The 71,877-nt window shown below is 41.3% G+C and overlaps 5 protein-coding genes and 2 long non-coding RNA genes across 12 annotated transcripts; 4 read left to right on the plus strand and 3 right to left on the minus strand.

Annotated features, from left to right (window-relative positions):
• Positions 1-2,945: 2,945 nt before the first annotated feature.
• Positions 2,946-12,799, minus strand: Sgf11 (SAGA associated factor 11kDa). Of its 4 annotated transcripts, none has more exons than XM_077416596.1 (3): positions 12,778-12,799; positions 4,269-4,513; positions 2,946-4,130 (listed from the first exon to the last, which is right to left on the minus strand). In XM_077416596.1, the coding sequence occupies exons 2-3, from the start codon at positions 4,483-4,485 to the stop codon at positions 3,292-3,294; spliced, it is 1,056 nt and encodes a 351-aa protein (XP_077272722.1). In that variant the 5' UTR covers positions 4,486-4,513; positions 12,778-12,799; the 3' UTR covers positions 2,946-3,291. The 4 variants fall into 4 exon arrangements, with proteins under 4 accessions (XP_077272722.1, XP_077272723.1, XP_077272721.1 ...); XM_077416597.1 differs by lacking the exon at positions 12,778-12,799 and adding an exon at positions 4,973-5,451 and having other exon boundaries at positions 4,269-4,486; XM_077416595.1 differs by lacking the exon at positions 12,778-12,799 and adding an exon at positions 4,920-5,449.
• On the plus strand, positions 6,861-20,819 carry LOC143903150 (uncharacterized). Of its 3 annotated transcripts, none has more exons than XM_077416591.1 (12): positions 6,861-7,939; positions 7,995-8,152; positions 8,409-8,477; positions 8,561-8,620; positions 10,591-10,661; positions 10,780-10,918; positions 10,998-11,292; positions 12,756-12,858; positions 12,936-13,199; positions 16,194-16,515; positions 16,639-16,982; positions 17,056-20,819. In XM_077416591.1, exons 2-12 carry the CDS (start codon positions 8,128-8,130, stop codon positions 17,296-17,298), a joined length of 1,935 nt encoding a protein of 644 aa, XP_077272717.1. In that variant the 5' UTR covers positions 6,861-7,939; positions 7,995-8,127; the 3' UTR covers positions 17,299-20,819. The 3 variants fall into 3 exon arrangements, with proteins under 3 accessions (XP_077272717.1, XP_077272718.1, XP_077272719.1); XM_077416592.1 differs by having other exon boundaries at positions 6,861-7,882; XM_077416593.1 differs by lacking the exons at positions 6,861-7,939; positions 10,591-10,661 and having other exon boundaries at positions 8,133-8,152.
• LOC143903152 (uncharacterized) lies at positions 16,986-21,800 on the minus strand. The gene is made up of 2 exons (XR_013258623.1): positions 21,585-21,800; positions 16,986-17,284 (listed from the first exon to the last, which is right to left on the minus strand). It is a non-coding gene; the product is annotated as an uncharacterized LOC143903152 (long non-coding RNA).
• Positions 21,801-30,778: 8,978 nt separating this feature from the next.
• LOC143903216 (uncharacterized) lies at positions 30,779-32,011 on the plus strand. The gene has a single exon (XM_077416668.1). The coding sequence runs from the start codon at positions 31,219-31,221 to the stop codon at positions 31,918-31,920; it is 702 nt and encodes a 233-aa protein (XP_077272794.1). The 5' UTR covers positions 30,779-31,218; the 3' UTR covers positions 31,921-32,011.
• Positions 32,012-35,023: 3,012 nt separating this feature from the next.
• On the minus strand, positions 35,024-36,256 carry LOC143903217 (uncharacterized). The gene has a single exon (XM_077416669.1). The coding sequence runs from the start codon at positions 35,814-35,816 to the stop codon at positions 35,115-35,117; it is 702 nt and encodes a 233-aa protein (XP_077272795.1). The 5' UTR covers positions 35,817-36,256; the 3' UTR covers positions 35,024-35,114.
• Positions 36,257-41,211: 4,955 nt separating this feature from the next.
• On the plus strand, positions 41,212-41,656 carry LOC143903243 (uncharacterized). The gene is made up of 2 exons (XR_013258657.1): positions 41,212-41,333; positions 41,422-41,656. It is a non-coding gene; the product is annotated as an uncharacterized LOC143903243 (long non-coding RNA).
• An 11,693-nt stretch (positions 41,657-53,349) lies between these two features.
• LOC143903196 (uncharacterized) lies at positions 53,350-58,530 on the plus strand. Its single transcript, XM_077416654.1, has one exon. The coding sequence runs from the start codon at positions 53,350-53,352 to the stop codon at positions 58,528-58,530; it is 5,181 nt and encodes a 1,726-aa protein (XP_077272780.1).
• The last annotated feature ends 13,347 nt before the right edge of the window (positions 58,531-71,877 follow it).

Raw genomic sequence — 71,877 nt, forward strand, 5'->3', positions numbered from 1 at the left:
AATTCCCAGATGTACTTGGAAAATTGTTAAATCAATTGATATAAATAAAAAGTGCCCTTGGAATTATTTACATATTTTAAAAAATTAAAAAAAAAAATTTTTTTTAAATTTTTAAAAATATGTAAATAATTTCAATAGCACTTTTTATTTATATTAATTAATTTAACAATTTGCCAAGTACATTTAGGAATTTTTTAAAGCTGATCGCACTCGTCAATTTAAAATGGTGGACGATCAAAGTGTGTGTAGTGTAGAGTCAGATTAACAGTGTTCTTTTAAAAAAAAGTTTTTTACAAAAAAAAATTTATTTTTTTATGTTTAATATTTTTGGCTAAAAATTTTTGTGGCAAAAAAAAAGAAAAAAGGGTCAAATTAACTCTGTGTGTTCTCAAAGGGTTAAATAAAAACATTTTACAGTTTTGCAAATATAGAATTCATGACTTTACCAAAAGGAAATCCTGTAGTAAGAACTCTATTACGTAAAAATTATGTGTCATATACAATTAAAGCGGATTTAATCCAATTCACATAGCTACTTTCACTACCCAATTTAAATGAATTAAGCGCAGATACGATTGAAACCGATTGAGTATTAGAATTTAGATGAATCCGGAAATATCGCATTAAATCCGATTTCGGTGTTGTATTAAAATTTCACGATTGATGCGGATTCAATACGATTCATGTGGTCATTTTATTTACCCGATTAAAATAGATTAAGATTAATACGATTGAAACCGATTCAGTCGGATTCAGATGAATCCGGAAATATCGCATTAAATCCGATTTTGGTGTTGTATTAAAATTTTACGATTGATGCGGATTCAACACGATTCATGTGCTTACTTTATTCACCCAATTAAAATGGATGTGCATTAATACGATTGAAACTGATAACGACGGATTCAGATTAATCCGGAAATACCGAATTAAAAACGATTCCGATTAATTTGTTATTAGAACCGATTCACTTCCAATCGGGCATCCGATTAACCGGATTGAAAACGCATTCATTTCGATTCAATTTCACCAAATTTAATACGGAACCAATCGGATTTAATCGGTCATTTTCAGCAGGGGAGCAACAAGTCTCTCTATATTCGAAAATGTCACGTTCGATGCATTTCATTATTTCATTTCTTAAATAAAAATTGATGTAATGTCGATACAGGTATTGAACTGCAACGAAGAATAAATACTTACTTTAGTAAACAGCACTGATTGCGCTGGCTAAAAGTAGATGGGCTAGATAGTGACGGCAGCAAGGTGGGGGTACGATCACAAGATGGCGACGGCAGCAAAGTGGGGGTAAAGTTTGCGTCTCTCTACTAATATAGGACTCTAGCCGGCGCGTGCCAAAGCGGCTACGTCAGAGCTCAAGAGAGAAGGAGACAGCCGTGGCAGCAGATCGTATGTCTGTCCTTCTCTCCTCGCTCGAAGCTTTCCGAGCGCCGGGCCGGCCGAGCGCGGCCGCCGCGGCCAGCATTTCCCCTCCAGCTGGCTAGTTCGGACACGAACCATTAGCACGGACGCAAACCATATGCAGTTACCGAGCGAAACGACGTAGTTGAGGCGCACTCTCTCAGGCGGCGCGTCGGCGTCGAAAAATGCAACACACGGTAAAGGCCGGGATGGCCTCTCTCAGGTTTCTCTCTGCTGTCACATACTGTTTACGCGAGCTTTACTTCTGTAGTAACTTACGATAATTCCTTCGCGTAAACGGGATTTTGTAGTAACTTGCGATAATTTACTCCGCGTAAACGAGTGATATATCGTAAGTTACTACAGAAGTAACGCTCGCGTAAACATAGTAATTATCGATAATTATAATATGCCAAAATACACTAAAAGCCCATTTTTGCAACTTTAACTGCAAATATCTCAAAATTGTGATGTGATAGAGTAATTTGGCAAACGGGATTATTTTCTGTTACTATTACTACGTTTACGCGAGCGTTACTTCTGTAGTAACTTACGATATATCACTCGTTTACGCGGAGTAAATTATCGCAAGTTACTACAAAATCCCGTTTACGTGAAGGAAAATCCCGTGTACGCGAAGGAATTATCGTAAGTTACTACTACTACGTTTACGCGAGCGTTACTTCTGTAGTAACTTACGATAATTTACCCGTTTACGCGGCGTAAATTATCGTAAGTTACTACAAAATCCCATTTACGCGAAGGAAAATCCCGTTTACGCGAACGAATTATCGTAAGTTACTACAGAAGTAACGCTCGCGTAAACGTAGTATACAGAAGTAACGCTCGCGTAAACGTATGTATATAATACGTTTACGCGAGCGTTACTTCTGTAGTAACTTACGATATATCACTCGTTTACGCGGAGTAAATTATCGCAAGTTACTACAAAATCCTGTTTACACGAAGAAAAATTCCGTTTACGCGAAGGAATTATCGTAAGTTACTACAAAATCCCGTTTACGCGAAGGAAAATCCCGTTTACGCGAAGGAATTATCGTAAGATACTACAGAAGTAACGCTCGCGTAAACACGTAGTAAGTACTAGATCTTCAGCATTCTTATTCAATTGTATTAACGCGCCTCTTCCTCGAGATCACATTGAATTAATCTTTATATAGTTTTATACCATGAACGCGTACTTTTACACATGAGCGCGCGAAGCGCTCTTACATATATGGCCAGCCGCCAGCTGCGATCAGACATAACACGGATGAAACGATGCTAAAAAAATTAAAAGGACGTTTGGCTGGGGAGGGAAAGCTTGTAATTTTTGGTTTTACAATTTCACTCTACTTTTCGCCTGTCTACGGAGAGATCGCGAGATATACAGTGTCTCTTTTATTTTCGCGATTTTTCCGCCCCTACCCTCCCCTTCCAAACATGTTCCATGGAAATTATTTCTATAATTATTGGAATTGCAAAAATTAAAAAAAAAAACGTGAGCAAGAAAATATTTGTGCGTCAAACAACATAATTTTATGAAAACTAGAAATATAGCAAGTTTTACGATATCTGAAAGATCAAGTAAGATATTCAGGTCGAAGACAGTATTTCACTCACATTTTTTTCTGCAATTCGTTGCTATTTATTTTCTGAAAAATAATAATTACAAAAGGACGCCGTGGGCAATATTTAGAATTAAGTATTACGCAAGCTTTGCAATCATCCGAAAGAAATGATCTCCCTTCAATCTATATACAATTCGTAGGAACATTATCGTACAACATTTCTCTGCCGCCGAAGAGTGAGCCTGGACCGAAGAACACTCCCAGAGCGAGAAACAGTCCTAGATCGACCCTCCCTCTCTCAGTCTCCTTGCGAGATCGGGGAACCGCGATCGCGTTTCGACGAGGCCTTCCCCTTGCCCTTGGATTTGGTCTCCCGTTTCCGGCTGATCGACGAGGTTGACGTGGTCGAGGCAGAGTCGGCTGGACTGGAGTGGCTCGAACCTTCCCGATCCCACCTCGTTAGCGTGTCCCGCAGATTCTGACCGTCGTTTTCCTCATACGTGTCTACGTCGACATGCAGATTGTCCTGGCCGTTGGACTCTAGATTGGCGCGTATCTCCCTACGCTGTTCGTCGGTGTGTTGAGGACAGCGTACCGATCTAGTGCACAACTTTTTCGTGTGTTCGGACACGACGCCGCAGATCTGCGTAAGCAACGCCCGTTTGTCCACAAGCGACATGTTCTCGTAGTTCGACGGCGAGCTCTCGTTGCTGCTGTGCACGTTATGTTCACCGCCGCCGCCGCCGCCGATAACGGCGTTCTCGCCGTTCCTCTGTGAGCCGCTACTGCCGGCGCTGGCGCCGGCACTGCCCTGTTGCTTCTGCTGCTTGCTCGAACGCTTGTTTACACCGTTGCGGTCCTTGCGAGGACGTTTGCGCTTATTGCCGCCGTCGTTGGTCAGGCTCCAGTCAACGTCGTCATCGTCGTCGCTCAACACACCACCGTAGTTGTTCATGTCCTTGGAGTTGTTTGCGATGCGAAGCGATGCGATACGTGAGCTGTTTCTACCCATGCCCATACATTTTGCCAGATGAGTAGCAAATCTGCAGGCCGCCACACCACGTTCGCAATTCGGACAATTGCATTCCTGAGATTTCTTCATTGGGTGCTGTCCGAACACGTCTAAGCCAGGCGAATCTAAAACAGAGAACAAAAGAAATTTTCAAAAAATTCCTTCCCTGTCTGTAGAATTATAAACAACCCATCTTCTCTCAATTGCTGCAATCGAATAAAACTCTCCTTAAATTGCCGAAAGTTTGTTACGTTTCCACGTACCGACAATAGCATAAGACCTGTCATCGGGAATGCCTTCTTCGATATCGAAACTGCCAGTCTTAGTTGTGCGGTGCACATCGAAAACGAAACCCATCAGAACCTCGTCTAACAAATCCTCGTAAATCTCCTTTGTAGCTGCTTCGACGTTCTCCGGCTTGCTCATAAAATCCATGAAACGCATGTTCAGCTCCTGGATCCTCTCTTCAGTTACGGACATCCTGGTTTGAGGATTAATTTATTTCTATCTAGATTCAAAATATAGACAAATGTAGACAATTAGCAATTGATTAATCAAGGTATCAATTTAACCAAAACAGTCCGATTATTCATCAAAGTAAATTAGGAGTATTGATATTTATTAGGAGTATTGGTATTTATGAAGATTAATAGCAAATTCATGGGTTTTTAAACAATCGTACATTCAAAGTCTATTTTTTTAATTTGAATATATAAAATTCAAACATGATAGATAAATTTACAGATAAATTTTACTCTAAACTTAGTAGTTAATAATAATTAAGGAATTAAATTAATTCTTCCCGCAGAAAGATTGCTGTGGAAACTCGTCGAAGCGTCGGTCGCACAAAATATCATTAAAATACTTGATGACACTTGCGGGACACCCGGTGTAGCATAGACAGGGGCTCTAACCTAAAAAGGCAAGCAACAACGAATCGACGAGTTAGAGTAATCCAGGTGAGTACCTTCAGAGCGAAACGAGAGCAAGCGAGGACATTCTTCGTTTTTTCGGTTTTCCGCGAAGAAAAATTGCGGATTGCGGTCACCGCGGATACCCGACACCAATATTCAGATTTCAGATATCCGCTCGGTCTTGATCACAGACGACACCTGCGCGACGCGCGACGACATGCGCGTCCGGTCATCACGTGTTTTTGGCGGAGGAGTGTATATATATATTTTTTCTCATTTACTACGTTTACGCGAGCGTTACTTCTGTAGTAACTTACGATAATTCACCCGTTTACGCGGAGTAAATTATCGTAAGTTACTACAAAATCCCGTTTACGCGAAAGAAAATCCCGTTTACGCGAAGGAATTATCGTAAGTTACTACAGAAGTGACGCTCGCGTAAACGTAGTAAGAGTGAATTTTGGAACGCAACCCAGAAGTAACGCTCGCGTAACGTAGTATGTGAGCCGTGAACTACAAATAACTATTCCCAAATTTTAGCCAAATTAATTAACGAATCTCATTAAACTTATGCTCGTTTTCATCAGTAAGATCAGCCGCAACCCGGTACATACAAAGCCAGATTTTCCACTTCGCGGCTCTTAAAATTTATATAATAAATAAAAAACGGAGTTAAAATGCAGTTTAAAGTACACCTCGAAGTACACTTAAGGCCTTGGCACATAGAAAAACTTAAGCAGTTAAACTTAAGCAGTAAGAAATCAACGGTATGGATTCGCTACCGCTTAAGGCCGTGGCACATAGAAAAACTTAAGCAGTAAAACTCAAGCAGTAAGCAAATCAGCCAATCACAATTAAGAACTTAAGGCACGGCCCTAAGCGGTAGCGAATCCATACCGTTAATTTCTTACTGCTTAAGTTTAACTGCATAAGTTTTTCTATGTGCCAAGGCCCTTAGGGGCCTTTATGTGTGGGAAGCACACACACACACACACACACACACACACACACACACACGGGGGGGGTGCGAGGGAGGGGGCCTTCGGCCCCCCCTCTTCCGCACCCACCTCGCCGGTAGGCAGCGTGGACCTCGCTTTACAACATAAAGTACATGTTAAGTTGTAAAGCGAAATTATAAAGTACATGCATGGGGGGGGGGGTGCAGGGGAGAAAAGCCTTCCTGTTCACGTGCGCTCACGCATTTAAGCCCCCTTGCACCCCTCCATGCATGTGCTTTATAATTTCGCTTTACAACTTAGAATGTACTTTAAGTTGTAAAGAGAAGTCAACGCTGCCTACCTAGTCCAGTCAAATTAGACAAAAAAAAGGTTTTTGCTCGGAAGTGAAGCGGTATCAATGAAACCTTTTTAGGGTTGTTGGGGGGATGTAGAAGAGCTTATTTCTGAGTTGTCGGGCTAATCGGACCGATGGGTTTTTAAGGGGGGGAGGGGAAATGAAAAATTTTGTTTTTTTGCAATAACTCGGCGAATTTTGACCGTACATGATTTACTAACGCCTCATTTTGTAGCTCTTTTAAAGCCCTACAATTCATTTTCTGAAGACCCTAACTTAAAATCAATATTTGTCGATTTTGGCATATACGTGCGCGTATAGAAGGTAGCACCATGAGTGCACGCCGTGCAAATTATTTGCACGACGTGCACGCGTCGTGAGCTCACTTTGCGGGCATTTTGTTATCTGGGAGGTTTCATTGATACCGCTTCACTTCCGAGCAAAAGCCTTTTTTTTGTCTAATTTGACTGGACTAACCGGCAGGGTGGGTGCGGGGGAGGGAAGAGCCGAAGGCCCCCCCTCGCACTCCCCGTGTGTGTGTGTGTGTGTGTGTGTGTGTGTGTGTGTGTGTGCTTCCCACGCATAATTAAACTAATGAAACTCCCAGCGTGAGACCTAATTGCTTGAATCAAGATGCTTGGTTATTCTGCACGAATAATTCATTTAAAATTGGCGCAGTTTTACATGCGCGTGCGACCCCAATGGCCGCAGGGCAACATACAGTGTTGCTGTATCTTGTCGGTATGACAGGAATCATACTCTAATTCCTGTCAACTTTAACCGTTAATATCTCGCTTCGCGGGGCAGAGCGACACTTTTTTTGCCATTCGGTCGTTTCGTGCAAAAACGCGTTGATTAAGCCCAAGTTGATCGAAATCGGTGAGGAGGCCATTATTCTTCAGATTTACCTTCTTTATTGCACTATTGGTAAAATATGTACTGGGTATTTTATCAGTCGAAATATTTGCATTTTACTTTAAATATTAGCGATTAAATCAGTAACGGCTTTAATGTGCACTGAGTGCGCACCAGTTCTGTCAATGAAAAACGCTATTATTGCCGACTGCCAGTTATGTCGCCAAAAAAGTTAAAAGTTTGACAACTCTCTTTTGACAACCGCAATTGACAAGAGCAACGTGGAATAACACTTTTCAATTAGCAGTTGCCATCGTTTGCGACGTATTGTAGAACCGGGTGAAACTAGAAAACGAATGCACCCCGTTTCTCTCGGAAGTACTAGTGGACTAGAGTCGAAGGACAGATTTGAGCTTGAGCACCACTGAAGGCACTGAAGTCGAAGTCGCGTGCGCGACCTGCGACCCAATAGCGGAATAGCGAACGAACAGACCAAAAGCAACTGAAAGCAACAAATTGTTGCTTTGCTTGTTGCGCGTCGTCAGTTCTTTGCTTCAACCGCGATTGAGCTTTATTAACGTTTGATTTTCATCAACAAAGATTGTCCCGCGTCATCTTTAGCAGTGGTGTGACGCGGACGAGATCGCTTGAAAAAGAACAAAAGGAGAGAGAAAGAGAAAGTACGGAGTATGGCAGACGCGTGAAAGACGACGACGACGCGCCCCTTGACGTAGGCCATTTTGTGTGGCATCGGGACTGATGAAAGGGCTTGTTCCTTCAGGGGCAAACGTACTTGCTCACTTTTTCTTCCCCAGGTACATGGTACATGTCTGCGTGGATCTTTCGGAGATTGTCCTTTTTGCACTCTTCTGGTAGGTTCATCGCCTACTAGGTGCGAGCGACTGAAATTCAGGACATTGCGTATAGTTTGCAGATGTCCTAATGCGGAACGGAAGCAGCAAGTAAGGAAAATCGTGGTCTGTCCAGAGAGAAGACCAACCTCTCTTTTGTATAGATAATTAAGGAAACGTCCTGGAAATAGAAAACAGTACGTGACGCAATGGCAGAGGCGGCAGAGAAGATAGGTGAGTAAAGTTGGTTTAGGCTCCTCTTTACAAGAGTAGGGCAGTTGTGTGTCTGAAATATAGAAGTTAAGAACACGTAAAATATTGTAGAGTCAATTTTATTCGATTTAATACACGTCAGTAGAGATAATTTATTAATACAGTAATAGTTTTATATGTATAATTTATATTTAGAAATATTCTTCTCTTATAAGTGATTTGAGATTTTTTTTCTACAACTGTAACACCCTGTATTTGAAAACGAATCTTCTTGCAGAGATCCTAAAAATTGAGGAGTATACTGATAATGTACTAATTGAGGATGGAACCACAGAGATCTTATTTGGTAATTTGATCATTCAGGAGTAAAATATTTAATACTATGATGATTCTAATTTAAAACGATATGAATATTCTATTTTTTTGCAGATGGGGACATCTCACAACCTATAGTAGTGGCCAGTAGAACATCTACTGATAATGAGAAAGGTAATTTATATTTTGTACTTATGTATATTAAAGATTTCTCAAAACTTATATACCATTGTATGATATACAAGGTGTTTCCTAAATAAGTAAAAAAAATTGAACGGTATATTCCATGACTTATTTTAGGAAGAAAAGGTCCTATAAACATATGTCTTAAATTGCTTTGTTTTTAAAAGGGTGTTAAAATTGTGAAAAAAATGAGAATATTTTGAAATTCTGGGAAATGTTTAAAGATATTATTTAAAGAACCTCGCTCAAAATGAGTTATTGGCGCACAACATTAAATCATATTCCATTTTGTAGGTATTATTGTGTACATTATTAAAAAAATAAGTTTCAAGTTCTGGGACGGTGGGTGGAAAAAATTATGGCCGGTTTAATTACTAGTCTTAATACCTATTCATTATCACCTTCACTGACAGAAAATGATATAAAAATATCTTCAATATGCTTTGACGGTAGTTTGATTCTTACGTTTAAGAGTAAATGTTTTTTTTTCTTTCTGCCAAAAAGTGAAATCCAGCCGCAGGCCTGAGTCTTAGCCGAACAAACCAATAGTTTGTTCGTCGCCATTTATCAACGTCAAAGTGTCCTGGGCGCAAAGAAGTCTGGACGATATCATAAAATATATATTATTTGATATAAAATTAGTGATATAATATTTAAGTTAAATAATGTAAAGTTTTAGTGCCAATTAGCTAATATTACATATAGTAATATGCTAAATTCACATCCTAGAAAGTATCTTTCCCTATAAGACTTGAGACTGTTATTATTTCTGTCAACCTCCTTTACAAATGCATATAGAAGTCAAGTATGTGCGTTCATGACCCAAAACACCTTAATAAAATGACCGAGGTTCTTTGGTATGCGCACATGTATTAAAAACCATTTTCCAGCATCAATATTGACCAGTATTGATACACATGATTGTATTTACAGCTTTTAATATCAATTTTTTACCTTATCTCGAAAGCGGTGCATTATTTAAAAAAAAATTAGAGGCAATTTTTGTAGTTTCGGTTCGGGAATTTCAAAAAATTGTTAAATTTAAAAAAAAACATTGACGTACCATTTTCTCATTAAAAAGACTTAATATGATTACCCATACGTATGCCCCTGGTGGATCTGAAAATGTTTTATCAGTACTGAAAAATGGTTCTTAATACCACATGTAAGTATACTAATTTTGAATAAAATATCTTTAAAGGTTTTCCAGATTTTCGAAATTTTCATATTATTTTTCACAACTGACACCCTGTATTTTGAAAACGAAGTAGTTTAGGGCATATATTTATGGGACCTCTTCTTTTCAAAATAAGCTGTGGAATATTCTCTTCAATTTTTGTATTTACTTAGCAAATATTTTGTATATCTTGATAAGATATCTTTGTTATTAAATTTTTACAATTGCGTAATTTTTAAAATTAGATTTTAACATCTTAGCTGCGTTTGCTTTGGACGCTTACGTGATGTATCTTTATTGCTCATTATATGTTGAAGAAAGATAGAATAATACTTTCAGTACAAAAGTATCCAAAGCGAACACAGTCCTTGTGTGTATGTTTTTAAATATATTCGCAACGCTTGCAAGTTTATATATAATAGTATAATTTTGATGCTTTACTTTATTATTTTGTTTTGTTCGTCACATAGATATGTATAGATAAAGCATTGTCCCAGCTTGTAGAGGTCCTCCGCTTGTTAAGATAACAATAACTCAAGATAATTTTGATAGAGAGGATATATATTTTTATATCTCGTGCATTCTCCTGGCGACCATAGCAAGGACTGCGCAGAACGAACGGCCGCTAGGACAAATGTACAACTGTGCATCCGCGAAGAATGAAAATATACTTCCTTGTCCTACTTATTTTACAATTAGCATAGGCAAAAGCAAGATAATGCTTTATCTATATATAATATATCTATGGTTTGCTGTATTATCGTTTATTTTATTTTGTTAACAGATGATTTGGTTATTTCAATTATAACTGATTATCAATGTGTGACATGTCACCGTGTTTTTCAGTCAAAGGATGTAAGTTGTAATTTTATTTTTCTTGTTCTTTTTTGAGTTTAAGTTTTATACATATCCATCTCGCTCTCATGGTTTTCGTTTCTATTAATGATTTCTATTTCTTATAATTCTGAGATAGATGTTGCAGAAACATGTAGACATGTGCAGAGAGGAAGATGACTCGACTAATATCATGGGACTTGATAATATAACCAGTTATGATTCAGAAGAAGAGGATGAAGATGAGGATGATCCTCTAGTAAATTTAAGTGCTGAAGGTATGTGGCTATGTATTGAACAAGAGTGTCTGTTCATGCTCATGTTACAGAGAATTTCACAGTCTGACTGTATTCCTAGATTCGGATTCTAAGGGTCAAAAAAACAATAATGAAAAACCTGTCATCAAGCCCGTGCCCGAAACGCAGTGTCATTGCTGCGCGGAAGACTTAAAGACGGCACATAGCGGCGGAGAATATAAGTGTTCAAATTGCGATTTCAGTTTCAAGAAAAGGGCGTCTCTGGAAAGACATGTTATAGTCATACATTGGAAGTGCGATTCATGCACATGTAACGAATGCGGTTCTTCCTTTCGTGACAAGAAAGCTTTGAATAAGCATCGCTATACGACACATGGAGATCGCAAAATTTTTAAGTATGTAAATATGTACACATGCAATACTTATAAAATAGTTTCCCCAATTATTGCCGTAATTAATTACACTGATGGTCTACAACAAAAATGCTTTGAAAACGAAATTAGCTATCTTTACTAATTTGTGATCACATAATCCGAATATGTTAGTGAAAATTATTAATTAGCTCTAGTTTCGATGATAGGAGGTTAAAACCCGAAAAAACGCTTTTTTGACACTTTTTTGATCGACTGTACTTTCTCAACAAAACATGATAAACAACTCGGAAACGTTTCAAAAGAAAGCTCATATCTTCTAGTTTATCATGAAAAAATTGAATTTTTTGCAAATATAATATTTGCATTCCTGGGGTAATTTTTAATTGTATTTAGGGGTTTGTGTACACGTGTCTGCCTGTCTATATCCATTGCAATTTCCTAATGGACATTGCAATTTTAGTATCAGATTTGTATTCGGAGACCTCAAAAATCGCTTATTTTACTTGTATACATCTCATTTAGACACTTGATAGGTTACTACTTCTAACCATAACGAGGTTCATTTTTAGGGGTAGTTTGAAAAAGTTTTAAGTTGTAGCATGGGCAATTTTTTTTTTTTTTTTTTTAGTTTTGTCAAAATGCCTCGTGAACGACATGAATGGCTAACACTATTAGTTAAGGTTAGGAAATTGCAGTTGATATAGACAGGTAGACAAGTGTACATAAACCTGCAAATAAAATTAACCCTTTCGCGACGGTGGAGCTGGCCGCCACTACATTACCGCTATATGGAAAAACGGGTTGCAAGTGTCCATTATACGGACGGATAGAGTCCGCGATGAGTTGGCGCAGAATTTGCTTTTATTTATCAAACAATATTATCTTTGTAAAGTTTACTTAATAAGAGATAAATAATTGTTGTTACACACACAATGAGTCGGGCACTTATTTGTGGCAAGCAGAGATTACTACACAGAGAGAATCAGTCTCGCGGGCGGTCACTATAGTGGCCATTCTTTGCGAAAGGATTAAAAATCACCCCAGGAATGCAAGTTTTACATTTGCAAAAATTTCAATTTTTTCTCATAAAATAGAAGATATAAGCTTTCTTTTGAGATAATTCCGAATTATTTATTATATTTTGTTGAAAAGTTACAGTCGATCAAAAATAGCCAAAAAAGGTTTTTGGGGATTTCAACTCTTTATATCATCGAAACTAGAGCTAATTAAAAATTTTCACTAAATTCGGATTCAGCGTCCTCAAATTAGTAAAGATTAGCTGATTTCTTTTCCGAAGCAGAAAATGAGTTCGTAGACCAGTGTTATATGATATATAACACTAAATTGATTTAAGTTATTTTTATCTTGATGTAAAAATATCGCTATAAAATTTTGACTTTATAATAGTTTGTCACATTTTCTATTTATTTTGCTTTTTTTATTAATTACTTTACGATTTTTATTTTTACATATTTCTACTTTAGATGTGAGCCTTGCGATACTTACTTCTCCCGGAGCTATCACTTAAATCGGCACATAATGCAATCTGGCTGTCACGGTAACATACTTAATACGTTCAGTTGTCAAGTAAGTATAATATTTATCCATTGATTCTTTAAAATATTAAGGATTCACTTATAATGATCGAATGAATAATGTTGTAGGTTTGCAAGAAAGATTTTACGCGTAAAGATAACCTACGGGAACACTTGCGTACTCATGCAGGAACGCCTCAGAGACAAAAAAAGAAGTGTAAATATTGCCCGAAGGGATTCTTTACGAACCAACAATTGTTAGTACATGAACGCATGCACACGGGAGAGCGACCAGTCCAATGCGATTTATGTCCGAAGACATTCCTGTCGCCACTTGCGCTGAAAAAGCATCGTCGTGTACACACCGGAGAAAAGCCGTTTGAGTGTAAATACGTAAGTATTTTTTACCGAGACGGCACATTTACGTGTATTTATGCAACTTGTTAATATTACGTGTTTCTCTCGAACGATAATTAAGTAAATAACACTAATTTTTATCGCGTCGTTTATATTACAAGCTAGCGTTATGGATGGAAAAAATATTGCCGTAAGTTTTTAATGGCACATAAACTATATTCAATTAAGGTGATGCTGGAGTCGTCTGTATAACCGACAAAATTACCATTTTCTATGTTATTGACTTATATCTGTCCTTGTGTAGACAAGGATATAAACAAGGATAGCACCTATATATTGCACGCCTACACACGCACAAATCGTCATACTGCACACTGTACTCTTATATTAGACTTCTAATTCTCGATTTGGAGGGTTTATTGATGTTTTTCTTGTTGTGCAATTCAGGGAAACTCGTTTTCACGTTCGTATTAATGGTATATCTTTTATATGAAGCACATCTTGTGATGAGTTGACAGCGATCGCTGTAAACTCGAGACGCTATATTAGGATAAAAGTAGGTAAGGAAATCTGTAATTCCGTAATTTTTTCTCATTTTGTAAATAAAATCGGAGTTTCCCTGAATCATTGATGTATGTACTGCAATTATGTAGAAGCATTTTTAATTCTATCATTTCTATGTTATCGACCTATATCTGTTCTTGTATATATAGACAAGGATATATAGCCCAGTCGATAGAGCCCGAAAAAGCCGCTGAAATGGTATTAATTCCGGGAAGCAATTTTTTTTTTTTACTGTTGCGGAGGGTCATGGGTAGTCTAAAACCGGATTTTCGGGATTCTAACTCTGGAGCGTTAGCCGCCATTTTGATTAGAAGAGTGATTTTGTAAATATCTCGCTTATTTTCAACTTTAGAATGAAAGTGGTAATAACCAAACTTGTAGAAAATTTAATACTCTACAATTTTGGTTCTTATCATTTTTTACCTAGGATCGATATTTTGGGTCTTAGGCCGGTATTCATAGTTATTTAAGACCGTCTTAAGTTCGATTTTAAGATGTCATGAACCAATCACAGAGCCGTATTAGCTTTTTAAGACATTACTTAAGACGATCTTGAAGACTATGAATATCGGTCTTAGACTCGAAAATGGGGGGTGAAATTTTTTTTTATTTTTTGAGTAAACGCACATAAACTTTACCCTCGTGGTGGTGCGGAAAAGATGTTTTTCATTATACCAAGTAAATTCCAAAAAATAAAGAATTTTACCCCTACTTTCGAGTCTAAGACCCAAAATATCGATCCTAGGTGAAAAATAATAAGGATCAAAATTGTAGAGTATTAAATTTTCTACAAGTTTGTGATTACTACTTTCACTCTAAAGTTGAAAATAAGCGAGATATTTACAAAATCACCCTTCTAATCAAATTGGCGACTAACGTTCCAGGGTTAGAATCCCGAAAATATCCGGGATTAGACTACTCATGACCCTTCGAAACAGTAAAAAAAAAAAAAAAATCGCTTCCCGGAATTAATTCCATTTAAATGTCTCTATCGACTGGGTTAATAGACAAGGATAGCACCTAATATTGCACGCATACATACGCACGATACACACCGACATCATACTTTTATATTACGCTTTCAAATCTTGATTTGGGAGGTTTATCGATGTTTTTATTGTTGTGCAATTCAGGGGAACTTGTTTTCGCGTTCGTACCAATGGTATATCTCTTATATGAAATACATTTTGTGACGAGCTGACAGCTCGCCGCAACTCGAGACATCATATTGGGATAAAAGTAGATAAGGAAATCTGTACTTCCGTAAAATTTTTTCTTGTTTTCTATATAAAATTGGAGTTCCCCTGAATCATTAATGTATGTACTGCAATAGGGAATTTGCATGAAAAAAATATTACTTTTTTTTGTTTGTAATTTAAATATACATTATTATAAATTTATTTACAACAAAATTTTTAATTTTAATCAATAAATAGGTATTCACAAATGAAATTAAATTTTAATAATATTTGAAATTTTTTGTGCTATGAGAAAACGATTTTGATTGGCTGACATCAAGTGCATGACGTCACATTGCAATAGTCTCAACTCTCCGTCTGCTAGGTTGCGTTCGGAAACGTCACCCGAGTGCACACGAGTATACTCCCTTCTCTTTCTATCTCAGCGAGTTAAGCCCCTTGCACAATGCCAGGCAACAGGCAATAGGAACAGGAAATAACCAAAAAATCGTTAATTACAACCTAAAAAATTCGAATGCTATGATTGGTTGGCAATAGGCAATAGGCACATAATTTCCAACGTGACGGAAACTCTGTGTCTATTGCATGTGTCACTGTTTATTCTGCATTTATACATGATTTCTGATTTCTATTCCCTGTTCCTATTCCCTGTTGCCTGGCATTGTGCAAGGGGCTTTATAGGTTATGTCAGCGTCAAACGGGAAGATTCTATTTGTATTCTCATGTTTTTATCTTGAGGTACATAATAACTATTTTATGTTATACAGTTTACAGTTTACCTGATGTTTTAATAACAGTACTTTTACATAAAGGTACAAAACACGTTTTATGTGTCTTTGCTTTACTCATTTTTCAAAATAAATGATTGTTTCAATGGTTAGAAGTATTACTTTAATGCGGTGTGACGTCATACGGCGTTCGGGAAGACTCAGTCGTTTCCGGACCGTTTTCGGCATTTCAAATAATGCAATATTTTATTATTTATTTTCTCGCTTATTTTGGGTTAAAAAATTACAAAAAAATGACAATTAAAAGAACATACAAATTATTTAATGCAATTTTTAAAAAAAATTATGCAAATTCCCTATTCTGGAAAAGGATTTTTAATTCTGTCAAATTAATACGACGCTACGTCACGGCAAAAAATACGGCTTCAGCATCACCTTAAAGATATTTCAAAATGCACAAATTACACATTTTTGCTTTACAAGAGCCATTTATAAAATACACTTCTTATGCGAGTACTAGTACTAAGAATTGTTTTCAGTGTCAAAGGAAATTTGCCGCTCGCGAAACGCTAAACCGTCATCAACGGACGCACACGGGCGAGAAACCACACGTGTGTCAGTATTGTGGAAAATCGTTTATACAGGCAGCGCAATTAAGGGCACATGTGTTCCATCACACCGGAGAGAATGGTTTCTATTGCGATATATGTGGCAAGGCGTTTAATCGGAAGGCGCGTTTGAATATTCACAAGAAATTTGTACACGAGGGAGCGATTCCATTCACATGTGAAGCCTGCGATAAGGGTTTTACACGAAGGGAGGACTTGGTGAAACACAGGCTGTTACACACTGGCATCAAACGTATGCGCATTTATGTTAAAGAAAATTATTGCAATGAATATAATATTTTTAAAATAAATTACATTATTTTTTTTTTATTTGTTATATGTGTTATGTATGGATCCCTTTTTGCATTGTTTTCAGCGTTCAAATGCGATAAGTGTCCAAAAGCTTTTTCGGCGAAGTCATCGCTGCAGGCTCATCTCAACACTCACAGACGCGAACCTCCTCAGTCGTGCGTTGAATGCAATCGAGTGTTCATCCGGCAAGATTGTCTGATGCGGCACATTCGCGCGAAACATCGAGAATTGTTGGAGGATGTAATGAATGAGGTCGAGAAGAAGCATTTGCAAACGCAGTTATACAACATTGCGTCGGCCGCTGCTGCCAAAACAAAAACTGGCGAATCTAGAAGACTCTCCACCGATGAGTTGTTGAAGGCCATTATAGATCTCTTGAGGATACTTATTGACGAGGAAACATTACAGGTATTTAATTTAATTTAACTTTATTTTATATCGCCTTTTACATTAGTTACTGATTTAATTTTAATATTGATAGTTGTTTGGTTGGCCGGAAGCTCCGATACAAGACATCCTCGAAGCCGTGATCAGAAGATGCGGACACGAGCCGATAACATCGGAGGCCAATGTAATGTTCACCGAGAGGCTACGACAAAACGTCAAGCTTCTGTTCACCGTTGTCATCGACACAGTGAACGATGAAACAGTGAAATCTCTCTTGACGACGAAAACCGTGGACGATGTCATTCTCCATGTTTTGGAAATATCTAACCGAGATTAGGAACGAAAAGACATTACATAAAAGACGATCATACTTTTCCTTTAAGCTTTGTGTTCACAATGCTAGAAATCGGTCCAAATCCTCGATCCGAGAAAAAGTTGCTAAAATTCGAATCGTGGACATAAGCAACACGGATGAATATCTCGAATAGAAATCTTATACAGAAAAAATGCATCGTGTTCCATTTTTCTGTATTAATTACTAGGTTCATATCGATTCAATTTCTTTTTTCTTCCTCATAGAGGCTTTGTTTTCGTAAAATTCGTATATGAACCTTTGATTGCGTATAAAGTTGGGTCTAATCAATCAAATTTAAGGCTCCTGGTCCCTGAGCCGAGAGCTCTGCGTTGACGGTGGCGCCGTACCGTCGCGGCAGAAATAAGAACTCTTTCCTCTCACTCTCTCCAATGGAGAATTCTGTCTTGTGACATGTTGACAACCTCATTTTAAGTTGCGGTATATTTCTTTATTATTTGCTCTGTACTTGTGCTCTAACGTTTAACGTATTCGTGAAACTCGTCAAATTGACCGGATGATAAGATTTGCAAGAAATATATATGCGGAAGGAACATTTACCACTCCTTTCGATAGTCGAAAAACGGCTTATTTTCCGTATGTTTAGACTTCGTTTTATGGCTGTTTATTGTCGAGGGAAAAGGATAGTATCCGGTCAATTTTTGAAGTGTGCTGAAACGATCTGTCGTGATTTTTTATTGAAATGTCTTTTTATTTCGGAAAATACCGCAACTTAAAATTAGGTGTTTTCCTCGCCTCGATAGTAAGAATCCAATATGGTCGCGGTGACTACCCAGGAGCCTTAAAATAATTATATATGAAATAGGGGTAGAAAAAACCAAAGAAAATATTGTTTTTTGAGTTTTTGATGCCAATATGTTCAGTGTTCTAAAACGTCGAAAAATTGCGTTAAAAAAATGCGCGCGCGCGCGCGGATTTGATGTCCGTTCTAACTTCCGCAAATTTTGAGATATCGGGCTTAATTTTTTTCTTAAATGTAGAGTATCATTGAAGGAAAGTTGGTATTGAATTTTGACGATGATCGGTAAAGGGGTTTATTTTTTATAAAATTTTGAATTTTTTGAAAAATGTGTGACAGCTCTAACTTCCGCAAATTTTGAGATATCAGGTTGTTTCTAATTCTATTATATTTTTCAGTCTTTTCTACCTCTATTTCATATATAATATTTTAAGATTTGATTGATCCATCTTTATACGCGATCAAAGGTCCATATGTGAAGTCCATATTTGGACCATGTAGCCTGAACTTCCAAAGTCAACATCGATTTGACATTGCGTCAATTGTAAAACCCTAATTGTGCTGACCTTACTAAGCTGACCCTTTTTCAAAAAGGTTAAATTTAACCCTTAAATGCCACCCGGGGTCCAGAGGACGCCAGACCCTTTACAATTATATATTTTCAAATGTTTCCGCCAAAAATGGAGCTTATGCTCCCTCTGATGATAGTTGAGTGATTGAACTACTAGTGTGTACACTTAGGCTGCGGTCCATTTAACGCTACAAATGCTTTGAAGCATTCTTCTTCTCCTTCTTTTTTCATTAAAAGAAAGGAGAAGAGGAATACTTCGAAGCATTTGTAGCATCAAGTGGACCGCAGCCTTAGCAGTACACAGTTTACTTAATTTTTTATACTATTTTGAAATTGAAATTTTAACAATATAAGCATTTTATTCTTTTTTCTAGACCTTAAACAACATTGAAAAAAATTTTCATAACTAAAGATTAAAAAATCAATGAATAAGGAGACATTTTTTATGCTGGGGTCTTTTAGACCCTTCATGTCATTTACGAGATTCTTGAGAGGTGTGGCATTTAAGGGTTAAAATGGAAAAAGTGTGCAAATTAGAAACTTGCACATTATTTCCTCATCATTACAGATCGCTACCATTGCTCCTATTTTATTTTGCTCATAAAGCTTCCTTTATGTGAGGAAGCCAAACTAGTAAATACTAATAATTATGCATTAAATAAAATTCAAGCTTCCTCATAAGAGGAGCTTTATGAGCGAAATAAAATAAGAGCAATGGTAGCGATCTGTAATGATGAGGAAGCAATGTGCAAGCTTCTAATTTGCCCACTTTTTGCCAACATTACCTTATAAATACCTAGTCAATGATGGTCAATGTGACGTTAGACAACGGAAATGTATTTAATTTTCATAAATTTTTAATAAATAGAGAAAAAAGAGAATTATATATATATATATATATATATATATATATATATATATTTCACGGGCCTGGGTTCATACTCAGCTCTCGACCCCATATTTTTCGACTATAACGCTATCTAGAGTAATCGAAGTACAACTACTTCTATTCGAGAACTTGAATTGAGATCTCGGACTGATTTATAGCATCGTGGACACAAGGCTTTAATCATGAATATTTCAAGATTTATGCGAATTGTATACAAAACAAAAAAGAGATACTTGTAGTTAACAAAGTTATAATCGAAAGATATAATCGGGATATAGGTTTTGAAATTTTAATGTTTAAGGGGATGCTAAAGCTAAGGTCGAACTTCCTCGACGTCTGTAATGTCAACTCTGTCAACTAAAAGCAAAGGCCGAATTGATATTGGAGACCTCGCGTGGTGACAACGCGAAACTCCGGTTTCAGTGTTACCAACTAATTTCAGGTTCTATGAAGTGGTGTATGTCCGTACACGTACACACACCACTGAATTGCTCACACGGACGCACGGTGGAGAGACATGCTATAGACGCGGCAACGCCGCGCGGCGTTGCCGCGTCTTGGATTCTTTAGCAATACGGCCTGAACCTGAAAATACTTTCTGGCCGTCCGCGTAGCAGAAGGCAGTAACGTATCAAGGCTGATAAGCACCCGTTTTTTATAAATTACATATATTCTTATGCACACATGTGCGTATATATATATATATATATATTGTCACGACTTTTTGCACTCCCGGACCGCTCCGGGGCGTGAGCCGGATCAAAAGGACTTAGGAGAGCGGGATGGTTGGCCTCTCCAGTGATTTCCTCGCACCTCCGATACTCCACGAAATGTTCCGAATGTTAGACGCGTACCTTCGCGTCCACGAAATCGCGAAAACCTAAACGAGACGCGAAACGAAGTGTGGAGGTGCGGGGAATCGGCTAGCTTGACCTAATCACGGGCGGGGTTAATGAAGGGCGGCACGGCACTCGGCGGGGTGACACGTTAATTTCATACTCAGTCAGATAACAAAGAATATAATATTTATTGAGTACTGGTTGTCGGGAAAATAACAACGTTTATCCATCCGGCTTCGATCAAACACAAGATAATTTCGATAACTAAATCAAGAATGCCGGTGGCGGGGTGTCGAGATTCCTTTAACAGAACTAATATTACTGCGGACGCGAGACACCCACGGAGTATTAATTGGGTCTCTAATAAACCCGCTGAAGGTTCTATTCTCACAAACAATTAATAATATTACATGAATAATGTGAATAATAATAAGACGCTTAATATCACTCACGAGAGTGAGGTTCAACACAAAATGTCGCGAAATAATGGTGCGTCACGCTTGGATTGCGTGGAAACCACGTCCGGGACCGTACGAAAACTCTGTCGCAATAATGTCTTAACTTAACGCGAGATATTCGGCTCGGGCGCAACGGGAAGGCGCCGAGTCATTTAACCAAGCCAGTCGCGATATCGCTAATAATGTTGGGCGCCAGGTGTGGAGAAGGCCACACCACCTTTGACTCGAAGTGCTCTTCTAATATCCCCGGAACGCCAGGAAGAACTACGCAATTGACATCTAAACGCACGAAGCGTGTGAACGCCGGTACTTTATTAACGCGAGTATAGGACGCAGCGCAAGTAATACCGGACGCAAAGTTTCTCAACGCGAGAGCACAATTCTCAGCCCGTAATAACGAGATCCGAACACCGATCGATACGCTAACACCGACGCTCGAACACCAGAATTTCCCGACGCGAAGAAACGGTACGCAATTGACGAACTACCGGCCCGTATGCGGCCGTACACCAAGGTCGCGAGGACAACGCAATATACTCGCGATACCGAACTCATTAACGCCTATCGCGATCTCCAGGGATTCGCCACAACGCTTGTACCACGGTTCCGCGGCCACGATACCATCCCGAGGCCCTTCGCTCTCGTTATCGATCGCGAAATTACACTCAATCTTAACAGACGTTATCCCGAGCGAGAGCGTGTACCGGAGGGCGGTGTCGTGGCTTTACATATCGCGATTTACGGGCAACCTCACCGGGAATACGCCTCCTCCTGGGCTCCTCGCCGTCGCCTTCCACCACGATCCTCGATCCTCCAGACGAATATCGAAATACCCGACTCGGGGTGGCTATCGCGTATCTTACAAAACGATTCTCGCCGACGGACGACCAGAGAGTGAAAACGCTAGACCCGCTCGATTGCGGAATCGATACGGTACCCCTTCCTGAGGGGCGCGCGAGCCAATCGGGCGCGAGCTTGCAAGCCCGCGGTGTCCCGGCGCAGCGCTGTCGATACGAGATCCTTCGGGGGCGTGCAACGGTCCCTCGGCGCCGTGCGACTTCTCAATTCTGTCCTTAGCAGCGGACGGAATTCGGTTCTCGCCGGTGTGTCTCCGGTTTGACCCTGGGGCGGTAATCAGTCACCCCGTAGGTCGATGTCTTGTAGAGATCCTTTGCTGAAGCCGGGTGTTCACCCATGCTCTTGGGGCCCCGCTATCGGCGGCCTCGTCCGTCGCTGCCGTACGTGCCGCCCGCCTGCCGCGCTGCTCTCGCCAGCCCGCGATCTCTGCTGCTTCCGCGTTTGCCACCCCTCCCGGGTCATCGATCGTCCTTGATTTTCCTCGCCACGTACTCCCTCGAAGGTTTGCCGGGGTATAGGTGAGGTGCCGCGAGTATTACATTGCAAAAAAAAGAACGTTATCTGAATGTGGAAACGCAATTAATTACGACCCCTGGAGATCTCGCCGTTGCCTCCCTGGTCCGTCCCTGGGCGCGAAATTCCGCGTCTTGTGACGGCGGCGGGGCGCCGCGACGATGCGGCGAGCCGCAACGTCACAATATATATATATAATATATATATATATATATATATATATTCGATAGATCCTTTGAAATAGTTTTACATCATTCATTTACATTACAAGAAAAAAAATTATTGAGGTGCAAGAGATGCAGTAAATTGCCAAGTCTAATAAGTACCCGCGTCAATATATACTATGTATACTAATTCACATTCTCAATTGTGCTACTGTTATTATTTGTCATCAGACAATTATAAACATACACATAATAATTAGATAGATATTATATATATATATATATATATATATATATATATATATATATATATATATATATATATATATATATATATATATATATAATATACATATATACATATATAGTATACATAGTATATATTGACGCGGGTACTTTATTAGACTTGGCAATTTACTGCATCTCTTGCACCTCAATAATGTTTTCTTGTAATGTAAATGAATGATGTAAACTATTTCAAGGATCTATCGATCCATTCTTGATGGGGTAAAACAATAACTTCTATAACACAAATGCAATAAATATTAAATTTATATAGTATTGATTTATATAACTAATTTATTCTGTCTTTATATTAGAAAAATATCCACTCAGTTTTAGCATCAGAGTAGAGGGTAACGTAGCTGATGAACAGTATGATAACAACTGAATAAAAATCTTAATTATTATAAACTAATGATATTAATAATTAAGATTTTTATTCAGTTTGTTAATTATCTATAACTGCATAACGTGGTGCAGTTACGCGAAGCGGCTGTTTTAACGCGAGCGATATGTTTCGTCGACGGATGATTAAGCTAATTGAATTGTATATAAATACGGATATTTGCGTAAGTATCGTTGCCCTCGCGATAAAGTCGAAGGACCCGTCGAGAAGAGGAAGATCGAGGGCTTTCATTCCCTTTCCGACGCGAAATACTGGGAGAAACGCGAGGAACATGTGCGGGATTACCGCGAGCAATAATAACACGCGATTACACGGCCGATTACGCGAATGGTGTGCCGACGCATGCGAAACTCCGCAAGAGCGATGTTTGGTTATCTGATACGCCGGGAATACGGAAGGCGCGAGGCACAACCACGAGCGCGGACATTATGCGAAACGGACGCGCAGTAACCGATTTCGCCACGAATCTATCGCGATCTCCAGAGGCTCGCAATCGCGTCTTTACTTCAATTCCGCGGCCACGATACCATCCCGAGGCCCTTCGCTCTCGCTGTCGATCGCCATTCGGTACGCGGTCTCAAGGGACCGCACGCGCCGCGATATTACAACGTTATTCCGGACGAGAGCGTGCACCGGAGGGCGGCGTCGTGGCGTTACATTTCGCGATTAATTACTGCGGGCAACCTCACCGGTGTGATGTCTCCTCGTAGGGCTCCTTGCCGTCACCTCGTACGGAGGATCGCCGCAGCGCAACAGATTTTCCCGACTCGGGGCGGCTATCGCGTAGCTCTTAAAGAAAACGTTTGGACTCGCCGACGGACGACCAGAGAGAGAGTCTCGCTATATTCGCTCGATAACGGAATCGATGCGGCACCCCCTTCCGTAGGGGCGTGCCAACCAATCGAGAGCGAGCGTGCAAGCTCGCGCGATATTCTCACGCAGGATCGTCGTAAGGTGGATCCTTCGGGGGCGCGCAACGGTCCCTCGGCGGCGTAGCGACTTCTACAATTTGTCCCTGGGCAGCGGACTGGACTTTGTTCTAGCCGGTGCGCCTCTGGTTTGGCCTCGGGGCGGTGATCAGTCACCCCGCGGGCCGGTACTTCGTGGAGGCTGATTGCTGAGGCCGGGTTTTCCCCAGGCGCCTGGGGCCCCGCTATCGGCGGCCTTGTCCATCGCTGTCTCATTCGCCGCACGCCTGCCGCGTTGCTCTCGCCGCCCGGGATCCATGTAGCTCCCGCTTTCGCCACCCCTCCTCGGTCCTTGGTCCTCCCGGAACCCTCTCGGTCTCGGTACTCCCTCGAAGATTAGCCGTGGTGGGGATGAGGCGCCGTACGCATAACAATTACACATGAAAATAAGAGAATAATCAAAACGCGGAAGCGATATCGATTTTTGGCCTCTGGAGATCTCGTCGTCGCCTCTCTGGCTCGTCCCTGGGCGCAAACTTCCGCGCCTTGTGACGGCGGCGGGGCGCTGCCACGAAGCGGCGGGCCGCAACGTCACAATATATATATATATATATATATATATATATATATATTGTGACGTAACAGTTCGCCGTGCGTGGCAGCGCCCCACCGCTGTTACAAGGCGCGGGTTCGGACGAGCCAAGAGAGCGACCATGAAATCTCCAGGGGGCCTACCAAAACTTTAGAATGTACTCCAATAGAAAAAAATTAAACTTATCTTCCAAAAATTTTAAAAATTTTGGCACTGGTTTCAAAAAAAATGGTCAATTATTTCTCAAAATTTTAATAATTTCCAAACCGGTTTCTAAAAATTGGTAACAAAAAATTATCTATAAAAATTATCTATTAAGAAAATTATCCATAAAAAAATTCAGTTGATATCTCAAAGTTTGCGGAAATTGGAGCAATCACGTATATATTTTTTTTTACAGAAATTGTAAATTACTTTACTATTAGCAATTTTTCTAATTCTATTACATTCTCTCTTTAGTTCTTTTTACCCCTATCTATATAAGTACCTGACGTCTGTATGTCTGTCCGTCTGACCGCAAACTACTTGTTATTTTCCGAGAAATTGGAAAAATTTTGTAACCGGTTTCCAAAAACCGGTTTTAATCGCTCGCGACAGTCACGAATTGAAGTGACTGGTTAATTCCCAAAAAATTTAAAAAATTTCTGATACCAGCTTCCAAAAAGATCGGTAACAAAAAATTATACACTTTATGGCACTCCCCGGAAAAATCTACTTCTGTTTCATATATAATTCTTTTAAATTCGGTCAATTATTTTCCGTAAAATTAGAAAAATTAGAAAAATCGGTTTTCAGAAAATCGGTAGCAGAAAATTGGCTGCAACATTTTCATCCCCGGAAAATTCTACCCCTATTTTATAGACTTTTGGTAAAAATTTGGTCCACTAACGAATGAGTAGTTTGCGTACATACAGACAGACAGACGACGCGACTTATATATATAGATTATACTAACTGGTTACCCGGGCTTCGCCCTGAAGTCGTTTTTCTTAAAACAACTTCATTTATGTTTCAATATCCTTATTGTGAACAAACATAAGGAGTGTTCATAGATTAAACATGTCGTAACCAATCTTTTTCTACTCGGTCAATTATTTCCAGAAAAATTGTAAATATTTATGATACCGGTTTCTAAAAAAATTGATAACAAAAAATTATACACTTTATGGCATTCCCCGAGAAATTCTACTCCTGTTTTATATACAATTCTTTAAGATTCGGCCAATTATTTCCCAAAAAATTGGAAAAATTTCGGATAGCAGTTTTAAAAAAGATCGGTAACGAAAAACTATATAGTTTGTAGTACTCCCTGGAAAATTCTTCTCCTGTTTTATATACAATTCTTTAAGATTCGGTCAATTATTTCCCTAAAAATTTGAAAAATTTCTGATACCGGTTTCCCAAAAAATCGGTAACAAAAAATTATACACTTTATGGCACTTCCCAGGAAATTTTACCCCTGTTTTATATACAATTCTTTAAAATTCGGTCAATTATTTCCCAAAAAATTGGAAGAATTTTGGATACCGGTTCCCAAAAAAATCAGTAACGAAAAACTATACACTCTATAACACTCCCCGAAAAATTCTACCCTTATTTTATATACTTTTGGTAAAAATTCGGTCAAATAGTTTAAGAGTGTATAAAGAATATAAGTAGGTATACAATGAGGATTCTACCCCCGGGTGGTGCTCGAGGGGGGGTGAGGGGCGGGGAGGGGGAACCGCGGGGGGGGTACCGCGTCTTCGGCCGCCGCGGGGTGAGGGGGGGGGGTACCGCGTCTTCGGCCGCCGCGGGGTGAGGGGGGGGGACCGCGTCTTGGGGCGCCGGGGGGGGGGGGGGGGCGCCGCGGGGCGCCGCGGGGGGGGGACCGCGTGGTCGGGCGCGGCGGGGGGGGGGGGGTACCGCGTTTTCGAGCGCCGCGGGGTGAGGGGAGGGGGTACCGCGTTTTTCCGGCGCGGCGGGGACGGGCGGACCGCATTTTCCGGCGGTTTACCGCGTTTTCCAGCGCCGCGAGAGTCCGCGTTTCGGGCACCGCGGTGGAGGGGTCGGCCGCGTTTCGCCGCGCCGCGGAGCGTTCGCGTTTTTGCCGCGGAGCGGGGCGAGGGGGTCCGCGTTTCGCCGCGCCGCGAAGTCCGCGTGACGTCACACGCTCCCGCTCGCGTTATCTCCCCCTCGAAGATGTTTCCCCCGTCCCCCGGTCGCGCGCGTGTTCTCGCTCGCGGTTTCTCTCGCTCGCCCCCGACCCCCGTTTGCGCGAATACCTGCACGTGTGCGATGAAGTCACCGCAAGACATATTTTCGAAAACGATATCGCACCATTAACTTTTAATGGTTTAATCTGTAATACTGCTATTGAACAGCTATTAAACAGCTAAAAACAGCTATCAGTATAACTGCGATCTGTATAACCGCTATTGAACCGCTATCAAACTTCTTTTAAACAGCTAAAAACAGCCATCAAACAGCTATTGAACAGCTATCAAACAACTAAAACAGCTATCAAACAGCTCTTGAACAGCTATCAAACAACTAAAACAGCTATCAAACATCTATTGAACCGCTATGAAACAGCTAAAAACAGCTATCAAACAACTAAAACAGCTATTGAACCGCTATGAAACAGCTATCAAACAACTAAAACAGCTATCAAACAGCTATTGAACCGCTATGAAACAGCTAAAAACAGCTATCAAACAACTAAAACAGCTATTGAACCGCTATGAAACAGCTATCAAACAGCTCTTGAACAGCTATCAAACAACTAAAACAGCTATTGAACCGCTATGAAACAGCTAAAAAACAGCTATCAAACAGCTCTTGAACAGCTATGAAACAGTTTTCTGTACAATTAAAACAGTTATCTGTATAACTGCGATCTGTATAACCGCTATTGAACCGCTATCAAACATCTTTAAAACAACTAAAACATCTTTAAAACAATTATCATGCACTTAAAACATCTATATTATACTGCAAAGTATGTGGGAAAAGAAAATAAAACGTTTATATATACATATATAGTTTATTTAAAAAAAAATCATATTTTTTTCTGGTGTCGCGACCACCAGTCGCGACCACCGCGCCGCGAAGTCCGCGTGACGTCACACGCTCCCGCTCGCGTTATCTCCCCCTCGAAGATGTTTCCCCCGTCCCCCGGTCGCGCGCGTCTTCTCGTTCGCGGTTTCTCTCGCTCGCCCCGATCCCCGTTTGCGTTCTCGTTCACGATCGCGTTAAATAAATTTATATTATACATAGAAAATTTGCTTACCACCACAGGATTTGAGCCAGAAATCCCTAACTCTTGAGTCAGTCACCTTCAGAATTCAGTTCAGACCATTGTCTCTTAATTTACACAATAATATGTATACATTAAAATACTGCAGGCTATTTACACAGGCTATTTACACAGTTAAAATTTACACAAAAACACACATGGGACACAGATTACATGGTGAAATCAGATATAATGGGTCTCCACAAGATGAACAAAAGAGACCATCTATAAGGATATACGGACATGTGTCATGTCTGCGAACAGCGTATAACATCGAGAACAATCCGCGTATTCTGACAATGCATGACGCACAAAACTTCACATGTCCTGGAGTAAAATAAAAGTATATGCAACACATCTTTTTCAGAGGGTGTAACATATTCACTTCTGCTTGATTTAACACTCTGAAAATTTCGTCCGGAATATCCTCATCAGCCAATTCACTATCATAACACGAATCGTCCGACAATAATGCTCCATCATCAACTTCTATTTCTTCCTCGTCATCAACTTCCATTTCTTCCTCGTCATTCACTTCCATTTCTTCAACGTTTGCTTCAACTTCCATTTCATGTCCTTCAAACTGTAATTCTTCGAAATCCATTTTTACAGAACGTTGTATGCCTCAAAAGGCGCAATACACGATGCTACTGTTAAAATCACACAGTGCAGACAGTGCAAACAGTCGCGACACTTGAAATTTTTCGACACAGCTATCAAACAGCTATTGAACCGCTATCTCTTACTTTTGTTAAAAGTTTTCGTTGGCACACAGTCTGTTTACAGTAGCATTAAGATGGCCAGGACGAACCAATTGTTGTATAAACCGCACGATCAAACACACCAACCGACTCTCACTTCTAGTCCTCGACTACTGAGCGTACCTTCAAATTCATCCTTCCACATCTCACTATTGTCACAGCGTTTGTTTATCATATCTAATTTCATCTCAGCTTCCGTACGGATGCGCCTTGCGAAAAATCTACGATGTACAGTTTTGCACGTGTGCGATGAAGTCACCGCAAGACATATTCTCGAAAACGATATCGCACCATTAACTTTCAATGGTTTAATCTGTAATACTGCTATTGAACTGCTATTAAACAGCTAAAAACAGCTATCAGTATAACTGCGATCTGTATAACCGCTATTGAACCGCTATCAAACTTCTTTTAAACAGCTAAAAACAGCCATCAAACAGCTATTGAACAGCTATCAAACAACTAAAACAGCTATCAAACAGCTCTTGAACAGCTATCAAACAACTAAAACAGCTATCAAACAGCTATTGAACCGCTATGAAACAGCTAAAAACAGCTATCAAACAACTAAAACAGCTATTGAACCGCTATGAAACAGCTATGAAACAGCTCTTGAACAGTTATCAAACAACTAAAACAGCTATTGAACCGCTATCGAACGATCTTAGGTGCATTTTTTATTTGTATTTATGTCTAGAAAACGTATGGAATAGGTTTTATTTATTCCCCCAAAGAGCAAAAAATTGGCTTTTTTTAACATTGTCCTTTATCTGACAGCGTTATAAGCATCTTAAGTACGTTATAAGCATAAAGTTTAAACATATAGTATAAATTGTGACCAAAGGTTCTTTAGAATAGTTTATTGTAGTAGTTTATTAGCAGTACAGAACTATCTGCACCGATTGCACACAATAATCTCGACATAAGACATAAGCGTTTAAACTTAAACGTAATTTTTCCGCTCTTTGCGCACGCCGCCAATGCATCGACGCAACACACATGGGTATGAGGTATGACAAGCACAGTATACCCAACAACATACAGAACATCAATAATACAATATACAATAGTCATCTCTTACTATATATATAAAACTCATCCATATTCTCTAACTTCTAATTCTCTAACTTCTAAATATATTCTCTAATTCTACTAACTCACTCATTTTCACTCTCAACCAGCATTATACTACTACAATAAATTACACACAATATAGAGCTGTTCACTCTCATAATCACATACTAATCTCATTCATGAAGCTCTATCTCGTAGATTTTACCCCATCTATTGAATCTCGCAAACTCTCTTTCATTGTTTAAATACGCTTCAATACACTCGCGGCACTCATCGGCAGTCCTTATACGCATGATTATTTTTCTACACATAAAGCACATTGTTTTAATACGGATTGGGAACCCATGCAACCGCGACGAAATGCCGTGCCATCGCACTTTTCTTTCAAATTCACGCAACTGAGGGTTAAACGTCAGCACATAGCACCGCTGACATAAGCGCATACGTGGAGATCTCCGTCCCACGTAGCAGGGCTCGAGCCCGATGATGCAGAAACCATGTATAAGGTTATCGTATGTCTCGGGATACTCCCGAGGCAGAACCCCGTCCAACAACCTAATATTTATGGGTTGTATCGGCGGTTTCATTTCTATAAATAGAAAAATTTTATGTAATTAAATTTTCACACTGTTCTTAAATCTCTAAAAATAATTTTTTCTTCCTTACCGTATTTTTTCAAACTCGAACAACACACAAGTCCTTGTAACACTCAAGAACCACGTTCGCGTGCGAGATGTAGCCAAAGAATGGTCCACTCGCCAAGATACAGATCCAGTATCTTCATGGTAAAAGCTGTTTAAGCATTTTTATATTTATGCAATGACTTCATCAAACACATGCAAAACTGCAAATTTTGCATAGCGCCAATGTACGGCTGCTGTGATCACACAGATCAAATCATCGAAAGTCAATGGCGCGATATTGTTTTCGAGAACATATGTGTCTCGCGGTGACATCATTGCACACGTGCAAAACTGCAAATTTTGCATTTTTTCGGTTAGCGCAAATGTACGGATGCTGAGATCACGGTGAAATTAGATACGCTAATAAAACAAACGATGCATCATTAGTGAGATATAAAAAAATGAATAATCTGGAGGATACGCTCAATAATCGAGAATTGGAAGTCGTGAGTACAACAAATTGTGTTAGAAAGAGGATCGTGTAATAACATGGAGCAAGAGTTGTTGGAGCAATCCACCCTATTAAATTCGCGGGAAGAATTTACCGCGTGGGAGCAACGATGTGACGAATTTATCGAATCGTTGGAAGAACAAGGCCGAATTAAATGACCGCGATTATCGATCGGTCTCAAACAGTCATTGATCGCTCGTATTGCCCGAATCGAAGGTCTGAAAGACTCGGTACGTCAACGTTTCGTGCATGTGGGTGCAGGATACAGTGCGAGTGAGACAGGACTCAGATGGCGCGAGATAGATACGGCTTTTGAAAATCGTATACTGACTGGTGCGATAATAAATTCCAAACACATCGAACCTCGTCAATTTCTCGAAGATGCGAGAGAAATTGTACTCGATCGTGTGCGGAACGTCATGCAACGACATGACAATGTAAAGATTAACACAATGTTTAATGGTGAATTTGCTGCGGGTGACAAACGCGCGAATAAAAGTATCGCTACGAGAAACTGTGAACTATTTCGTACGTCCGATCTGCAAGAATGGTACGTGTCGCGCGTTATCGAGCCTACTCTAGCATCGCTGGAGGAATTCCAGGAACGTGATAGCGGATGGGCGTTGTCGCGTATACACAATTTGACTGTTAACGTAAATAAATATAATCCATTGCACGCGGGGTGTTTTGTGGAAATACCGCGAGAAATTAAAATGAAGAGAGCGGTGATAAACGTGCGATCAAGGGGCAATGCATGTTTCGCATGGTCAGTGACGGCTGCTCTGCATCCAGCCGAGAGACATGCAGAACGGGATTCATCGTATCCTCATTACACGTCGGTGCTAAATCTCCAAGACATTGAATTTCCAATGACGTTGAATCAAATTAAAAAGTTTGAAAATCACAACGATATATCAATCAACGTGTACAGCATCGAGACAAACAAGGAACTTGCAATCCAGCCAATACGGCTCACCGACCGAAAGATGGACAGACATGTAAATTTGCTGTACGTGCATGACGACAACGTGAGACATTTTGCGTGGATCAAGAACCTATCCCGCCTCGTGAGCTCGCAAGTGAACAAGAATAGGAACAAAAAATACTTTTGCGATCGTTGAGTATACACCCTAATAAAAATAAAAATAATTTTTACGAGAAAGATGTATAAAAATTTTTTTATTATTTACAGATGTTTGCACTACTTCTACACGAGCGAGAAATTGGAAACCCACACCGTCGACTGTCGGCAGATGAACGACTGCGCGATCAAGTTACCGAGCGATAACGACAAGCGGTTGGCATTTAAAAATTATAACAGGAAGGAACGAGTTCCATTTATCATATATGCCGACCTGGAATGTACCCTGGAGAAGATGGAAGCGGATCCGGAAACGTTGGGGTACACGTATCAATATCATCGCGTATTTAGCATAAGGTACTACGTGCGTTGCTCGTACGACGAGTCGTTGTCAATGTATCGGTTTCGTCGCGATAAGGATTGCGTCGCGTGGTTCGCCGAGGAGCTAAGACGTTTAGCTCACGACGTAAAGATTATTTTGTCCACTAATGTACCCATGGTGGAATTTACGCGAGACGAGTGGGAAAAATTTAACAGCGCGACGCACTGTCACGTGTGCGAAAAACCGTTCGAGCCAGACGACGTGCGAGTACGCGATCATTGTCATCTGACGGGTCGATACAGAGGTCCCGCGCATTCAAATTGCAACTTAAATTACAAAGATTCACATTGCATACCCGTAGTTTTTCACAATTTATCGGGCTACGACGCGCATTTTATTATCACAGAAATAGCTACAGCGTACGAAGGACGTGTAGACTTACTTCCAATCACAAAAAAATACATTTCGTTTACGAAAAATGTTCAAAGCACCGAAGATAAAGATAAGAAAAATTGCGTCAAATTGCGATTTATCGATTCATACAAGTTTCTCACCGCTAGTCTCAACAAATTGGCATCTTATCTCAGCAAGAATAAACTGCGAATATTACAACGCGAATTTTGTAAATTATCCGCAGAAAATTTTGATTTGCTGACACGAAAAGGCGTATTTCCGTACGAGTACATTGACTGCGTCGAAAAGTTGGAGGATTTCATCACGAGTTTTCGCATTTCTATTGCTACTAGATTCTCCGAAAAGACGTTTCGACTGTAAAAATTTGGTTTCGCGATCAATGCCTCCGCGCCGTATCTACCCTCCCAATGAGTCACGAGTCGCACGTCAACGTGATTGCGCACGTTCTCCATGGTTTTGCCAAACACAGCGTTGTTCATCAATTTGTATAAATTTTTCTCGAAATCATTCTTGGCCAATGTTCTAAATTTCGTATTAAGTTCTATGTAATCGCGAAGCCATGGAGATTGCGCGAATTTTAATGCGCGGTGAATCTTTGCTATACGGAGACCGTGGCGCATGCACTGCTGCAGGTTGCGATAATGTATGACATAACGTTTCTTATCGTATAATGTTGCGAGGAGCTTGTCCTGCCGCTTACCGGGTGGTTTATCGCGCGTCGGACAGAACGGTAGGTCAGTGTGCGCGTCATGAAGATGTTGCGGATACTCCAAGTCGACTTCGAGAATATAGCCTATCGAGGAATCCAACGCGATATCCATAACATTAAAATCGGTTACGTCGTCGACCCATTGAAAATCTGCGTAAGGCAATGGTTGACACATTGGTTTCGATGTAAACAACTTGTACGGCTGGGCAATGTGTCAACCATTGCCTTACGCAGATTTTCAATGGGTCGACGACGTAACCGATTTTAATGTTATGGATATCGCGTTGGATTCCTCGATAGGCTATATTCTCGAAGTCGACTTGGAGTATCCGCAACATCTTCATGACGCGCACACTGACCTACCGTTCTGTCCGACGCGCGATAAACCACCCGGTAAGCGGCAGGACAAGCTCCTCGCAACATTATACGATAAGAAACGTTATGTCATACATTATCGCAACCTGCAGCAGTGCATGCGCCACGGTCTCCGTATAGCAAAGATTCACCGCGCATTAAAATTCGCGCAATCTCCATGGCTTCGCGATTACATAGAACTTAATACGAAATTTAGAACATTGGCCAAGAATGATTTCGAGAAAAATTTATACAAATTGATGAACAACGCTGTGTTTGGCAAAACCATGGAGAACGTGCGCAATCACGTTGACGTGCGACTCGTGACTCATTGGGAGGGTAGATACGGCGCGGAGGCATTGATCGCGAAACCAAATTTTTACAGTCGAAACGTCTTTTCGGAGAATCTAGTAGCAATAGAAATGCGAAAACTCGTGATGAAATCCTCCAACTTTTCGACGCAGTCAATGTACTCGTACGGAAATACGCCTTTTCGTGTCAGCAAATCAAAATTTTCTGCGGATAATTTACAAAATTCGCGTTGTAATATTCGCAGTTTATTCTTGCTGAGATAAGATGCCAATTTGTTGAGACTAGCGGTGAGAAACTTGTATGAATCGATAAATCGCAATTTGACGCAATTTTTCTTATCTTTATCTTCGGTGCTTTGAACATTTTTCGTAAACGAAATGTATTTTTTTGTGATTGGAAGTAAGTCTACACGTCCTTCGTACGCTGTAGCTATTTCTGTGATAATAAAATGCGCGTCGTAGCCCGATAAATTGTGAAAAACTACGGGTATGCAATGTGAATCTTTGTAATTTAAGTTGCAATTTGAATGCGCGGGACCTCTGTATCGACCCGTCAGATGACAATGATCGCGTACTCGCACGTCGTCTGGCTCGAACGGTTTTTCGCACACGTGACAGTGCGTCGCGCTGTTAAATTTTTCCCACTCGTCTCGCGTAAATTCCACCATGGGTACATTAGTGGACAAAATAATCTTTACGTCGTGAGCTAAACGTCTTAGCTCCTCGGCGAACCACGCGACGCAATCCTTATCGCGACGAAACCGATACATTGACAACGACTCGTCGTACGAGCAACGCACGTAGTACCTTATGCTAAATACGCGATGATATTGATACGTGTACCCCAACGTTTCCGGATCCGCTTCCATCTTCTCCAGGGTACATTCCAGGTCGGCATATATGATAAATGGAACTCGTTCCTTCCTGTTATAATTTTTAAATGCCAACCGCTTGTCGTTATCGCTCGGTAACTTGATCGCGCAGTCGTTCATCTGCCGACAGTCGACGGTGTGGGTTTCCAATTTCTCGCTCGTGTAGAAGTAGTGCAAACATCTGTAAATAATAAAAAAATTTTTATACATCTTTCTCGTAAAAATTATTTTTATTTTTATTAGGGTGTATACTCAACGATCGCAAAAGTATTTTTTGTTCCTATTCTTGTTCACTTGCGAGCTCACGAGGCGGGATAGGTTCTTGATCCACGCAAAATGTCTCACGTTGTCGTCATGCACGTACAGCAAATTTACATGTCTGTCCATCTTTCGGTCGGTGAGCCGTATTGGCTGGATTGCAAGTTCCTTGTTTGTCTCGATGCTGTACACGTTGATTGATATATCGTTGTGATTTTCAAACTTTTTAATTTGATTCAACGTCATTGGAAATTCAATGTCTTGGAGATTTAGCACCGACGTGTAATGAGGATACGATGAATCCCGTTCTGCATGTCTCTCGGCTGGATGCAGAGCAGCCGTCACTGACCATGCGAAACATGCATTGCCCCTTGATCGCACGTTTATCACCGCTCTCTTCATTTTAATTTCTCGCGGTATTTCCACAAAACACCCCGCGTGCAATGGATTATATTTATTTACGTTAACAGTCAAATTGTGTATACGCGACAACGCCCATCCGCTATCACGTTCCTGGAATTCCTCCAGCGATGCTAGAGTAGGCTCGATAACGCGCGACACGTACCATTCTTGCAGATCGGACGTACGAAATAGTTCACAGTTTCTCGTAGCGATACTTTTATTCGCGCGTTTGTCACCCGCAGCAAATTCACCATTAAACATTGTGTTAATCTTTACATTGTCATGTCGTTGCATGACGTTCCGCACACGATCGAGTACAATTTCTCTCGCATCTTCGAGAAATTGACGAGGTTCGATGTGTTTGGAATTTATTATCGCACCAGTCAGTATACGATTTTCAAAAGCCGTATCTATCTCGCGCCATCTGAGTCCTGTCTCACTCGCACTGTATCCTGCACCCACATGCACGAAACGTTGACGTACCGAGTCTTTCAGACCTTCGATTCGGGCAATACGAGCGATCAATGACTGTTTGAGACCGATCGATAATCGCGGTCATTTAATTCGGCCTTGTTCTTCCAACGATTCGATAAATTCGTCACATCGTTGCTCCCACGCGGTAAATTCTTCCCGCGAATTTAATAGGGTGGATTGCTCCAACAACTCTTGCTCCATGTTATTACACGATCCTCTTTCTAACACAATTTGTTGTACTCACGACTTCCAATTCTCGATTATTGAGCGTATCCTCCAGATTATTCATTTTTTTATATCTCACTAATGATGCATCGTTTGTTTTATTAGCGTATCTAATTTCACCGTGATCTCAGCATCCGTACATTTGCGCTAACCGAAAAAATGCAAAATTTGCAGTTTTGCACGTGTGCAATGATGTCACCGCGAGACACATATGTTCTCGAAAACAATATCGCGCCATTGACTTTCGATGATTTGATCTGTGTGATCACAGCAGCCGTACATTGGCGCTATGCAAAATTTGCAGTTTTGCATGTGTTTGATGAAGTCATTGCATAAATATAAAAATGCTTAAACAGCTTTTACCATGAAGATACTGGATCTGTATCTTGGCGAGTGGACCATTCTTTGGCTACATCTCGCACGCGAACGTGGTTCTTGAGTGTTACAAGGACTTGTGTGTTGTTCGAGTTTGAAAAAATACGGTAAGGAAGAAAAAATTATTTTTAGAGATTTAAGAACAGTGTGAAAATTTAATTACATAAAATTTTTCTATTTATAGAAATGAAACCGCCGATACAACCCATAAATATTAGGTTGTTGGACGGGGTTCTGCCTCGGGAGTATCCCGAGACATACGATAACCTTATACATGGTTTCTGCATCATCGGGCTCGAGCCCTGCTACGTGGGACGGAGATCTCCACGTATGCGCTTATGTCAGCGGTGCTATGTGCTGACGTTTAACCCTCAGTTGCGTGAATTTGAAAGAAAAGTGCGATGGCACGGCATTTCGTCGCGGTTGCATGGGTTCCCAATCCGTATTAAAACAATGTGCTTTATGTGTAGAAAAATAATCATGCGTATAAGGACTGCCGATGAGTGCCGCGAGTGTATTGAAGCGTATTTAAACAATGAAAGAGAGTTTGCGAGATTCAATAGATGGGGTAAAATCTACGAGATAGAGCTTCATGAATGAGATTAGTATGTGATTATGAGAGTGAACAGCTCTATATTGTGTGTAATTTATTGTAGTAGTATAATGCTGGTTGAGAGTGAAAATGAGTGAGTTAGTAGAATTAGAGAATATATTTAGAAGTTAGAGAATTAGAAGTTAGAGAATATGGATGAGTTTTATATATATAGTAAGAGATGACTATTGTATATTGTATTATTGATGTTCTGTATGTTGTTGGGTATACTGTGCTTGTCATACCTCATACCCATGTGTGTTGCGTCGATGCATTGGCGGCGTGCGCAAAGAGCGGAAAAATTACGTTTAAGTTTAAACGCTTATGTCTTATGTCGAGATTATTGTGTGCAATCGGTGCAGATAGTTCTGTACTGCTAATAAACTACTACAATAAACTATTCTAAAGAACCTTTGGTCACAATTTATACTATATGTTTAAACTTTATGCTTATAACGTACTTAAGATGCTTATAACGCTGTCAGATAAAGGACAATGTTAAAAAAAGCCAATTTTTTGCTCTTTGGGGGAATAAATAAAACCTATTCCATACGTTTTCTAGACATAAATACAAATAAAAAATGCACCTAAGATCGTTCGATAGCGGTTCAATAGCTGTTTTAGTTGTTTGATAACTGTTCAAGAGCTGTTTCATAGCTGTTTCATAGCGGTTCAATAGCTGTTTTAGTTGTTTGATAGCTGTTTTTAGCTGTTTCATAGCGGTTCAATAGCTGTTTGATAGCTGTTTTAGTTGTTTGATAGCTGTTCAAGAGCTGTTTGATAGCTGTTTTAGTTGTTTGATAGCTGTTCAATAGCTGTTTGATGGCTGTTTTTAGCTGTTTAAAAGAAGTTTGATAGCGGTTCAATAGCGGTTATACAGATCGCAGTTATACTGATAGCTGTTTTTAGCTGTTTAATAGCAGTTCAATAGCAGTATTACAGATTAAACCATTGAAAGTTAATGGTGCGATATCGTTTTCGAGAATATGTCTTGCGGTGACTTCATCGCACACGTGCAAAACTGTACATCGTAGATTTTTCGCAAGGCGCATCCGTACGGAAGCTGAGATGAAATTAGATATGATAAACAAACGCTGTGACAATAGTGAGATGTGGAAGGATGAATTTGAAGGTACGCTCAGTAGTCGAGGACTAGAAGTGAGAGTCGGTTGGTGTGTTTGATCGTGCGGTTTATACAACAATTGGTTCGTCCTGGCCATCTTAATGCTACTGTAAACAGACTGTGTGCCAACGAAAACTTTTAACAAAAGTAAGAGATAGCGGTTCAATAGCTGTTTGATAGCTGTGTCGAAAAATTTCAAGTGTCGCGACTGTTTGCACTGTCTGCACTGTGTGATTTTAACAGTAGCATCGTGTATTGCGCCTTTTGAGGCATACAACGTTCTGTAAAAATGGATTTCGAAGAATTACAGTTTGAAGGACATGAAATGGAAGTTGAAGCAAACGTTGAAGAAATGGAAGTGAATGACGAGGAAGAAATGGAAGTTGATGACGAGGAAGAAATAGAAGTTGATGATGGAGCATTATTGTCGGACGATTCGTGTTATGATAGTGAATTGGCTGATGAGGATATTCCGGACGAAATTTTCAGAGTGTTAAATCAAGCAGAAGTGAATATGTTACACCCTCTGAAAAAGATGTGTTGCATATACTTTTATTTTACTCCAGGACATGTGAAGTTTTGTGCGTCATGCATTGTCAGAATACGCGGATTGTTCTCGATGTTATACGCTGTTCGCAGACATGACACATGTCCGTATATCCTTATAGATGGTCTCTTTTGTTCATCTTGTGGAGACCCATTATATCTGATTTCACCATGTAATCTGTGTCCCATGTGTGTTTTTGTGTAAATTTTAACTGTGTAAATAGCCTGTGTAAATAGCCTGCAGTATTTTAATGTATACATATTATTGTGTAAATTAAGAGACAATGGTCTGAACTGAATTCTGAAGGTGACTGACTCAAGAGTTAGGGATTTCTGGCTCAAATCCTGTGGTGGTAAGCAAATTTTCTATGTATAATATAAATTTATTTAACGCGATCGTGAACGAGAACGCAAACGGGGATCGGGGCGAGCGAGAGAAACCGCGAACGAGAAGACGCGCGCGACCGGGGGACGGGGGAAACATCTTCGAGGGGGAGATAACGCGAGCGGGAGCGTGTGACGTCACGCGGACTTCGCGGCGCGGTGGTCGCGACTGGTGGTCGCGACACCAGAAAAAAATATGATTTTTTTTTAAATAAACTATATATGTATATATAAACGTTTTATTTTCTTTTCCCACATACTTTGCAGTATAATATAGATGTTTTAAGTGCATGATAATTGTTTTAAAGATGTTTTAGTTGTTTTAAAGATGTTTGATAGCGGTTCAATAGCGGTTATACAGATCGCAGTTATACAGATAACTGTTTTAATTGTACAGAAAACTGTTTCATAGCTGTTCAAGAGCTGTTTGATAGCTGTTTTTTAGCTGTTTCATAGCGGTTCAATAGCTGTTTTAGTTGTTTGATAGCTGTTCAAGAGCTGTTTGATAGCTGTTTCATAGCGGTTCAATAGCTGTTTTAGTTGTTTGATAGCTGTTTTTAGCTGTTTCATAGCGGTTCAATAGCTGTTTGATAGCTGTTTTAGTTGTTTGATAGCTGTTTCATAGCGGTTCAATAGCTGTTTTAGTTGTTTGATAGCTGTTTTTAGCTGTTTCATAGCGGTTCAATAGATGTTTGATAGCTGTTTTAGTTGTTTGATAGCTGTTCAAGAGCTGTTTGATAGCTGTTTTAGTTGTTTGATAGCTGTTCAATAGCTGTTTGATGGCTGTTTTTAGCTGTTTAAAAGAAGTTTGATAGCGGTTCAATAGCGGTTATACAGATCGCAGTTATACTGATAGCTGTTTTTAGCTGTTTAATAGCTGTTCAATAGCAGTATTACAGATTAAACCATTAAAAGTTAATGGTGCGATATCGTTTTCGAAAATATGTCTTGCGGTGACTTCATCGCACACGTGCAGGTATTCGCGCAAACGGGGGTCGGGGGCGAGCGAGAGAAACCGCGAGCGAGAACACGCGCGCGACCGGGGGACGGGGGAAACATCTTCGAGGGGGAGATAACGCGAGCGGGAGCGTGTGACGTCACGCGGACTCCGCGGCGCGGCGAAACGCGGACCCCCTCGCCCCGCTCCGCGGCGAAAACGCGAACGCTCCGCGGCGCGGCGAAACGCGGCCGACCCCTCCCCCGCGGTGCCCGAAACGCGGACTCTCGCGGCGCTGGAAAACGCGGTAAACCGCCGGAAAATGCGGTCCGCCCGCCCCCGCCGCGCCGGAAAAACGCGGTACCCCCTCCCCTCACCCCGCGGCGCTCGAAAACGCGGTACCCCCCTCACCCCGCGGCGCCCGAAAACGCGGTACCCCCCCCCCCCCGCGGCGCCCGAAGACGCGGTACCCCCCCCTTCTCCCGCGGCGCCCGAAGACGCGGCCCCCCCCCTCCCCCCGCGGCGCCCGAAGACGCGGTACCCCCCCCTCACCCCGCGGCGGCCGAAGACGCGGTACCCCCCCGCGGTTCCCCCTCCCCGCCCCTCACCCCCCCTCGAGCACCACCCGGGGGTAGAATCCTCATTGTATACCTACTAATATACATACATACATACATATTATACCACGGTCGTGAATACAGGTCTGGAAACTCTAGTAGTGGAGGGTGACTCGCTTAGTGAAGTCATTTTATGTAGTTGACACCATCACCACCTGGAGCGCTGAAGGTTAGAGATTTTTTAAATAACGCAAACACATATTGAATATATTGACATATAACTTATAACATATGACATATGACATATATATGTTATATAACATATAACATATTGACATATTGAATGTAACGAACGTACGAAATCCTAGAAAGTAATTAAACTGACAATGAAATTAACGAAATATTGTGTCGTGCCGAATTGCAACCTGTTAAATTGTTGCAGCAGCTTTTAGCGTCATCAGTAGAATTAGGTTTATATTTATTTGGCAATGAAGTAGCTAGTCTTGGCTGTGATACAATCCAAGCCTTGACCATGCACATTCACAAAGAAGTTACGCAAGGACGGCGGCGCAAAGACATAATGGCACCCTTTTTGAACGTAAGTTTTTACAAGCGATAGCTTATAAGCATATAAACGTACCTTTTAGGATACAGCAAATTTTGAAATATTGAATTTTTCCTTTCAGTTGCTGATAAGTCTCATTTTGTCACATCAAATGGATTCAGATCTGATCTCGAACGCTAGTACGCCTCTTTACCATCTCATATATTGCTATCAAGAACAATATCAGCAACTTGTACAGAATATTGTATCCAGTCAAACGGATCCATAAGCAGCACAAAGATTAGCGAATGCATTCACTGAGCTAACGACGGATATAGACTTTAGTATGGACTTGAATAACCGTCCTCAGAGATTGAAGTTCAAAAGTAATTTCGATAAATTTGTCATGAACGTACAAGCATTCTTAATGGTTAAGTAAAATAGAAATTAAAATGTAAATAAACAAAAATAAAATAATTATTTAAACAATACACGCGTGGATTTAATGCTTAACGCTTGGAATTTTTTAACAAATTTAGTTAACGACGTATTTGTAGAAAAATCGAATTAGTTCAGTTCATTGCTTTAATCATATTAATCGTACGGTGTACGATTAGCGTTTTTAACATATAGATGTATTTTATTTTATTTAAGGATGTTATTGCAAAAAGGGGACTTAAGCATATAAGCTTTTTATTTTCTTTTCGTAAAATTGTAAAAAAAAAAACAATAATCAGAATCGAACTAAAAACGGTAAAAGACTGCAAGGCGGATTTCTTGCTACCACTCATCCACATTTGAACTCATTTAAAACGTTGATTGAGCCAACTTATTTACAAAACTCGCTGCTTTTTGCATATACTATTTTTTATCTTACATTTATTATAAAAATATTGTATTGGTTAAGGTCTCTGCAATGAAAAATATAAGGAACAAGGAACAGATATTAGCGATTAATATTATTCCTGATTTCTTATTTTTAATCGCTAATATTTGTTCCTTGTTCCTTATATTTTTCATTGTGCGGGAGCCTTTACGATGAAACGGATTAGTGGACAACGCGTATGCGTGATAAAAAATCCTTGCAACGCAGCGACGCGCGCGGTCACATGGCAAACCTATGAAAATATCGTCATTAAGTGAGTCACTCCCACCACCAAAAAAACGGACGAGTTTCCGGACCTGTATTCACGACCGTGATACATACATTCTATTTTATATATATGAATATATATTTTTTTGTCAAATGGTCGGTTCCGGGACATCCTATTTTTTAAATATTTCTCAATGCGCCCCTAACACCCTGGTTCTATTCTACAAAGGAAAATTAAATCAACCAATTACTTTTTGAGATATTGGAAAATAATGTTTTCCAGGACACTTTCGTAATGGTATATTCCAGGACAGTAATGTTACAGTAATGTTTCTAGGATTGGCTTAAAAAATATATACTTTATGGTAGATTCCAAGACATGCACCATTTTATGGTGCGTTAGTTTCCAAGACACGAACAATTTTTGGCCATAACATAAAATTACTGACTTGCGGGATAATGTTTACAAAATATCGTAACTTATGTTTCCATACCAAGTTCTTAAGTGTCAAGAAGTATCTTAAATCCCTTGAATATACGGAAATTACAAAAAAAATGATATGTACCGTTTTATGATACAACCTCAATTTTCGGGGTGCAAGCACATTTTTATAAGTGTGAAATTATTCACTTGCAGGTTAATGTTTGTGAAATACCGTAAATTCACATTTCCTTACCGCGTTCTTAAATGTTGAAATGTATATTAACGCGCTAAATATATGTAAACAAGCAAGAACTGGTCTGTAATATTTTATGGCCTAACGTTAGTTACCAGGATATAAACAAATTTTCACAAATAATCTGAAATTGTTGACTTGTGTGTAAATGTCTGCGGAATACCTGCTTGAACTTATATTTTTTTACTGTGTCTTTCAATGTAAAAAAGTATATTAAATTCAATTTCTTAAGAGGAACCGATGTATCAAAATTTTTATTGAATGACGACTCGCTAATAAAAGAGATCGGGCTATCTGTATCGATTAACGCAGATAAAGTACAAGGAACATTATTAATATTTACAACTTTAACAACTGGATTACCGGTAACAATTCTCTTACCGACATTGCTTTGAACGCACGCAATCACAGGAGACTGCTCTTCTGGGGATTCTTCCACCGTGGCAACTGCTGCAGATTGTGGCGACTGAACAACTTTTTGAGTCTGCTCCTTCTTTTTTAATTTCGGGCAGTTGTCTCTAATGTAGTCCTTGCCGTGGCAGTAGACACAGTGTAGGTCCGTTTTAGAATTCTTCGCGTGTTGACTACTCTTCTCTGAAGAATTATCAGAGCCTTTTGCTTTGTCAAACTCTGAAGTGTCCTTGGGCTTCTCTTGTTTATTGACGGTTTGATATCTTCGAAGAAGATCACTGCATGATTTTTCACCAGCGATATTTTTCATTTCTCTGAGAAATTAATTTACTGAATTTTCTCGTAGAGAAAGTGCAATACCTTTTAAAGAGACATTGTTAATTCCATTAATAATTAGCCGAATAGAATCAGAATCCTTGAGCTTTAGGGTACGCATTAAGGTTAACTTGTCCATAGCGTAGTCCTGAAAGGATTTTGTGGCGATGTTCTATTTCCTGGCTTCAACTTTCTGCATCACCACATTGAAAGGTATTTCTTCACGGAAACGATCCAGGATAGCAGCATCCTTAAAACAGAACCAGAAACGATTTATGTCTCCTATATTCAAGTCAAACCAGCGACGAGCTGTCTTGGTTAGCTTCGACGTAGCTGCCGATAACATAATGACGTGTGAGAGGTTGTGAATCTCAACGACACTTTCCACCTTTTCAATCCACAGATCTACGTCGTTATCGTCAGAACCGGAAAAAGTAGAAATCTGCGACATTAAAAATTTCACAGAGTGACTTGTCGATGCAGAAATTTCAGGAATCTGACGATTGTCCATAACTTGCTTGTTCCACAGGCCGAGTAGTAGATCCGCTCGGTTGAGTTCGAGTTTGTGGACTTCCGTTGTTATAACGGAGAGTGATACAAACCACCGCTGTATCGATTCTTGTTGTCGCATCATTTGTTCGCGTTGCAGTCTCATCTTTTCCGCCATCAATACACAGAATTGTTGTAGAGGTTTATTTTCGGCAGCTAAATTTTCACGTTCTTTTGTAACGTTATGTGAAGTTTCTTCCGTCGATGGGAATAATTGGGACATCTTGCTTGCGAGTTCTTGAAGATGCCTTATACGGATATCGCCTAATGGGTTGTTTTTTCCTGAATGATCCAGTAGGACATTTATACACTCCGAACAATTCTCTGGAATATCGTGAATTCCCAAAGATCAAGCTTCTTCCTGGAGCTGAGCCAGTGTAAGATCAGTGAAACTCCTTTTCAATACCATCCTCGAAGAGAGATCACGATCTTAAAGTGTTCGAATGTTGATCACGTGATAAGCACGTGTTGAGCACGTGAAGACACCGTGAAACGGCGAACGCGATGCGCGATATGTCGAGACAGCAATGGCTGTTCTACGACACAAACGCGCGCGAAACCAATATGGCGACACGATATGCCGGTTATTTCCGTTCCACGTGGAACCGACTTTATGACGCCGTTGGAAATATCACGGCAAAACAGACACCAACGCACTGCCTGATACGGTCGTTGAGACAAGCACGCAATAACTAATCGTCCGACCGTCGCGCAAATGCCGCCAACGATCGGTGCAGAATGGTGATAAAACGATGACTGACGCGATATCAGCAAAATAGTCAATCACATTAATCGCTCGGGGAGCGTGTGGAAAGCCTTAGAGACCACGGAATGCACTAAAACAGTCAATGCGGGAACACCGCGATCGATGCAGTCCGATTAGTAACAAAACTGTACGTGAGCTGTATTCGCTTCTAAAGTACCACGCACTCGCGCTCGAACCACTTCTGAGCTGTAAGGCCGGTTCCGTCAGAATAACGCGTAGGAGGAAAACGAGGTGTGTGCGGGTACAAACAAGTACAGCTTCTTCTAGCACCAAATGTATTTTCGACGATTGGTACAATGGCCGGTCTTTACCGGAGATTCTTACCCGGACTTTCAAGCACATGCCGTTCTTGCAAGGACTGACTTGCCGCCTTCTTCCTCGGCAGGATATCCCTACCGCTCTTACTTGCCGGGGAGACAACCAATCCCCGGCCACCGCGTTAGCGCTCTTACATTTAGCGCTGCCGTCGGCAGCGCGGCCAATCACCGGCAACCGATGCGCACGCCACTTCTGGTATGATCCCGCGGTTATTTAGGAGATTAGGAGTAACCTTACAATATCATCATTTTTAGTACAGAACCGTTGGGTCGTTTTTTGCATTGAAAATAATCTATTGCTGATTGTATCACTAGTCGGTTTCGTATGTAAGAAATTATGGAATTGCGGAATGACAAGATTACATATTTTAAAACAACCTAGCTTCCGAAGCGCGGATTTGCTTGCGGCTGGTCAGGGTTTGCAGTAGGCGCGAAGGAAAGACACACGACTCGGTTTTCGGGGTAACAAACAAAGATTTATTCTAACATATGTACAAGCGTCGTAACAATTTCAGTGAATATAGTGACGGCGCGGGATATTTACAAAAGCTCGGGTCGCGAGTGGAGCGACGAAGACTCCGGCGGAAATATTCGCAGAGAATATCGTGGCGGCGCGGGGTCTTTACAATAGTTCAAATCGCGGGTGCGATGGTAGCCGAGATTCATACAATATAGTGCCGGATCGCGGCACGGCGGTTTGCGGGTGCTGCTCGTGAAGCGCGAAACGCGGACGAGATTGCGGTAATCCGGCGCGGTAGGCGGCGGGATTAAGCTAGCGCGAGGTCGACCACCGAGAAGCGCTCGGCGGTGGCTACGAGCGGCTAGCTCGAGGGAAAACGGCGCGAGTCCGGCCACCGAGAAGCGTTCGGTGGAGGCCGACTACGAGCGTCGAGAGGTGAAGCTGGTCGTCAGCCGAGGCGCACTCGGCGAAGACAGAGAATGCCGGGGGCGCTCTAGCTACCTTTGTTTTCGGACTGGCTTTTGGACGGATGTAGCTGGTCGTTAGCCGAGACGCACTCGGCGAAGACAGAGAATGCCGGAGGCGCTCTACCTTGGTTTCTGATTGGCTTTGGATGGATGTAGTTGGTCGTTAGCCGAGACGCACTCGGCGAAGACAAAGAATGCCGGGGACGCTCTACCTTCGTTTCTGACTGGCTTTGGATAAGCGGATGCGATAGTTCAAGATCGGTGCGGTCGGTGAGACGGATGATCAGGAATGGCAAATTATTGTGCCAGCGACGCCTGGCTTATATACGCGTCGCGGCGGTGTCACGGAGTGGCGGGGGTAGCGACGGCAATCGCGAGCGCCGGGACGATGCGGAAGAACGATCGGTGATTACGCTCGGCGCGTCGAGGCGGTCGCCGCGGTAAGTCCGTTCGCGGACTTCCCAACAATACATGCTACGTATTAAAAAGTACAATGGGCACGCCGTGCCCGTTCTCTGCCCTGCGGGTGGTCGGCCGGGCGGTCTCGGCAGGGTGTTCATGCCGGAATGATGCATATTCGGGGGTGCATCGTTACAAATTTAGTAAGATTTTTTATGTTGTAGCGTCTAGTGTTGTCTTTGATGTCCTTCGATAGAGCTATCTTACTGTTTCATCCCATTACCCTCTCGAATTAATCTTTAGAAAAGTCAATCTGAGATTAAAATATCTGCTTAACAGTAAACTTAAACACATAAATGAAATTGAATCATTAAGTCGACGACACGGTGCAGAGTAAAAAATTCATAGTCATTCCGTTTATAAAAAACATATCTAACAAAGCTGCTCATTTACTTAACAACGATGAGCATACGATAGGATACAGAGTGTTAAATAATCTTGGCAAGTTCGTCAAGGCACAAAAAGACAAAAATCCCTGAATTTTGTGAATGCCGTCTGTTTTAAATATATTTAAATACTTTTTTTTATTTAAATATAATATATCAAGAGACACGGTAGTGTCTCGCGCCAAGTACACGCGGAGCGAGACCGACCGTGACTCTTTTACGCGACGCGACGGGTTGCGAGTACCCGAGATGTTGAGATCTCGATAACGAGTGAACGGATCAAGTTCTAAGTAGGCTTGATCGATAGCTTGGGGTCCAATTAGGGGGGGGTTTCTCTCATAATATTCCGCTACGTGCCTTACGAGCGGAGATATTGCGACGCAAAGTCCAAATGTGAAAATTTATTTTTAAGATACTCCTCCTAACGCTCTCATTCAATATTATTATGATTATCAGAGAAACGTCCTTTTCACTTTTTCGACGCTGGCGGCGCAGGTATCGCCAGTTTCGATATCGCGCGCGTATTTCAAAATTAGGTCGATAAACTTATCGGTCAGGAGGAAGATTTCTATTTAAGTAAAAATTAGGTATATATATAATAAATATTGAGTCAACGGAAAAGTAGGTTCTCTATGCTAGGCAGAAAGTGCCGCTAGGGAATTTTTAAGTCGATTCTTATGAATCAAGCTTGAATTTGATGTCTATGTATCCCAGGTTGCCGATGACAAGGTCCAGATAGTGCGCTTTATAGTTTTCGGTGTCCAGGTGTAATAATACGTTGAATTCGATGTCTGTCCCAGGTTGCCGATGACGAGGTCCACATAGTGCGCTCCGTAGTTTTTGGTGTCTACGTGTATTAATATCTTGAATTCGATGTCCACGTGTCCCAGGATGCCGATGACGGGATCCAGATAATGCGCTTCATAGTTTTCGGTGTCCAGGTGTAATCGTACGTTGAATTCGATGTCTAGGTGTCCCAGGTTGCCGATGACGAGGTCCACATAGTGCGCTCCGTAGTTTTCGGTGTCCAGGTGTAATAATACGTTGAATTCGATGTCCACGTGTCCCAGGTTGCCGATGACAAGGTCCACACAGTGCGCTTCGTAGTTTTCGGTGTCCAGGTGTAATCGTACGTTGAATTCGATGTCTAGGTGTCCCAGGTTGCCGATGACGAGGTCCACATAGTGCGCTCCGTAGTTTTCGGTGTCTACGTGTATTAATACCTTGAATTCGATGTCCACGTGTCCCAGGTTGCCGATGACGAGGTCCACACAGTGCGCTTCATAGTTTTCGGTGTCCAGGTGTAATAATACGTTGAATTCGATGTCCACGTGTCCCAGGTTGCCGATGACGAGGTCCACACAGTGCGCTTCGTAGTTTTCGGTGTCCAGGTGTAATAATATGTTGAATGCGATGTCTACGTGTCCCAGGTTGCCGATGACGAAGTCCACATAGTGCGCTCCGTAGTTTTCGGTGTCCAGGTGTAATAATACGTTGAATTCGATGTCCACGTGTCCCAGGTTGCCGATGACAAGGTCCACACAGTGCGCTTCGTAGTTTTCGGTGTCCAGGTGTAATCGTACGTTGAATTCGATGTCTAGGTGTCCCAGGTTGCCGATGACGAGGTCCACATAGTGCGCTCCGTAGTTTTCGGTGTCTACGTGTATTAATACCTTGAATTCGATGTCCACGTGTCCCAGGTTGCCGATGACGAGGTCCACACAGTGCGCTTCATAGTTTTCGGTGTCCAGGTGTAATAATACGTTGAATTCGATGTCCACGTGTCCCAGGTTGCCGATGACGAGGTCCACACAGTGCGCTTTGTAGTTTTCGGTGTCCAGGTGTAATAATATGTTGAATGCGATGTCTACGTGTCCCAGGTTGCCGATGACGAGGTCCACATAGTGCGCTCCGTAGTTTTTGGTGTCTACGTGTATTAATATCTTGAATTCGATGTCCACGTGTCCCAGGTTGCCGATGACGGGATCCAGATAATGCGCTTCATAGTTTTCGGTGTCCAGGTGTAATCGTACGTTGAATGCGATGTCTAGGTGTCCCAGGTTGCCGATGACAAGGTCCACATAGTGCGCTCCGTAGTTTTTGGTGTCTACGTGTATTAATACCTTGAATTCAATGTTCACGTGTCCCAGGTTGCCGATGACAAAATCCAGATAGTGCGCTTCATAGTTTTCGGTGTCCAGGTGTAATCGTACGTTGAATTCGATGTCTAGGTGTCCCAGGTTGCCGATGACGAGGTCCACATAGTGCGCTCCGTAGTTTTCGGTGTCTACGTGTATTAATACCTTGAATTCGATGTCCACGTGTCCCAGGTTGCCGATGACGAGGTCCACACAGTGCGCTTCGTAGTTTTCGGTGTCCAGGTGTAATAATACGTTGAATGCGATGTCTACGTGTCCCAGGTTGCCGATGACGAGGTCCACACAGTGCGCTCCGTAGTTTTTGGTGTCTACGTGTATTAATATCTTGAATTCGATGTCCACGTGTCCCAGGTTGCCGATGACAAGGTCCACATATTGCGCTCCGTAGTTTTCGGTGTCTACGTGTATTAATACCTTGAAATTGATGTCTAGGTGTCCCAGGTTGCTGATGACGAGGTCCACATAATGCGCTTCATAGTTTTTGGTGTCTAGGTGTATTAATAACTTTAAATCTGAATGGGTGCGTTCAGCCAATACTCCGCTAGCCTAGCAATCGTGAGCAGTTGCTCGTTTTTGCTCGTTTCTTCTCTTTTTAATCCAGTAAGTCAAAAAAGAGGAAACGAGCGAAAACGAGCGACTGCTCACGATTGCTAGGCTAGCAAAATATCGGCTGAACGCACCCAATGTAGGACACGTAGATATCGAATTCGAGGTATTAATACATGTAGACACCGAAAACTACGAAGCGCACTATGTGGACCTCGTCATCGGCAACTTGGAACACGTGGCCATCAAATTCAAGGTATTAATACACCTGGACACCGAAAACTATAGAGCGCGCTATGTGGACCTCGTCATCGGCAACCTGGGACACCTAAACATTGAATTCAAGCTTGATTCATAAAAATCGACTTAAAATTTCCTTAGCGGCAGAATTAAAATTATGTCATGACATAATAAAAATCGCTGAATTAAAATTATGTCTAGACATAATAAAAATTGGACAAAAATTATGTTTAGACATAATAAAAATTGGATGAATTAAAATTATGTCTGACGTAAAAATAATTATCAAAAATATCGATACCTGAAGATATCGGTACATATACAGTTGCAAACAACATTCAGTAAGACACGCAAATAAAAATAAATAAAGAATTTTACAGTTAACGACTTATTAACATTAATCATGCTTTATTGCGATTATGTTTTATGTTGAAATTGAAAAATATATACAAGGTGTACAACTAAAAGGGTTACAGATTATTATTTTTAAAAAACTGAGCAAAATATTAAATTGTTGTTTTCTTTAGAAATAATAGTCCGTAACACTTTTAGCTTCATACCTTGTATTATATACGGTTTATGAAATTATAAGATATATTGTTTATAAGATTAAGTTGCGTAACACTACAAAAAGGCGTGATATCCGTACAAAATTACCTTTTTAAAAAAAAGGTAAAATGAGCGCCAAGTACACGCATAATAGTGTATATGTATTATGTTGTTACCCTGTTATGTTGTTACCTCGAAAAAAAACAAAGTGGTAGTATTATACCTCCAAATAGCTTTATCCTGTACATACTGTTTATACAATGCGTAATATACTACAAAAAGGCGTGATATCCGCACAAAATTACTTTTTTTAAAAAAAGGTAAAAAAAGCGCCAAGTACACGTATAGTAGTGTATATGTTGTTACCTAAAAAAAAAAAAGAAAGTGGTAGTATTATACCTCGAAAAAACCTAAGTAACAAGTGGTAGATCTTTATATCTCGAAAAATCTCGAAAAAATTTAAGCAGTAGTATCTTTATTTCCGAAAAATTATAACCCAAGTGATACACGTCACAAAATTATGTTACCTTATCAAAAAGAAGAGTCGCGCTTCAAGTGATCTATTACAATTACAAAAAAGAAATGATATCTCTTTAAATTAGAGCGCCAATTACAGATGTATATTGCCTCAAAAAATAATTGTTGCACTACATTAAAAAATCTTTACATTGTGTCAATTAGAAAAGAATGTATAATAACAATTTTATAAGATTAAAAAATTTTATTTAAATTTAACAAGGGAATACAAGATATTTAAATACAAAGTTATTTACATGTGTATTTTTTAATGGCCACAAAGAATTACAGAGGTAACAGTACAAAATAAAAATATTTTATTAAAATACATAAATTTTTCTTGTAAAAAAACTTGGCGCTGCTAGACCTCGAAATTTTAAATAAATAAATAAATATATTCTATACTTAATTATAAGCCGCATTATCCGCCGTCCGCGTAGTCACGCACACCCATATCACTCACTCCCACATCCACGCTGATAATCATTTAATATTACTCCCATTGTATTCTTCTCTGAATTATTTTTATTTATTGTTGTTTTTATTTATTTAAAAGGTCTAGCAGCGCCAAGTTTTTTTACAAGAAAAATTTATGTATTTTAATAAAATATTTTTATTTTGTACTGTTACTTCTGTAATTCTTTGTGGCCATTAAAAAATACACATGTAAATAACTTTGTATTTAAATATCTTGTATTCCCTTGTTAAATTTAAATAAAATTTTTTAATCTTATAAAATTGTTATTATACATTCTTTTCTAATTGACACAATGTAAAGATTTTTTAATGTAGTGCAACAATTATTTTTTGAGGCAATATACATCTGTAATTGGCGCTCTAATTTAAAGAGATATCATTTCTTTTTTGTAATTGTAATAGATCACTTGAAGCGCGACTCTTCTTTTTGATAAGGTAACATAATTTTGTGACGTGTATCACTTGGGTTATAATTTTTCGGAAATAAAGATACTACTGCTTAAATTTTTTCGAGATTTTTCGAGATATAAAGATCTACCACTTGTTACTTAGGTTTTTTCGAGGTATAATACTACCACTTTCTTTTTTTTTTTTAGGTTTAAAACAGACGGCATCACGCCTATTATCAATGAAGATAATGATGAAGATTAAGATTAGTCCATCCATATGAATATAATTATAAACAGTGTAAATAATAGTATGAGAGTGATTATGTAAACAAATGTGTATGTGTACTTTATTATTTTTTTATATTTAAATATATTTAAATATATTTAAAACAGACGGCATCATACACCTATTATCAATGATGATAGTGATGAAGATTAGTTCATCCATATGACTATAAATAATGTAAATAATAGTATGAAAATGATTATGTGAACGAAGTGTATGTGTACTTCTGTTCGCGATCGAACCGTAATCCCCCGTGAATAATCGCGAGGAGAATTATCGCTTAAGCCCAGCATTGTTTCGGGAACAACCGCCGTTATTCCAAGACCTTCGAGAAGCCGAGAAACGAACGCGGTTTTTTCCTCGCGTGCTCGCTCTATCCCCTTTGTCTCATCGCGCGACGTAAACATTGGAGACGGAGCTCCTGACCTCGGCGAGAACAGCTGATCGGTTGCCGACTCCGAAATTCGAGACGTTCAAACCGAAAGACAAGTCGACGGGTCGGCTACCGATTGGCTCGGCTAATTGTTCGGCTCATTACCGGGGATACGTGATGCGTGGGGATAGGGAGCTCGTACCTCCGAGTGCGCCGGAGGCTCGGGCAGATACGTTTTCGGAGACGTAACGAGCATCTCTTCCGTTTCGAAAAGCGAATTGTCACTTGCTTGGAGTCTCGACGACGGCTCGATCCGTGGCTCGCGGAATAGATCGTGCGACGAGAACCGTAGTTCGCGGAATAAGCGCCGATTTTCCAGGAATCAGAACCGCGTTTCGTGGATTCCTAATCTCCGTGTAAATAAATGTATATACTCTGTGTAAATATATTCTGTAAATAGACATACGAGAGTTAACTGGAAATAAGTCCCATTCCCGCGCCTCTAACTCGATCTTCCTTCTGCTCACGCACATTTATTGGTCCTTCGAGCCGGATTTCGCGACCGATATCCGCGCCGCGAGTGAGTGGTCAAGGGTGAGTTTCTCGTGCTACGAGTGACCGCCTGGAAGACGAAGATGAGCAACCCTGAGATGGAGGGACTTATCCGTTCGCAGAACGAGCTGCACGGGCGCATCGCACGCGCCTATGAAAACTTGAAGAAAGCGGGAGGCGCAAGATTGACAATGGGACTGGTGAATGCTCGCCTCCAAGCCTTGGAATCGAACTGGAACAAGTTCGAGGAACAACACGGCAAACTGCTATTAATGCCTCCAGACGTCCTTGCCGCCACTGACTATAAGGAACAGGACCTCCCGGCTTTGGTGGAGGAGACCTTCTTAACGCAGAAGGGAATGTTCCTGGACGTCCTCCTGTCGCACAAGGCGAGGGAGGAGGCTGCAACTAAGAATGAGACTTCGGAGACGGCGACAACGACGAGTCGCACCACGTTACCGCGGATTCAGCTGCCGGAATTCTCAGGCAAATACGAGGACTGGCCGTCATTCCGCGACCTCTTCCACTCTCTCATAGGCCGGGACGCTAACACGACGCCGGTGGAAAAGCTGCACTACCTCAAAACTTCCTTGAAAGGTGAGGCTGAGTTATTAGTCCGGAATATCGCGACGACGGCCGAAAATTATAACAGTGCGTGGGACGTATTGAATGCGTATTATGAGAACAAGCGACTTCTCACCCGCGCGTATCTGTCCAATTTCCTTGCGCTAACTAAAATGAAGAGTGAATCGGCGGTCGAGCTTCGAAAGATTTTCCACGGCGTCAAAGCAACGGTCAGCTCGTTGGCGAGTATCGGTCGGCCTATAAACCGTAGCGAGGACTTATTCGTTTATCTGGCGGTCGAGCTACTGGATCCGCGTTCGCGACGCGAGTGGGAAACGTCAATCGGCGACACGACCGAGCCTCCGACGTATGCGACTCTCGAGCAATTCCTGGATCGGCAACTGCATACGCTCGAGTCGATGCAGCCTGCTAAGGTCGACGGAGCCGCCGGTAAGGCCGCGAGCGGAGCCGCCAAATCCGCGCGGAGCCACCTCGCTCGGAAGCAGGAGGGAAATCCGGACGCCAAGCGAGGTCGTTGCCACTGCTGCCAAAAGGACCATATCCTCATGTTCTGCGAGGACTACAAGAGGAAAACAGCCCAGGAACGGAAGCAGCTCGTCGACAACAAGAACCTGTGCCTGAACTGCCTCGGTTCTCACAAGGTCAGTGAGTGCGCGTCGAAGAAGGGGTGTGCAGCGTGTGGCGCGCGACACCATACTTCCGTCCACGATGCGTGTCGCGAGGTCGAGGTCGCGAAGACGGTTCACGCGGCTCAAAGACTTGCCGTAAAGCCGAGCGCGGTGCTCCTCGCCACCGCTCGCGTTCGCGTAGCCGATCGGTTCGGAACCTTGCATCGCGCTCGCGCGCTGGTCGACCAGGGATCGGAGTCGTCCTTTGTGACCGAGCGCCTCGCGCAAAGATTAAAGTTACCGCGTTCTCGCACGTCGGTTTCGATATTCGGCGTCGGCGGACAGAAAACGGCCGTCGCCAAAGGACGCGTATCGCTGACTCTCGCGCCGCGAACCGACGGCCCCGCGATGTCGGTCTCCGCGCTCGTACTCCCCCGGCTCACAATATACGCCGGCGGTATCGAGGCCGGCGCTGAAGCGTGGTCTCATCTTCGGGGTCTGGAGCTGGCGGACCCCGAGTTCAGCGCGTCCGACTCGGTGGACATTCTCCTCGGTGCCGACGTTTACGCGGAAATATTGCAAGAGGGACTTCGCAAGGGGGGTAGTCGCGAGCCCGTCGCGCAAAACACGACTCTTGGCTGGATTCTGTCTGGCGCTATCGGTGAAGGTGCTTCGAGTCACTTCGCGCAATCCTACCAGTGCCGTGTCGAGGACGAACTGTCGCAACTAGTGAGGCGATTTTGGGAGCAGGAGGAGGTTCCGTCGGCTGCCGGACCGCTCTCGAAAGCCGATCAGGAGTGTGAGGAACATTTCGCGCGCACACATTCGCGTAAGCCCGACGGGCGCTACGTGGTGCGACTCCCCGTCGTCGAGCCGATGCCGAATCTCTGTGGTACGCGCCGCGCGGCCGTTCGCGTGATGAAGGCCATGGAAGCAAAGTTCGCGCGGGATGCTTCCTTCCATGCGCTGTATACAGATTTCATGCGTCAATACGTCGAGCTCGGGCATATGACGCCGGTCGATCCTCCGGCCGATCCGGCGAAAATGGCCGTCTGCTATCTGCCTCACCATGGAGTGATGAAGGAAACCAGCACGACGACGAAATTGCGAGTCGTCTTCAACGGTTCTTTCGCGCTGCCGACGGGGGCGGCGCTAAATAAGTATCTGCAGACCGGGCCGAACTTGCTGCCGGCTTTGGCAGAGATCTTACTCCGTTGGCGGCGTCACCGGTACGTTTTCGCGGCGGACATAGAGAAAATGTACCGGCAGATCGAAGTCCACCCGGAAGACAGGGATCTGCAGCGCATAGTCTGGCGTGAGAGCCCTAGCAATGTGTTGCTGGAATTTCTCCTAATCACCCTCACGTACGGGCTTGCTTGTTCCGCGTTCCTAGCGATTCGCACGCTCCATCAGCTGGCCAAGGACGAGGGAGTTGAGTTCCCGCTAGGAGCTATCGCCCTCCTACTGGAGACCTACATGGACGACGTATTGTCTGGCGCGGACACGATCTCGAGAGCCAAAGAGATCCGTCGTCAGCTGGACCGAATCTGCATGGCGGGCGGCTTCCCGCTCAAGAAGTGGTCGGCGAACGAGGCGTCGATACTCGATGAGGTCCCTCCTGAGGATCGCCTTCAACGCGAGCCCCGGTGGTGGCTCCCGGGAGAGAGCCACTTGACCCTCGGGCTGCGTTGGCATCCACGCGAAGATCAGTTCGCCTACTCGACGCAACTGACCCAACTGGAGGCTATTACGAAGCGGTCGGTCTTATCTTTAGCCGCTCGGCTATTCGATCCGCTGGGGTGGCTCGCCCCCACTACCGTATTAGCTAAAATTTTGTTTCAGTCCACCTGGTTGCTGGGATTGGATTGGGACACGCAGCTCCCTGACACCGACGTCCGACGATGGCTCGAATTCCAGGCCGGACTGCCTCTACTGGAAACGATCCGAGTGCCCCGATGGCTGGAGAGCGATCAAGAAGGTGTTAAGCGCGAACTGCACGGATTCGCCGACGCCTCGGAAAAGGCGTACGCAGCGGTGGTCTACCTGCGGACCGAAAGCTCGAGCGGCGAAGTAGTCGTGAGCCTCGTGGCGGCGAAAACCAAAGTCGCTCCGTTAAAGCAGGTCAGCCTTGCACGGCTGGAGCTAAACGCTGCCGCCTTACTCGTCCGACTCGCCAATCATGCTCGGCGGGTCCTCAAGATAGAAGAGGATCCGACCCATCTGTGGACTGATGCGACCGTAGTGCTAGGCTGGATTCGAGGTCACCCTGCTTCCTGGAAGACATACGTGGCAAACAGAGTGAGTGAGATTCAGCTCACTCTCCCTGACGCTTATTGGCATCACGTCCCCGGGCGTGAAAACCCCGCCGACTGCGCGTCCCGAGGCCTCTTAGCAAGGGAACTCGTGGAGCACCCGCTCTGGTGGCAGGGCCCGGCGTGGCTCCGAACTAAAACCGGTCCGTGGTCCGCTCCCTTGGACGACGAAGTACCCGTCGACCTCCCGGAACGGCGCTCTCACATACATGCCGTGGCAGCCGCTACGGAGGAGCCCGAGCTGCTGACGAGGTACTCATCCCTGACGAGCTTGGCGCGGACGACAGCTTGGTGCCGCCGTTGGCTGCGGTGCCTGCGGGCGAGGCGGACTGCCCACGAGAAACAGCCCGATTCCTCCGCTGGGCTCGTACTAACACGCGAGGAGCTCAGCGACGCCATCGTGGGTTGGATCGGCTGGGTTCAATCCATTCATTTCAAGGGGGAAGCGACGGCCCTCCGAAAGAACGCTCCGCTGCCGGCGCGCAGTTCCATCGCCTCGCTGAGCCCCTTCCTGGACGAGCGAGGCCTACTCCGCGTCGGCGGTAGACTCAAGAACGCCATGCTTGCCTACGACGCTAGGCACCCTGTGATCTTGCCGGGACCGTCACGATTAACGAGGCTTATCGTGGAGGCGTGCCATCGGCGGACATTGCACGGAGGAGTGCAGGCGACCCTCGGGGCCCTTCGCCAGGAGTACTGGGTCCCTCGCGGTCGCACATTGGTGAAAGGGTGTATTCGGCGTTGCGTGACGTGCGTGCGATGGCGGGCGGCCTCTCCACAGCCTCTCATGGGAAGCCTCCCTGGTCCTAGGGTAACTCCCGCTCGGCCATTCCTGAACACCGGAGTCGACTACGCCGGACCGGTGTGGCTGAGAACCTCCAAGGGACGGGGCCAGCGGGCCTCTAAAGCATTTATCGTTGTCTTTGTATGTCTGTGTTCTAGAGCGGTACACCTCGACGTGGCTACGGACTACACCGCCGACGCCTTCCTGGCTGCGCTGCGCCGCTTCGTTTCCCGCCGCGGTTTATGCCAGACGTTGTACAGTGACCGCGGCACAAATTTTGTCGGTGCCGACGCACAATTGCGCGATCTATTCTCCGCCGGCGGCCAGAGGGGCCGACGCATCGCCGAGCGCGTTGCTGAGGAGAGGATAGCGTGGCGCTTCAATCCCCCCGCTGCGCCCAACTTTGGCGGCATCTGGGAGGCAGCCGTCAAGTCGACCAAGCATCACTTGCGGCGAGTGATCGGCGAGGCGACTCTCACCTACGAGGAGATGGCCACGTTATTATCTCAGGTAGAGGCGTGCCTGAATTCACGTCCCCTGCAGGCCCTGACAGACGACCCTGAGGACCTCAGCCCGCTCACTCCCGGCCACTTCCTCATAGGCTCGGCCATCAGCGCCGTACCGGAGCCGTCGTTGACGGAGGAGAGAACGACTCGGTTGTCCCGCTGGCAACAAGTCCAGCAGATGCGGGACCATTTCTGGGCGCGATGGTCTGAGGAGTACCTCCAGACGCTTGCTCATCGCCCGAAATGGCTCAAGGCCGACCTGGAGGTGCGAGCAGGCCGCTTGTGCCTCGTAAGAAGCGAGACGACGCCCCCGACCAAGTGGCCCCTCGCTCGGATTGAGGAGCTACTCCCGGGCGACGACGGACAGGTTCGCGTCGTCAAAATTCGAACGGCGGCATCGATACTCACACGGCCTGTGAGCAAACTCGTCCTCCTCCCGGACTGCGACGCACCGGGAAGCGAGGAGTAATCGCGAAAACCGTCATCTCCTTATCGCGTCGTGCGCGAATTAGAATCAATTAAATATCATCGTAGGTTGCACCATACGAGGCGGGCGGAATGTTCGCGATCGAACCGTAATCCCCCGTGAATAATCGCGAGGAGAATTATCGCTTAAGCCCAGCATTGTTTCGGGAACAACCGCCGTTATTCCAAGACCTTCGAGAAGCCGAGAAACGAACGCGGTTTTTTCCTCGCGTGCTCGCTCTATCCCCTTTGTCTCATCGCGCGACGTAAACATTGGAGACGGAGCTCCTGACCTCGGCGAGAACAGCTGATCGGTTGCCGACTCCGAAATTCGAGACGTTCAAACCGAAAGACAAGTCGACGGGTCGGCTACCGATTGGCTCGGCTAATTGTTCGGCTCATTACCGGGGATACGTGATGCGTGGGGATAGGGAGCTCGTACCTCCGAGTGCGCCGGAGGCTCGGGCAGATACGTTTTCGGAGACGTAACGAGCATCTCTTCCGTTTCGAAAAGCGAATTGTCACTTGCTTGGAGTCTCGACGACGGCTCGATCCGTGGCTCGCGGAATAGATCGTGCGACGAGAACCGTAGTTCGCGGAATAAGCGCCGATTTTCCAGGAATCAGAACCGCGTTTCGTGGATTCCTAATCTCCGTGTAAATAAATGTATATACTCTGTGTAAATATATTCTGTAAATAGACATACGAGAGTTAACTGGAAATAAGTCCCATTCCCGCGCCTCTAACTCGATCTTCCTTCTGCTCACGCACAACTTCATTTTTGAGTGTATGTGTACGTGTATGTGTATGCGTACTTGGTGGAAACAGCGATTTATCGATATATGAAATAGAGACCCTAAGAGAATTGATTGGTCCATATGCATGTGCATAAGGAAATAGACCAATCCGTTTCTTTATGCATATATAGTTATGCATCTATGCAAGTTTGTCTGGATAGACCTTAAGCCCTAGAGCATGCGCATGTGACCCCAGAGCCTAGTGCGTGTACACACGTATGTATGTACATAGATATAGCGGTTGCGCTCCTGAATGCCCACAATGTGTGCAATCGCCACTAAACGCAACTGGAATGTTAAGCCTTGTGTCCACGATGCTAGAACTGCGTCCGAGTTTTGGTTTAAGCCAATCAACTTGTAACTCTTACAGAAAAGTAGCAGTTTCATTGGCTTAAACCGAAACTCGAACACAGTTCTAGCATCGTAGACACAAAACTTAAAAAAAAATTTTTCAATAACTTAAAACCATTGCACGTAACAAAGTTTTAGTCATAATCGTAAGGCCGTAAAAAAATAGATCAATCACAGTCGATTATTCTCTTTGAGCTCAAAAAATAATCAAGTGTGATTGGTCTATCTTCTTACGACCTTACGATTATGACTAAAACTTTGTTACGTGCAATAGCCTTTACAGCTCTTAACATTACCAATCAACCACTAAATGATTGGTAAAAAAGAATTTAAAATTCCCATCAGTCAAAGTGGAGGCGCTAAAGAAGGTTAAAAATTTGTTGACAATTAATTCTTTTTTTTTTTAAACGCAAAACTACCAAAAGGTTTCAATGCGGTACCAAACACTGCCAATCAATCATCAATCGATTAAAAAAAAAATTACTACAGTCAAAGTGGGGAGGCTAAGAGAAGATCAAAAATTTGTTTTTTCGATTTCTTAAAGAAACGCGAAACCATCAAAAGTTTTTAATGCGGTACCAAACACTGCCAATCAATCGCCAATCGATTAAAAAAAAAATTATTACCGTCAAAGTGGGGGGGCTAAAAAAAAATCAAAAATTTGTTTTCGATTTCCTAAAAAAACGAGAAACTACCAAACGTTTTGAATACGGTACCAAATACTACCAATCAACCACCAAACGATTGGTAAAAAAAAAATATAAGAAGGACGCTCCCAAAGTACAGTCTGTGAACGTACATTGCTGAGTTTTCATTGTGAGGCGGTATTCCTCCTTTCAGGAGAACCTTTTACGTAAAGTGGAAGCTCGCACAGGTAACTCTCGTTATTCGTAAGGGGACCACTGATTAAGTTGCTAACTACGTTAGCTGGATTTCTATCTTTGGTTCCAGAATATTTGAGAGCTTCTTTCAACCTTGTTGGATTCAGGATTTATTGAGATTGTCCTTGCGCTTCTGCAAGGCGTGCAATCCCGTGTTGTGCTTCAAGCTGAGGCTGTGTAACGGGTAACTGCCACACTCTGTAAGTGCGGTCAAACCATCGATATTGAACGCTGCTATACCAGTAGGTGCTGCTACAACGATATTCTTGTTGAGATTTTGTTTTATCCAGCATTTAATTGTTTTAATTAAGAAACTTTTGCCAGTACCTTCTTCTTCACTAACGTATTCTAGTAATTGTTTATTATCCGGCGATGTTACGGTGTTGATCACATCGTCAAATACTTTTCTTTGATCTGCGTTCAGATTTGAAATCATTTCATATACATCGATTTCCTGAATTAATTTTTTACCAAGATCCTTAAAATCTTGCATCGCTTCACCAGCTTCAATATTTTTAACATTTATTGGATTATTGGGATCATCTTGAGACTCGTGCTGTTTTTCTAAATCATCTAAACGTTGCTGAACCAATTGCTTCGCAGTTTCAAATGCTTTTTGCAATTCCTATAATTTTTCACGATAATACAATGCTTTCTCAAGATCTAACTTTCCCTTGTGAAATGATTCTGCATAAGTATCACATTCATTTTTAAGATCTTCCAGTTTCCGCCATGGTTTAAACATAAGCAGTAATAAAAAGAAATAATTTTCCGGCCGCATATTTTGACATCATATTTATAGTGATTAATAATATAGTTACGCTGTCGTCGCTTCAGATAATAACCATTATTCAGCTTGTAGAATTCAATATTTTTACTTTGTGGTTTGATTTTCGTAATATCATATTGCTGTGCAAATTCATATAAACACAAGGATTCAAGTTCTTCCGGTCTCCGTGGATAATGATCATCTATTATAGATGGACAAAATATGTCTGTGGAATCTCCATCAAAAGCTTCAATTTTCTTACAGGTTTTAACTTTTCTATGTCGTATCATATTAACATCTAACCATCTAATACTCGTATTTCGATCAGTCCCATATAAAGGATTACCTAGCAATGTATCAGCAGCTTCAAGAGCTCCACATTCTCTATCACTCATGGCTCGAAAAGCAATCTTCCAAAGACGGCTCGTCAATGATTCGTTTTTCTTATTTTTACTATCAAAGATAACATCAGATATTTCACTTTTTCCTGGTTTATTTATATACTTAGTAATATACTAAGTAAGCAGCGATGCTTTTTCACCGATAAATTGTATATCCATATTTCCTTCCCATGCAGTAAGAATGATAGGATTATAATCATTTATACAGGTTTCAGTATCTGTTCGAGGAAGGTCATAAAGCCTACTTCTATTTTTTAATCGTTTCCTACTTGCTATCGAACTTATGACATCTCTCATAATCAACGTGTCTGTAACTAGACGAGGAAATCCGAAACGACACGAGTCGTTTTACGTCCTGCTTTTTTAGAACGAAGACAATAATCGTTATGTTTGTGTAGTTGATACATATTGACTCGCCTGTATAACAAAATGGTGAAATATTTGGATCTGGCATTTTACAACTTATATGTTGCAAAATAAATTTAGAAACCTCTTCAACAGAAGATTTACCGATAATTGGCGCGTTTAATCCAAATTAATAAATGAAAATGTTGTATTCTCGTCGCCACAAGTAATGTGTTACTTCTCCGATCGGGTAATCTTTGGAACAAATAAAATCAAGCAACGCTTTGAATTTATTATCAAGAAACCTCGACGTCGACACGGGATCTTTAGCAACGAGTACACTAATGGGCGTCGAATCGTTAGGCCATCCATTTACTTCACGAATATATGCACCTAAATCATCCCACTTCCATTCACCAGGACTAACTGTAAAGAACCATGTCGCAGGTCCGAATTCTTGCGCCATAGCAATTAAATCACTTCTTGGTCTACGCCAGTATTGTTCCGTATTTCTTAAAGTGGAAAATATCAAACTCAAGTCAGATTCCATATCACCTTTCTGCAATGCTTCTAAATATTCTTTAGCCGTATAACGTTCTCGTGAATCAGTTGTATACAATTTATGATAAATACCACGACTTAATTGATGAATATTCGCATCATTTAACAAGAAAAATAAGAATTGTGGACTTAATCTAAATTGTTAATGTTTGGATGTCAAACAACATTTAATAAATTCATGGCTGTGAAGTTTAACCTGTCTAGTTTCGCGTTGTCCATTAACACCAAAAGGAAATAAATCTGGAAAACACAATAGATCTAAAGATATCTCACGATTGCCCAAGGGCAAATCTTGAACTTTTAACATTTTATATAAGGCAGTAGCACTTTGACATGATTTTTTTCTCATATAAAGGATAAATAGTGTATTGCTCGTAATAACTATCTTTACTTTCGTCAAGAATCTGGGTTAACATTGCTTCACGCTGATTATTTGAAGTAGCGTCTACGTTATTATTTTTTGTTTCTTCCATTGGAACTTTTGAACTCAATTCTTGTTCGTCATTTGATAAAATAGCGTCTATGTTATTTTTTGTTTTTTCCATTGGAACTTTTGGACTCAATTCTTGTTCGTTATCCGAAACAGATTCACTATCATTTTCCGTCTCTTGTATTTCAAATTCATTATTATCCAGTTTCTCTAAGCATAATCCATCGTGAGTTTCTGAGTGTTATATTATTGTAAAAAGGATTGTTACGTTTCAGCCATGTTAAAGCCTCGTGTACCTTTTTACGATCTACGTATTTCTCCCAAACAATTTTGGATTTTGTCGGAACACCTCTAACACGTACGAAGTACATTTCATAATTTTTATTAATTGGATCAGTATCGGAACATAATTTGTTTCATGTCTCTTGTAAAGGTAATGGTAAATGAAACGTTCTACCTTTTAGTTTTTGTACCATATTTCTATGAGGCAGTTTTTTGTTAATAACAGTTCCCATTTTAACAACAGTTTGAAAAGCTTTAGCTCTTTGTATAAAAATGTTTTCAAACGTGTTAAGAGATGATATTTCTTCGGGTGTATCACGTACGAATCGATTATTTAAAACGCAATACGCAGGTATTAATCCGTTACGGAATTTTCCTGCACAATAACGACATATGTATTGTGGGGTAATGTTATGTTTTTTTAAATGCGCATTAAATCTCTCCAAATTGGAATATCTAACTGCGTTTTAAGCTTATTAATTTCAGAGACACTTTTCTTATAACAAAGTCTCTCACATGATGCACAAACATATCGAGGTGTGTCCATGCAGCGTTTGGTAAAAGCCTTAAATGCGTTATTGCTATAGCGAAAAATGATATCGTCATCACTCAAAATAGTACAACTCTGCTGATGTTTGTACATATTTGCTTTTTCTTGTTCCAAAGTTACAATTTCATTTAATGTGTCTAAATCAGCGGAAGTTAAAGCTTTCTGCAGATTTAACATTTTCCGATAGAAACTTGTTATTTGATAAATTAAACGTTTAATATGTCTCACCTTTGGAAAATGAGATGATAATATTTGAACACAAAGAAACATTGCTTTGCAAAATTTCGTATATCAATGTAACAAGCATGTGTGTGACCCTTTTTATTTGAATTTTTTATTGTACATATATGAATTTTTTTTAATAATTGTAGTATTTTGTTTAAAGTACATGTACTTATCGTTTGAAGGAATTTTTCATAACGATCGATTAAAAACGGATCATCAATTTTACACAAGGTATTACATTCCCATGATTTTTTTGCTTGTGCCTGCTGCAAAGGTAATACATTCATAGTTTGACAAAAAGTCACACGTAAAAACGTTCATTACCAAAGGTTGTGATGAAGTAATGTTACGATATGTGTTGACAAAATAATTTTCAGACAAAGCCGTATGTCGCGATATGCCACATAATGCACGTATTTTATCGTCAATTGTATAGCATTCTTCGGCAAGAGTCAAACACGCTTCTGATTTATTTTTAAGTGAAGCTAACATTTTATAGATCTTGCGGAAAAAACTGTCTCGAATATGCATACACCAACGTACGATTCTTTCGGCTTCTAATCGTTTTTCAATATGATTTCTAATATCAAGTTTCTTTTCAATATCTTTAATTGCCACAGGGCAAAATTTTATTATATAATTTTGCAGAGTAATGAAAATTCAAATTAAAAAATAATGCATTGCTTATTAATTTTTTTAAAATAATTATTTCTTTACTTATTAATTATTTAAAAAATAATGCGTAATAAAAAAATCGCATTGATTATTTAAAAAATAATGCGTAATGAAAAAAAACCGCATTAATTATTTAAAGAATAATGTGTAATAAACAAAATCGCATTGATTATTTAAAAAGCAATGCGTAATGAAAAAAATTGCATTGATTATTTAAAAAGTAATGCGTAATTGAAAACCTTTGTATTGGTTATTTAAAAAATAATTTTTAATAAAACCGTAATTCATTACAAAAAGTAATGCATTATTTTGAACCCTGTAATTTCGTGACCAAAACCTTGCATATTTTCTAGTAATATTTTTAACAACATCGCGATTTTTGTTTGCAGGTATTTAGACTTCTTTCTCTCATAATATCGCTTATTATAAAGCCATTTACGATCAGAATATTTTCTTTGTCTATCTTGTTTTTGCTAAGAATGTAGAAGATAAAATTTTTTTCTATTTTATTCTTGCTGAGAATGTATAAAATAATATTTTCTTTGTCAATTTCGTCCTTGACTCCGTTTTTTAGCATAATCATTTTCTGATTCTTGTTCCTTTCGACAACGTTTCTTAGCGCGATTAATTTTAGTATTATTATTAACACAATTTGTTTTCTGAATTCTGATATCGATGCCGTTTTTTAGCACGATCATTTTCTGACGAGTCCTGTTCCTCTCGACAACGTTTCTCAGCGCAATTATTTCCAGTATTACTAATGTTTTCACAGGAATCTTTCTGAGATAAATGTCTATTTATACGTAGAGCAGTCGCTTTAGCCTCTCTGTCTCTTATTATTGCTAATGGAAGCACTGTCTGAGATCACTTTCTGAATCTTGAGGAAAATGTTCAATTGTATTCGATTCGAAAATCTTCAACAAATGTGTTACGTCAGAACCCCGGAATTTAGGTATATACTTATATAGGTTCGACGGATAGCAAAGGAAAGGCTATCCATTGGAGGGGGTATGGGAAAACGTAACGAGATCTTATGGTATCTCGGGTTCACGCTAGAAGGGCGCGTGCCTCGAGTCGAATGCACTTTTCAGGAAAACTTCAGTCATGGGTCAACGTTCAGAAGGGACGCTATTACGCCTACCGAGAGTTTTCGTGCATCGCGGTCCTGTTTTCGGTCAAGGATATAATATTCCTATTACCGGGGATCGGACCTTGTGCGATTTTAGGGAGGTAGGTCTTATTTATAAAGAATAAACATTGGGTTTAATTTGATCAAAATAATTAGAACATTTATTACAAAAAGGAAAAGAACAAAATATAATTATAAAATAAAAAAAATCATTATTGTATATACATATATGTATATATACCGGGTGTTTCAGACCACCCGTATCACCCGATTTATTTGTAAACGCAACATTTTAGAGAAAAATGTTTCAGACCAAAGTTGTATGGTTTCAAGAGGTACATAAGATGGTATCATTGGATTGGTCGTAGATGGTCGTTTAAAGCTCACGTGAACGACACCTTTAATTTATTAAATGGAAACCTTTATTTGCAATGCATATTCTTGTAGCTTATGTCAAGAGCTTTCCAAAACACTATGATGAAATATTTTTTTATAAAGTACTTTTCGAGTTATGAGGCTTGAAAGTTCTAGTATTTTGACATAAAATACAAAATATCTTGTAAAACATTAAGTTTTCGGTAATGTTACCTTAATACTTTTATGCACAAAATAATAAGTTGAATCAGTTGGAATAAAAAAAAGACAGTTGCTTTTAAGAAAAAGTATGCAGATGCGTGTTGCAAATTACATATTTTTTCTTAAAGGAACTATGCTTTTTTTATACCAATTAATTTGTCTCATTATTCTGTGCATAAAAATATTAAGGTAACATTACCAAAAACTTGATGTTTTACAAGATATTTTGTATTTTATGTCAAAATACTAGAACTTTCAAGCCTTTATAATTCCAAAAGTTCTTAACAAAAAAATACTTTCTTATAGTGTTTTGGAAAGCCCTCGAGATAAGCTACAAGAATATGTAATAAAAAGTAGGTGGTTCTATTTAAAAAATTGAAGGTGACCTTTACGTGACCTTCAAGCAACTATTTAAGGTGAAACTAATAACACCAGCTTATGAACCCCTTGAAACCATACAACTTTGGTCTGGAACATTTTTCTCTAAAATGTTGCGTTTACCAATAAATCGGGTGATACTGGTGGTCTGAGACACCTAGTATAAAGGAAGATGTCTTGACTGACTGACTGACTGATTCATCAACTGACTGACTGACTCATCAACGCCCAGCCCAAACCTCTGAACTGAATTTTTACTAAAAGTATATGAAATAGAGGTAGAATTTTCCGGGGAGTGCTACTATGTGTATAGTTTTTTGTTACCGATTTTCTGGAAACCGGTTTTTATAATTTTTTTAATTTGTCGAGAAATAATTGACCAAATCTCAAAAAATTATAGATTAAACAGAGGTAGAATTTTCCGCGGAGTGTTATAAAGTGTACAATTTTTCGTTACCGATCTTTTTGGAAGTTGGTACCAAAATTTTTTTCAATTTTTCAAGAATTAATTGACCAAATTTTAAAGAATTGTATATGAAGTAGGGGTAGAATTTTACGGGGAGCGCCATGATGTGTACAGTTTTTGGTACCGATTTTTTGGAAACCGGTTTTTTTTATTTTACCAATTTTTCGAGAAATAATTGATTGAATCTCGAAGAATTATACATGAAGTAGGGGTAGAATTTTCCGGGGAATGCTATAAAGTGTACTATTTTTTGTTACCGATCTTTTTGGAAACCGGTTTCAAATGACTGAATCTCAAAGAATTGTATATAAAGTAGAGGTTGAATTTCCCGGAGAGTGCTATAAAGTATAATATATAATTTTTAGTTACTGATTTTTTTGGAAACCGGTATCAGAAGTTTGACGATATTTTCGGGAAATAATTGATCGAATTTTAAAGATCTGTATATAAAACAGGGGTAGAATTTCCTGGGGAGTGCTATAAACTGTATAGTGTTTTTTTACCGATTTTTTTGGTTACCGGTATTTTTTGGGAAATTGGTTTCGAAATTTTTCCAATTTTTTAGAAAATAAATTAAATGAATCTTACAAAATTGTATGACGGAATTGAATTTTAGTAGATAAAAAAGTAATATTTTTTTAATTTATAGCATTTTAGAGAAAGGGAGGAAGAGAGGGGGGAAAAAGAGAGAGAGATTGATTGATAAATTGATAAGTATATATATGCCCAAGCATAGCTACAGGGCAAAGATAGCAAAATATAGTAATATACAAGATAAAGATACAGTGACACGCAACTTAACTTAAACGCAACTTAATATTAGAAAAGCACATAATTTACAAGCAACTAAAAAATTAAAGAAACAGAATGCAACTAAATTGAACGCAGGTAATACTAGGTGAAGAGATTACTACGAGTACTTTATACACCCTACACGCTAAAATATCTAAAGAACTTAGTCTGAGAATTCGGATGACAGCAGGTAGGATCGGAGGAGATTCTTAAAAGCTGCAATAGTAGTAGCTGATGTAATATTGTCCGGGAGAGAATGCCAAAAATAGATGGCCGCTATCTAAAAGAGAGAGAGAGAGAGAGAGAGAGAGAGAGAGAGAGAGAGAGAGAGAGAGAGAGAGATTGATTGATTGTTTTTTATTATGCCATGGTCGAACGACTTTTAGGCAAGAAATGTACAACGCAGAAGAAATAAAACACAAAAAGGCAAAACAAAAATTGTAGACTAAAGCAAAAGTGCGTGCATGCTCACTCTCTAAAGGACCAGAGATTGAAGCGCGCTGAAGCATGCTGCTCGCCCCCACGCAGGGTGCAGAAGAAGTGAACCAATACTGTAGTTTCACAAACTGAAGACGCAAATCGCAGTGATAATGATACGATCTTAAGACTAGATGAAATTTTGAACAATATATAAACTGTGAATAATAACACTTAAACTAAAACTAGATCTAATTCAGGAACTGCATATATATACAGACTATGTTACGCTTAGACTAGATTATGCTTGTACAATAGGTAGCCCCGAGACAGAACCATGATCAGAACCCAGCTCAAGCGAAAATAAGTGATCATGAAGCTTGCCTTTAAATTCGTTGAGAGACGATGAAGACACCACGCCGATAGGAAGAGAATTCCACAAATAAATTCCCGCGAGGTGGAAAGACCTATGGTAAGTCTCAGTTCTGTGGTTAGGTATATGAAACGTATGCGGCAATGCCAACCGTGACGAACGCTTAATCGAGGGATCAGCTTTTGCAAAAATATCCAAGATATAGCTTGGAGACAAATCCCTCGATATTCTATACATTTCAACACCAAGGAAGTACAAGCGTCTGTTTCTCACAGACAGCCACCCCAATTGATGTCGATAAGGCGTGATATGTTCATCGCGTCTCAAATTAAAAATGAACCGTATTGCACAATTTATAAGTCTTTGCAGTTTAGTATTAAGCTCATCGGTGACATCGTTGTAGACAAGAGAGCAATAGTCCAATAGAGGCCATACCAATGCAGACACGAGTTTTACGCGCAGTTGAAATGACAAAGAGTTCTTATGAAATTTCAGCTTGTGCAATGTGAAGTGTACCCTCCTAGAAATATGGAAGACGTGGCTTTTCCAAGAGAGATCTGAGCTCATGATGACTCCCAAGTTTCTTGCCTCGTCAACGTACGGAATGGAGGTGCCATTGACTGAAATAAGGGGCAGGTCTTTGAGATTCAATTGCTCCACGTAGCTTCTGCTGCCTAGTATTAAGACCTTGGTTTCTTGAGATTGAGAGACAATCCGTTCACAGTGGCATACTCAGAGATAACACCTACGTCATGTGCCACGAGCTGCAAGGCAATACTCAGCCGGCTAAAGAGGCACTTGCGATAAATTTGGGTGTCATCAGCAAAAATCAAATGCTCAGTAAACCTTAAAAAGGCACCTATATCATTGATAAACAGAGAAAATAGGAGCGGTCCAAGTACGGATCCTTGCGGAACACCAGCAGTGACGGATAGCCAGTCGGAGAAAACACCCTCAAGGTCAACAACCGCTTGAAAGCGACCTGAGAGGTACGAGAAAATTAGCTTGAAAGCTAAGTCAGAGAACCCCAATTTCCTGAGTTTGGTTAGTATCAGAAAGTGGGATACAGTGTCAAAAGCTTTGCTGAAGTCGAAAAGGACCAGAATCAAAACCTCACCCACATCAACGCCACTCCTAATGTCATGAGATAGTCTTAGAAGGGCACACTGGGTAGAGTAACCCTTGCGATAACCAGATTGACGATCATCTAAAATATTATGGGAATTGATATGGTCCAAGATTTGTCGGTGCATAATCCTTTCAAATAACTTAGAAAGTTCACACAAGTTGGCTATAGGTCGCGTATCCGAAGGAGAGGTAGGCGACTTGACTTTAGACAGCGGGCGCACTATGGCTCGCTTCCAAGGAGACGGAAAATAACCTAGATCGAGACAGCAATTGAAAAATGAAGTCAAGAGATTACCAATGTGGGGCAAAGCCAAAGCAATAGCGAACAGTGGTAGTTGATCATGGCCAGAGGCAAAAGAAGCAGACGATGTTGAAACCATTAGAGAGCATAGAGTGTCGTGCGATATATGAGAGAAACAGAAATGTGATTCTTCAGGTACAGTGGAAAGAATGATATCGGAAAACTGAGATTGTGAACAAGGAGGGTAACAGTTTGAGATAGAGGCGTAGTGGGCATTCAAAAGATCACGAGAGAAAAAATTAAGAGGTGAAGGAAGAGGCGACTCGATTAGACCCAGATTGGTGAGTTCACGCCATATCTTAGACGGATCAGAAATAGTGCTCAACTTCCCCAAATGATATTGCTCTCTGGCCCTTCTCAACTCCACCGTGAGATTATTCCTGAAGAGCCTATAAATGTGGAAATCGAGGACATTACCTGATCTACGCGCGGCTTTGTAGAGCCGGTTGCGATGCCGAATTTCACGAACAAGATGGCCGGTGAGCCAAGGCGCTGGCGGACGGGTTACGCAAAAGGTATGGATAGGAGCAAATGAATCCAAGCTGGTGGTGATGTCATTAGTAATAATACTTAGGAAATCCTCGATATCCAACTCATCAGGACTCGTGTGGCCAAAATCCTCGGGAAAGGATGAAGACAGTTTAGAGATGAGACTTTCAATAAACCCCTGCTTATCGAATTCCCTGTAGGAACGCCGAATCAAAGTACGCTTAGCGTAGGACGGAACAATGAATGAGTAAGTTAATTCGATAAGATCATGACCATTGATGAAGGGAGCGTCGGACTTGCGAAATGATGAAACCTTTTCCAAATTGTCGACTACAAAAACATCTAACCATGAGTTAGAAGAACTGGTATGGTAAGTCGATTGCGACTCAACAATATTCAGCGACAATTGTGATACTGTGTCCTTTAAGTGATTTGATTCATATGCGGAAGCAAGAAGATTACAGTTTAAGTTGCCAGTGATAATGATGTTTTTGTAACTGTGCAAGAACACCGTAATCGCATCAACATAAATATTAAAATTTCTTCCCTTTGGTCTACGGTACATAGAGGTGAATAAAAGAGGTTCGCGTGTGCCGCCGCGAATGTCCAGAATAATATACTCCGGTTCATTGGAAAAAACAGAAGGCGATGACGCCAGGACACGCGCCTTTAGCATCTCATGTATGTAGCAAGCCACACCACCCCCCTCCCTACCCCCTCTGTCAACACGCAACAAATAGTATCCGGCAATTCGTACTGTATCATCAGAAATATGCGAGTGAAGCCAAGTCTCGGATACGAAAACAATATGGAAAAAATTAGACGCTAAGAGAGCTTGAACTGATTCAAGATGAGCAGGAAGTGAGTTGGCGTTAAAATGAGCTACGCGGAGCAGAGAAGAATCACAAGTTGAATCATGCCGAGCGATCAGAGGTAATGGACCATCAGGTCGGACCCGTCAAACGATCTTGGCAAGATCAGTATCTGAATCGACATAAATAACAGGCTCGCCGTCAGCATGTCTCACACATATCC

Source organism: Temnothorax americanus, unplaced genomic scaffold (genome assembly GCF_048541705.1).
Source record: "Temnothorax americanus isolate GAGA-0224 unplaced genomic scaffold, ASM4854170v1 Scaffold44, whole genome shotgun sequence".
In the NCBI taxonomy this organism is placed as follows: Eukaryota; Metazoa; Arthropoda; class Insecta; order Hymenoptera; family Formicidae; genus Temnothorax; species Temnothorax americanus.

What these genes read in the sequence shown, in the direction of transcription:
- Sgf11 (XM_077416596.1), bottom strand. Translation starts at nt 4,485, where the DNA reads ATGTCCGTAACTGAAGAGAGGATCCAGGAGCTGAACATGCGTTTCATG. An exon ending in CAGGTCTTATGCTATTGTCG is followed by an intron (nt 4,131 to 4,268) that starts GTACGTGGAAAC and finishes TCTCTGTTTTAG; the next exon opens with ATTCGCCTGGCTTAGACGTG.
- LOC143903150 (XM_077416591.1), top strand. Translation starts at nt 8,128, where the DNA reads ATGGCAGAGGCGGCAGAGAAGATAG. An exon ending in AGAGGCGGCAGAGAAGATAG is followed by an intron (nt 8,153 to 8,408) that starts GTGAGTAAAGTT and finishes ATCTTCTTGCAG; the next exon opens with AGATCCTAAAAATTGAGGAG. An exon ending in TTGACGAGGAAACATTACAG is followed by an intron (nt 16,983 to 17,055) that starts GTATTTAATTTA and finishes TAATATTGATAG; the next exon opens with TTGTTTGGTTGGCCGGAAGC.
- LOC143903216 (XM_077416668.1), top strand. Translation starts at nt 31,219, where the DNA reads ATGCAACGACATGACAATGTAAAGATTAACACAATGTTTAATGGTGAA.
- LOC143903217 (XM_077416669.1), bottom strand. Translation starts at nt 35,816, where the DNA reads ATGCAACGACATGACAATGTAAAGATTAACACAATGTTTAATGGTGAA.
- LOC143903196 (XM_077416654.1), top strand. Translation starts at nt 53,350, where the DNA reads ATGAGCAACCCTGAGATGGAGGGACTTATCCGTTCGCAGAACGAGCTG.